Source organism: Aedes albopictus, chromosome 3 (assembly GCF_035046485.1).
Source record: "Aedes albopictus strain Foshan chromosome 3, AalbF5, whole genome shotgun sequence".
Classification (NCBI taxonomy): domain Eukaryota; kingdom Metazoa; phylum Arthropoda; class Insecta; order Diptera; family Culicidae; genus Aedes; species Aedes albopictus.
Genome location: NC_085138.1, coordinates 13,838,748 through 13,910,836, shown reverse-complemented (window position 1 = coordinate 13,910,836; position 72,089 = coordinate 13,838,748). Strand labels below are relative to the sequence as shown.

Below are 72,089 nucleotides of genomic sequence, written 5' to 3'. Positions count from 1 at the left end.
CCCACCATCCCGAAATGACCAGCAGTTTGCGTGATTTTCTCGTGACTCGTAGGGTACCAGGGTTGAAAAATCCGGGATCAGTTTGTGGATCCAATCGATAATTGCTGACTATCACTTCGGCTGCCGTGCATAGTTGAACCAGGATAAGGCACGTAAAACCAACAATCTTGATGTCCATTATTATAGCTGCGGCCTAACTCCGCCTAAGGGTGAACTCAATTGACCAGCTTCAAGTATCATTCGAAAAGACCATTCAAAACGATCATAGAGATGAACATGATTTTACAGATTTCTGCACTGTTCTAATCAACATGAGCTATCGCTCTGTTCAGATGCATCGTTCCAACGATAATTTCCCTGCTTTTCCTGTACATGATTGTATTCTAATTGGCTAAGTACCACGGAATATTCTATAACATTAACACGAAAGCTAAATACCGAATATAATAGTCTAGCTAAATCACTGACGGATAATTTCGAGACGGCTAATGCCTAACGACACTCACTGTGAGCATCACAGAAAAAAATGAATGAATGATAATACTCTAGTATCACCAGACCAGCTACAATCGCACAAGAAGAATGGCGAGAATGAGCGAAAATGGTGCTTGCTACGTCAGGGTTCTGGTCAAGGGAATGGAAGTGATGATTGCAATCACTTGTAGTCGACCGGCAGATCGCGGTGTTCACTGCATCTGTACAAGTTCATGCAGATGTCGGAGTGCTGTTCTGAATGTAGTTTTGGGCTGAGGGTTCACGCATTGATGCGTGATGACGGCCTTGGCGGTCTAGTGGCTACCGCTTCTGATTCGTATGCATTTAACGTAAGCCGAGCAGCCCACTGTTAATCAGACGGCTTGTTTACAGATTTTAAAGCATATGCGCTTCAAATTTACATGCATCTGCTATAAGGTACACCGGGGCAAGTTGAAACGGGTGGGGCAAGATGAAGACCGTTTCTCTCAAAACTCAAAACTTTAAACAGTTTCTTTCCATGCAGCTGCCCTAGGAAATCGTTCAACCTAACAACCCAGGGGTCTCTAGTTAGCCTAGTGGTTAAGGCTTTGGGTCGCCAATCTGGAGACGGCGAGTTCGATTCCCGTTCCGGTCGGGGAAATTTTCTCGACTCCCTGGGCCTCACAATATACAAATTCATGCAATGGCAGGCAAAGGAAGCCCTTCAATTAATAACTGTGGAAGTGCTCAAAGAACACTAAGTTGAATCGAGGCAGGCCAAGTCCCAGTGGGGACGTAGAACCACAAAGAAGAAGAAGAAGAAGAACAACCCATTTGGCCTAGTGACCTGTTCGACATTTTCGATCTAACGGCATTCGGCCTAATGGCATTCGGCCTAACGGGGTAGAACCACCGATAAAATATCACTGCCAGCTTCCCTCAGTGAATAGAATTCCTCCCAGCTTCCTCCTGCGTTTCCTAGTACTCGGTAAACACTTATTAAGTAAAACTGACCAGGAAAACCAGAATTTTCAGACTGTTCGGTTGTTCTTACCCCGCTGTAGTAAGGAGCTATAGGCTATATTTACGTGCTTCTGAACATTGGTCATATTTCTCGGAATTATTCGAAGAGAAAATCGATTATGCGAAATCGTTCATTGTATATATGCCCGAATGATATTAAACACGAGATCATTGTAGGATCTCAAGAACAAACAAACCGCGACACATGTTATCCAATTTACTCCGAAAGCACCCCTTTCCGGCTTCCGATTCATTTGTACTCACATCCTTTCGATAAATCACTACATTTTGACCCACAACTCCCGGCCCCAGTTCTTCAAAAGTTCTGAAGAGAAAAAAAAAATCCTCACAAACACTGACCATCGTGGAACGTGAGAGAATCGACCATAACCGGATTGGAGATACATTCCTCAACGAGCAAGAAGAACACTCCACAACTTGCCCCCTACCCACCCACCAACGACTCACCAACCACGTCCACATGAGGAGCCCAGCTCCGTACGGATATTTACGGCAGGAGTCCGGCTTTGGGACACAACTTTTTCTTTTAACATTTCTCGGAAAGCCAGTCAGTCTCTTGAGGAAAATTTATGGCTTAATTTTTCGGGCAAGGCTTGCCGCTCAAGTGGCCATACTTGGATGCGTCCGGTTCGGTCGGTCCGGAAGAGGAAACAACAGAAAGGCACTTGACTGCCCTCTCGATTAAGTTTTATTGTTTTCGAAAACTTTGTGCCAATGATGCTACCGGAAGGAGAGTGAGGAGGATGGGCTCTCACACTATAATGTGTGAAGTGTGAGTTGTTTCTTCTGCTGCAGTGTATAGTGTCGAATGTTGCACGTTGGTCGGCGGCGGAGTGTGAAGAGGTCGCTTATGTTTGGTCATACGAATGTGGTTCCGGATGGACGGAAGATTTACTAGTTGAGGAAAAGTTGAGACTTTTAACATATTTAGTGCTTGAAGATAATGGAAGCTATAAAAAGAGTGAGGAACACACTGTTCGGAAGGGGTGAGCAATATGTTTGAGAAGTTTTTCACACGTTCAGGAACAATCATTTGAAGAATAGAAGTATGGGGACAAATGACAGCAGAAAAACGTATAATAAGAAAAGCATACAGCCGAAGCAGTAAGTACGCAGGTATTGAGCATGACCTGCTTTGCGATATTTTTTGTTACCTTAATTTCCGTGAATTTCTTGGGCACAAGCGTACCCTATACGCTCCAGTTAGCCTAGTGGTTAAGGCTATGGATCGCCAATCCGGAGACGGTGGATTCGATTCCCGTTCCGGTCGGGAAAATTTTCTCGACTCCCTGGGTATAGTGTATCATTGTGCTTGCCTCACAATATACTAATTCATGCAATGGCTGGCAAAGAAAGCCCTCCAATTAATAACTGTGGAAGTGCTCAAAGAACACTAAGTTGGAGAGAGGCAGGCCAAGTTCCAGTGGGAACGTAGAGCCATACAGAAGAAGAGGAAGAAGAAGTACCTTATACGAGCATCAATGCTTCATCAATATTAGTAACTATGTCGAAATTTTCATCAAGCTCATGGGTTTCCTTATGCATTGATGCAGATTCGATGAAAATTCCGATAAAAGTACAGGTATTGATAAAGTATCGTGTTTATCAGACGACACACGAATGCTCAATATTCAGCAGGCACATACTCTATGCCCAAGCAAGGCAAGGGGATTTCCTTGTCCAACTGAGATTGGGACCCCTTTCAGCATGGTCTTGCTGGATACACACGCTTTTAACAGCTGCGGCGTGGCTATATGGGTCCTTCTGCCCCGCACTTGACTCGTTTATTCTATTTGTTTTTTTCATTTTTTGACTTGTTTTTTTGACGGTTCTCAATGTATTATCTGGCTTACAAACTGTACTTACAAAGATTTATTCTTGAAAAGTTATTTTCGGTCGTATTATTTAGTGCTATTGCACTGTAGCCGACCATTCCATTCCCACTATCAAACGTCCTTCTCTGGTGGTTTGCGCAACGAGTAGATAGTCTCCTGGTGGTAGAGGAATTTCATTTGAAAGCGCATGCTTGTAGTTGTCAATGTTGTAGCGACCTTTAGGGATTGGACATGTTCCTGCTTCCGGAAGATTAGACACTTCTCTAAGCGCCGGTAGAACAAACGTATCCTCATTTAGAAATGCACAAAGAGGTTTATTTTGAGCCCAAACTTCCCAATATTGATCGGTCAAAATGTTTTTCCTCAACAGTGTAAAAACAGCCTGGACGTCTTCACCAGCATTTTGCAAAAGTTCGAATGATCCTGCGACAACCATTAGATTGCGCGATTTTTTCGTGATTCTCAACGTTCCGGGCTTGTAGAAATTTGGGTCAGTTTTTGGATCCAACCTAGAGCTGGTAATGGTAATATCGGATGCTTTGCTTAGTAGAGCCAGAATAAAGATCAAAATTCCAATGCACTTAATTTCCATCGCAAACAATCAAAACGAAACTGTGAACGAAAATGATCTGTTTTCAGTATTACGCTAAGTATAAATAAATCGTTCCATCAATAATATAGACTAAACATTCTGTCTGTCGCACCATCACCGAACAACTTAAACATGGTTTACCACATAGTTCAGATTTATCATAGCATGTGAATTGTTTATTTTTCTAATGGCTATTGCTTTCGCTTTGTCGGAGGAAGGTTTTCATGAGTTTTCGTACTTTTTTTACTCCACCCTCCAATGCTTCTTCTTATTTATGATTCTATGTTCTCACTAGAACTTGGCCTGCCTCTCTTCAACTTACTGTTCTTTTGAACACTTCCACAGTTATTAAGGACAGACTTGTTAGAATCCCAAAATGACCGCCACAATGGCCGACTTTGACACTTACTCACGGTTTCGAAAGCACAAATCTCTTCGTAAACATAACCAGCGCACCTGCGGTTCTTATTTTAAGCTTATTACAAGTGAGCAAGAACAGAACAATAAAATACACTGTTGTTTGAAGCTTGCTTTTTGAGATTTGTGCGTCTGAAGTTCTGATGCACTGTTGGAGCGAGATTTCTTTTTTTTTATTTTTATCTAGTTCGTTTATTTGGGGCTCAATCGCGTATAACGCTTTACGGAGCCGAGGATCTTTCTTTGTACTTAATAGTATACATTATACAGAGTAATAACTTTTTAATGATATCTGTTAGTAATGGGTGGAAGCCAGGGTACTCGTGGCAGCTCGAGGTTAGAAGGTCACATTTTGAGGGATGGACAGGGTAAGGATTGGGCCAAAGGTTTCACTGCTGCTCATCCGGGGGTGAATCGCATCTTGCTGGCGTATTCGGTGCCTTTTGGTGTTGGTACCAACTTGTTGTGGGACTTGGTCTTCCGGATGGCCAGGAGCAGCTTGGTAACACAAAGAGGACAAAACAGAGAAAAAAAAAACTGGAGAAGAAAACAAAGCAAATTAAACTTTTATACCAGCAGAGCGAAGAAAGTCGAAAATACATCCCATGTATGTGACATCGCGGGTCCCCAACACATCTCTCACAAAAACAAAGGGTTGTCTACCTCGGGCCTCAAGGGTATCCAAAAGTAGCGCTCTGGAGGCGTCATTATCCGGGCATTGCCAAACTACGTGGTCGATGTCATCATAACCGGAACCGCACTTAGTACAAACATTGCTCAACGCGAGGTTAATCCTGTGTAAATGCGCGTCTAGCGAGTAATGGTTGGACATAAGTCTTGACATCACGCGAATGAAATTGCGACTTACATCCAGACCATACCACCACACTCGCAAAGAAACATTAGGAATAATGGAATGTAACCACCGTCCCAGCTGGCCATCTCGCCAATCATTTTGCCAACTTTGAAGAGAACTCTGGCGAACAAAATGGAAAAATTCATCATGTGAAATTCTTCTATCATAGATCTCACCTTCCTGTGCGCCCACCTTTGCGAGAGAGTCCGCCTTCTCATTGCCATAAATTGAGCAATGTGAGGGGACCCATACAAAGGTAATCTTGTATGATCTTTCGACCAGTGCACCCATCTGCTCCCTTATTTTTGTAAGAAAGTAAGATGGATGTTTTACAGGTTTCATCGACCGGAGTGCCTCAATCGAACTAAGGCTATCCGACAAGATGAAGAAATGGTCTACGGGCATGTTGGAAATCATCCCCAAAGCGAAATTGATTGCTGCCAGCTCAGCAACGTAAACCGAACAAGGTTCCTGAAGTTTGCGGAAGGCGGTGAAATTTTCATTGAAGACACCGAAACCAGTGGATCCATTTATGCGAGACCCATCAGTGAAGAATCTCTTACAGGAATTGACATTTTGGTACTTTTCGTTAAAAATGCGAGGAATAGATATACAACGAAGTTGATCTGGTATTCCATGAATAGCTTGTTTCATGGACAGATCGTATTTAACAGAGGTACTGTCATTAGTGAAGTGTACACGGGGAGGATTATAACTTGGTAGGCTTATGTCAGATGACATGTAGAACAGATAGATTCTCATGAATTTTGATTGAGTGTTCAGACTGAGCATTTCTTCGAAGTTTTCAATGACAAGTGTGTTGCTCACTCCACACTTGATAAGTAACCTTAGCGAGAGCTCCCAGAATCGGTTCTGGAGAGGTTTCACCCCTGCCAGGACCTCAAGGCTCGCATTATGCGTTGAGTGCATACAGCCGAGAGCAATACGCAAACAACGGTATTGAATTCGTTCCAACTTTATTAGGTGGCAGTTTGCTGCTGAGTGGAAGCAGAAAGAGCCATACTCAATAACAGAGAGAATAGTCGTTTTGTAAAGTTTTATGAGGTCTTCCGGGTGAGCACCCCACCATGTTCCGGTAATTGTGCGTAGAAAATTGATCCTTTGTTGACATTTTTGCACCAAATACTTGATTTGGGTACCCCAAGTGCCTTTTGAATCAAACCAGACCCCAAGGTATTTCGAAGTCAAAGACTGGTCGATTTCTATTCCCAAAAGATTGAGTTTCAGTTGGGCTGGGTTCCGCTTTCTAGAAAACACAACCAATTGAGTTTTTTGCGGAGCAAACTCGATCCCTAAATCTCTTGCCCAGATTGACAGATTATTTAGAGAATTTTGCAATGGTCTTTGCAACATTTCTGCATGTGGGCCTTTTAGAGAAACCACAGCATCATCTGCAAGTTGTCTTAGCGTGCATTGTCCTTCCAAGCAACTATCAATGTCTTTCACGTAAAAATTATAAAGCAAGGGACTTAAACATGAGCCTTGGGGTAGGCCCATGTAACTAATTCTGGAAGTTGTCAGTTGTCCGAGATTGAAACTCATATGTTTTTCTGACAACAAATTATACAAGAAATTATTCAAAATTCCTGGAAGTCCACTATTGCGCAGTTTTTCTGACAATATTCCTATGGAAACTGAATCAAAGGCGCCCTTAATATCCAAGAAAACTGAAGCCAGTTGCTCCTTTTCCGCAAAGGCCAGTTGAATATCTGTTGAAAGCAACGCTAGACAATCGTTTGTTCCTTTGCCCTTGCGAAACCCGAACTGTGTATTTGAAAGCAAGTTATTCGATTCGACCCAATGATCGAGTCGTGATAGGATCATTTTTTCCAACAATTTCCTTAAACATGATAACATAGCAATTGGGCGGTATGAATTATGATCAGACGCTGGTTTACCAGGCTTTTGAATAGCTATTACTTTGACTTGTCTCCATTCTGGCGGAACGATGTTGTTCTCCATGAATGAGTTGAACAGGTCCAGTAATCGTCTTTTCGCGATATCTGGGAGATTCTTTAGAAGATTGAACTTGATCATATCGCTTCCCGGAGCGGAATTGTTTGATGAAAGAAGAGCCATAGAAAGTTCCAGCATAGTGAAGGGTCTGTCCAGAGAACCGTCTCTTGGGGATGTTTCCCAAGAAATCGGTTGTGCTGGGACTGAGTCTGGGCAGACCTTTTTCGCGAAGCTGAATATCCAACGGTTGGAGTATTCGTCACTCTCATTAGAAGAAGAGCGGTTTCGCATGTTGCGAGCCACTCTCCAAAGCGTTGTCATTGAAGTTTCTCTTGAGAGACCCTCAATGAAGTGTCGCCAATAACTACGCTTCTTCGCTTTCAGCAGGTTTCTCAGCTGTCTTTCGAGCTTTGCGTACTCTTGATAAAGATCTGAGGTACCGTGCCTACGAAAAGTTTTGAAAGCATCAGATTTTTTAAGATACAACTGGGTGCAATCATCATCCCAGCCTAGTGTGGCTGGTCTTCTTTTGAAGGTTGCACTTGGAACACGTCGTTTTTGTGATTCTAATGCACTCTTATATATCAGTTCAGACAGGAATCGATACTCATCCAAAGGTGGGAGGGGATTGAATGATTCGATGCCAAAAGATACCGCTTCTGCATACTTTTGCCAGTCGATATTCCTTGTGAGGTCAAAAGGAACCTGAATTGGATGGTCTGACCTTTCACTATTATGCTTTATGGTGGTTATAATGGGTAAGTGATCACTACCATGAGGATCCTCGATTACCTTCCACAAGCAATCGAATGATAGTGAACTTGACCCCAGTGATAGGTCGAGACGACTTTCTTTGCCGTCAGATGCAATACGTGTCACTTCACCTGTATTTAAAATGTTCAAATTGAAATCGTCGCACAAATCATAGAAAACGGCCGCTCTATTATCGTCATATGGTTCGCCCCACCCTGTACCATGCGCGTTCATATCACCCAGAATTAAAACTGGATGTGATAGTGCAGAAACCGCATTCCAAAGATGACGGCGGTTAATTGAAATTCTTGGAGGAATGTAAACGGAAGCTACGCAAAGTTCTTTACCCTTTACGTTTATTTGGCAAGCGACGATTTCTACGCCAGGATGAGTCGCGATTGGAATTCTATAAAATGAGTAAGTCTTTTTGATCCCCAAAAGAACTCCCCCATAATGGTCATCTCTATCCTGGCGTATAATGTTAAAATCGTGGAAGTTGAGTTCATCTTCAGAAGAAAGCCATGTTTCACAAAGGGCAAATATATCACAATCAGAGTTGTGAATCAAAAACTTAAACAGGTCTAATTTAGGTTTTAGGCTATGACAGTTCCACTGTAGCACAGTGATCATATCTTGTACCTCACTTGATGAATTATCCATCGAAAGATATGATCGCAGCAAGGAGGGGCCATGATTGTGTCAGATTCCGAAGATATTCTTCTACTGTAGGTATAAACATATCAATAATGCCTCTAAATGTTTCTGGAAGGCTGAGGGCATTATATAAGCGATCCACGAGAACCCTAAAAGTAAACAGTCCTCGCTTGGGTCTAGGAGGCTTGCTTGAACTGCGAGGAACTTTGGTAGCTTTTTTCTTGCTACCTTGTCGATTATTTCTCTTTGAAGTGTATTTAACAGGCGGAGACGGGGGTGACAGGTTCTTGCTACAACATGGATCTGAAGCTAGAGGAACCTGATTCTTCGGAGTTTTTAAGTTTACTCCGTCTCCTTTAACATTAGGCAAACTTTTGAGGGAAGACTTTAAAAAGACCTTTCGGCGCAATCCCGGGGAAGATGATGACTTCCTTTTTCCAGGTGCGTGTACCTCCGAAAGAGATCCACCCTCATCAGTTTCGCCATCGTCCTGATCATCGGAAGACAACTCCTGATAGGGATTTTCAACTGGGACAGCTGATTCAGACACGGAATCTGGTGTTTTAAAAGATTTCACCATCTCCGCATATGTCTGTTTGGAGCGCTTTATGATAGAGCGACTCTCATTTCGAATGCGTCTTTTGTAAGCCGGGCAAACTTGCAAGTCGTGTGGATCTCCGTCACAGTAGCTACATTTTTCCGCTTCCTGTGTGCAAGAGTCCTCCAAATGAGCTTGGTTGCATTTGCCACAACGGGGCTTGTTGTCGCAAAAGCTATCACTGTGACCAAACTGCTTGCATTTGGTACAATTAAAAACCTTCGGCCTAAAAAGATGCACTGGGTAAAAACCACCATCAATTACAACAAATTCCGGGAGGACGGAACCTGGAAAAGTCACTCGAAAAAACGCTGAAGGCGAGTACACCTTTTTATTTCCTTCCATGGAAACCTTAGATAAGCGTTTACAGTCTAAGATAGCCACATCAGGAATTGACCTATTTTTGAATCGACCAAAGCCGGTCTTGATGTCCTCACATGTCAGCATTTCGTCGAGGATCTTCCCCTCCACCTCCACTTCTCGTGCTGGCACATAGACCGCGTATTCAACAGTAAACGCTTCGTGTTGAGCAATTTCATTTGCTGCTTTGTAGCTAGGTGCGGTAACACGCAGCTTGGATGCTTTCACTTGGTGAACAACGGTCCCAGGATACTTACGCGTCAGCTCTCGAGAAATCGAAAGCATATTCAATGGTTTGCATTTGCGCCGGAAATAGACAACCCAAGGTCCAGGCGAAGATGGCTGATAAAACCGCGTACGAGCAATGATATCATTAGGAGGCGTTTCGCCTCCAATCGAATCTTCCATGTGGAAACAAATTTATGAAAAATAACTCAAAAGTGCAAAGAGGAAGAGAAAAAACCTTAAAGTATTTACAGTGCACTTTCTTCCTTAGGACGACAACTGTTTGGTTTGTAAAACAAACAATGTTAATAATATATAAAAAAAAAATAAAGCAAAAAAAAAAAAAAACTTGTACTAATAATATACGAATTCAATTCTTATGATTATTTTAGCGCACCCTGTAGGATGCAAAAAAAAACGGTATTGAAAAAAAAAGAAAAAATAGCTAATAAAAAAAAACAAAAAAAAATGTTCTGTTATTTACAGTTTGTACACCCTTACCCGTATACAGTAGTTTGGGAACCACTGTAATGGATGTCAAAAAAAGCACGTGGTCGAATGTGGACTGGGGATACAATAGACAAAAGCGATCAAAACAAATTGGGCAGACAAAAGAGTGTATCGAAAGAGTGATACTTATCTGACCGGAGCAGGTAGATATTTATCAGGCAGGCAGATGGTAAAGCTGTCTGTCGCGTCTGCCTTCGCAACCGTCGCCGCCGTCCTCTTTGTTGACGGAGGGGCTGATGATGGCGATAATGATGACTTTTGGATGCGATTATTCCTTGACCTTGATGTACGATGATGCAAGCACCTCGCTTCCGCGTTGCGCTGGATACCACCTTGCGACACTACACTTCGCACAAGCAGGAGAACGCACGATATAAAAAACCTTCCGCAATTGCGGGGGAAAAAACTCTACTTGTTTAAAGGCTATCGCGTGGTGAGATACGGAGCACACGTCCGACTCGTCCAAATGCACAACAGGGAATGAGAGCGAGATTTCATAACGCTTGTCTTTAATTGAAGGGCTTTTTCTTTGCCTGCCACTGCATGAATTTGTATATTGTGAGGCAAGCACAATGATACACTTAGCCCAGGAAGTCAAGAAAATTTTCCCGGCCGGAACGGGAATCAAACCGGCCGTCTATGAATTTTTTTTTTTTTTTTAGTTTAACGACCTTTTAACCTCATAGGTCATTCAGGTCCATAGATTTATTACCATAATCAAAGTTACATTACATGTTTTTTCTAATTTTTGCAATGCGCTTTTCTTGCCGTTTTGATGTTTTGGAAAAACGAATGATCCATGCATCGACGTCTTTTTTATCTGGTTCTGGTCCAAGATCCGAATCCATGTCTACAGTGCTTTCCGATCTATTATCAATCTCGCTTTCATCCGATTCATCAGTCGTCGGTACCACTGCTTCTGCCGTGATTGTTCTTTGATCCGTCTTCTTACGCGGTAGTGATGTGGTTTCCGATGAGCTCAATTGGCGAACGGTGCGTTTCAACTGCTGCGGCGGCATGGTTTGCTGTTGTTCGTCGTATTCGTTTGCTTGCGATGGTAGTACAGAGACGCTTTCGGCCGGCGGCGGGGACTGCTCAGTTGCTCCAGTATTGTTTTTGGTTGCCTTTTTGTTCTCCGAGCATGATATGCCTGGATGAAGGGACTGATGGCAAAACTTACAGCTTTTCGGTTGAGTTTTATAGGAGATTAACGTACTTTCGCCGAGAATGGCGATATACGATTTTATGTGACGATTAAGCGTCATTTTTGCAACACGCACTCCGGATGGGATACCTTTATAAGTAAAGGTAGATCCCCATACTAGTTCTTTTACTTGGTGCACAATCCCATATTGCTTTAAATAAGAGGCAATATCGTCGTTGCTGATATTCTCGGAAAGGTCGTGGACTTTGACCTCGATGTATCCGTCGTCTAACGCCAGATGTACTTTGTATTCGACACCGTGGATTTCGATGTGGTGCTGCTCGTTGTGATGCTTGACGACATCTTCAGCGATTTTCTGGTTGGAGCACTTAACGTAGGCACAGTTCTTTGCATGATTCATCTGCAGCCGTTTGATTTGTTCACGACGCAAACCGATCTCTTCATGAAGAAAATGGTGTATTTTCTCAAACGAAGGGCGAGATTTGAAGTTCGAGAAATCCACTTTAAAAGTGTTGTCCCGATGCCCGATGACCGCCATTAGCGGCAAACCACTGTAGTCGATTGACAGCGAAAAATATACGTCCGACTCTCTCAGATACTGGAGCACAACTGTCTATGAATTGGAAACCTTAACCGCTAGGCTAACTGGAGACCCCTCCATTGCTTATCCTCAGTGTCTGTTAAGCTCTCAATTGTATAGTTTCCTTGCAAATATCGTTGGGTATCTGATACCAATAAAATAATACATGGCGCGGTCTTGCGGTCGCGAGAGTCTCACGTACGCTTTTTACGAGATTGTTCAATTCCCAGTCGCGCCATCAGAAGTTTTTTCGTCCGCCCGACACAAATCGTCAATTGTTTCATACGAAGCCCGTGCACAAGGGGGGGGGGGATATTCCATACACTAGGCGCTCTCCGCGTTTTGCCGAAATTAGCAAAAACCTCTCCCTTGGCGTCTTTTCTGTGCACGGGCCTGACTCATACCCTCCTCTGAACAGATGTTCTAACGAAACCGTGTGGTTTGTGTTGATCTGCTTACAAACAATAGTAACAGCATCACGTGCTTTTCGTTCTACCACAGACGCAATACTGGCAGAGATGGGAACACTCACTTGCAAAGAGTTACACTCACTTGATTTTTTTCAGTTCAGAAGAGTTCCATCAAGGAACGATGTATGGAGGACACGAAGTAAATGTAAAATGCACTCATCTCGTGGAGAATCATCGTGAAAGAATCCCAGAAGGCACTTCATATGGATTCCCAACAAAAATCTGAAAGAATCACTGAAGAAGCTACTGAAGGAATTCCAGACTCCTGTGGGAACTACAAAAGAAAATTCTGGTGGAATCCAAACAGGAATGTAGATAATAATAGAATATTTTAGTATTTCCACCGAAATTTGCCTGAAATCACGCTGTTGTGGCAAAGTAGCATCAGAGCAGAGCTCTATCACATAAAAATACTTCAAAACAGTAGAAAACAACTCTCGAACGCAGTGCTCAATATGATCCACAAGTATTACATACTCACACATCTACAGATTATAATTGAGCAATTAATTATTAGTCATAAGTTAAATGTAATTCCCAGAAATTTTGTTTTTTTTTTAGTTTTTATTTATGTGTATTTTAACTTAGATGCTAATTCTACACTGATTCCCAGAAATGCAAATCGCATTTTATATGGAATGTTCACCAAATTCTTTCGGAATGCTGTCTTGGTTTCTTCAGGACTACCTCCATCGTTCACTTGAGTTTTGTATCTGCAATCTAAGAGGAAATTTCCTCGAAATTTTGATTTACCCCGTCATGTAATTGAAATCTTCACCATATCGATATATTTTTTTAATTCGTCAATATAAACGTCAAGTTGTATCATGCCGGTGTAGTGCGAACACCTCTCTTGATATAGGATATCATCTCGCTTTATTTCTTGATAGAGTAATGCGGGGCAAAAGTTCGTACCTTACAGTTTTTATCAATTAACCCTCTAATACCCAAATTTTTGATTTTGATCTAAATATCATTTTTCGTCATCTAAAATCGATTTAAACATGTTTTGGAAGATGATTTTTTTTAATTCTCGATTTCGTGAATTTCAGTTTTTGATTTTTCTAATTTTTATTTTTGAACATCCCCACACTTTTATATTTTTCCTGGAAGCCAATTTGGGGAACGGATTTTTTGAGATGAAAACATTTTGAGATTTTATGACTATTATTGTAATATAATTATGTTAAATTTTTTTCACAGAAAATTTCATTTTCCGTGTAATTTTAAGGAAAATAATTTTAGAGTGTATTCAATTCCCTTAAACTATTAAACAAGGATAGAATGATTTGGGAAAAATTTAAAATATGTTAATTGTAGCGATTCAATACAAAATAAACAATGACTTCTAAAAGGTGACTAAAACATCATTTTTTCAACGATTTTTAAAAAATGTAAATACGCTTTAAAATACACCAAAAACCATTTTGAGATATACAAAACAGTCCTATATATCAGCCAAAAATATAAAAAAATTGATATTCCACGAAAAAAAAATTACAAAAATGCTCAAACTATACCCCGTCTAAAGGCGGGATTGGGTATTAGAGGGTTAACTAAAAATAATATTTTTTTTTTTCAAGTTAAACGAGTCCCTATCATGTTGTCTTCGAAACGTAGTACTAGATTTTTTCACGTTCCTTTTGTAGTTCTAGTAAGGGTATGCGGTATGGGACTTTTTCAAAGCGATACGAAACGAAACGATATGATTTTTTTTGAGACGATGCGGTACGAAACGAAATTTTAAAAAGTGTTGTGAGATCGATACGAAATTCGAATTCACTCGGTATTTTTCGCAACAAAACGAAATTTCCGTAAAAATTTCGCGGAAAATTGTAGGTATATTCTTTTTTTGTGAAAATTTGTACTGTGTGCTTACATTTTTCTTTACCGTAAGATTTATGCTTTCTGAAACAGGACTGATTACGGAAAACGAGCAATATGATATTCATGGAGCAATTATTTTTATTTCTTTTTATTCATGAATTTTCACCAAAGCTAATTCTTCAGTCAATCTTCACACTTCATGGAGCAAAGTGTACTCAGCTGTGTTATATAGCCATTCCTTTTGGTATCAGTCGTTAATCTCCCGACTTTTTAACCTACTTACGCTTGTCATTTAATCTTACTGAAATACACATAAAATAATTCTGAAAATCCTCTGAACATTTTTTTGGCTTTCGGTTTGAGCTTCCTGTCAAAATATACACTATAATCTCTTTTTATATACGCTATTTTTATGCACTTTTGTATTATGCACCTTTTTTACGCCCTGAAAAGCTACTCAGCTACCCTAAAGCTACTCAGAGTCAGAACCAATGTTGTGCATAGGAATATTTAATAATGACGGGAACTATTGCAAAGGTGGCCAGTAGGCCTGTCCAGCTTTTCAGAAATGTTCTCTGATTTCTAAGTCCACCCCCATATTTTGATTGGCATCCTAAAAGAAGTAACTGGTCAAAATTTCAGCCAAATCCGTTGAAATTAAGAGGTGCATCAAATCAATTTTGTGTTTTTCGACTATTTTTGAACTTCAAAAAATCATAACTACTCTAAAGCATGTCAAAACTTAATTCTTTCGGCAGAAATTGAAAGCTATACTTGTCTGCTACAACTTCTTCGAACAACGTGTGCAAATAAAATTGAAGGAAACATGTGTAATTATCACATTTGTAATCAGAAAAACCTTAAAAAGTTGATTTTTTGATAGATTTCGTTCTGGAACGCCCTAATATACTTAATAAATTGGATTTTTCAAAACGGCATCATATTCTCCAATCTTTTTTGGTTATTTGCTTCTTTGACACCAATGCTGTAGGAGTTGAGCAAAAATTACTAAAATTCGTGAAAGTCAAATGTGGCCTAAAAACTAGCTTTTTGGAGGCAATCACGTTGTGGCGCGAAATTGTACTGAACGTAGTAGCTTTGCTTCCTAGTAGTTTGCCTTGGCTACCCCCTACCACGGGTGATAATAAACAAGCGCGATGACAGGTGTTGGCTATCATATCAGTGCTGACGCGATGCCACTTTTTGCGCGCCAAAGCGTGATTGCACCCGAAAAGCTAGTTTTTAGACCACATTTGGCTTTCACGAATTTTAGTAATTTTTGCTCAACTCCTACAGCATTGGTGCCAAAGAAGCAAATAACCAAAAAACATTGGAGAGTATGATGCCGTTTTGAAAAATCCAACTTTTTACGTATATTAGGGTATTCCAGAACAAAATCTATCAAAAAATCAACTTTTTAAGGTTTTTCTGATTACAAATGTGATAATTACACATGTTTCCTTCAATTTTATTGGCACACGTTGTTCGGAGAAGTTGTAGCAAACAAGTATAGCTTTCAATTTCTGCCGAAAGAATTAAGTTTTGACATGTTTTAGTGTAGTTATGATTTTTTGAAGTTCAAAAATAGTCGAAAAACACAAAATTGATTTGATGCACCTCTTAATTTTAATGGATTTGGCTGAAATTTTGACCAGGTGCTTCTTTTAGGATGCCAATCAAAATATGGGGGTGGACCTGAGAATCAGAGAACATTTTTGAAAAGCTGGACAGGCCTAGGCCAGGGGGTGCTTTTAGGGAAGAGCAAAGGAAGGTTACAGTGGCGTTTCAGGGGGTCCCAAGGGGTTTCAACGGGGTACCAGGAGTTCTCAGTCGCGTTTTCGGGGGTCTGAGGGGGTTTTCGAAAAAATTGAAGAGTTTCAAAGGGTTTTCGACGGGTATTGTATGCGTTATAGATACGTTTTCGAGGGCTTCCGGTTATCGCGCCTGCGTATTACATAGGGTCCGAGCGGGTCTTAAGGGGGTTTCGGAGGGATTCCAGGAAGTCTCAGATCATTTAAGGCTGGTTTCAGAGGCGCTGCGAAGCCGTTTTTAGGGGTTTCGGAGCCTCTCAGGTGCGTCACATGGGGCCCGAGGGGGTCCGAGGGGGTTTCAGGGGAATTTTAGAGGAATTTCAGGACGTTTCAGAGAAATTTTTGGTGGGGTTCAGAGGTGTTACGGAAGCGTTTTCTGAGGTTTCGGAGCCTCGCAGGGGAGGTATTTCAGGCAATTTCAGAAGGTTTTTAAGACCCCATCACAGTATCTTTTGAAACGCCCCTGAAGTACCTTTTTTTATTTATTTGTTGTCGTCAATCACATATGTAGACCGTGTTGTTACATTTTCTCTTAAGAACTAGTTTACTTATATTTATATTACATTGGAATTGTGCATCCTTCAATATGCAACTCTTCGTTAACGAAATGATCGAAAGTATTACTTAAGTCTTGTCTTGGAAAATGTGAAATCATTGTTCTATATGGATCATCACCGTTGTTGATTATGTTGAGGGTTTGTTCATCGGCTTTTTTCGGTGAAAATGATTAAAATTTAGCATTTCCCGAACGTTTCGACCTACTACTGTTTTCGGTCATCCTCAGCGGTTCCTTAAATGTTTATTTAATCAGTAATTTATATAAAATATTATCAAAAACTTACATGCTATGGGGCAGAACTATAACCATTGCCCATTTGTTTACTTCTGTTCATTCGTTCGGTGTTATATTGGTGCTAGTGTTTTGTGTTTTCAGTTTTTCGATCAGGCCGTTGTATGCGGACCTGAACTTAATAGAGTCTCTTTGCAAATTTACAGTGTTGTCGTCCCCTTTAATTTTTATATAAAATGTTTCAGCTATTAGACGAGTGTCTGTTCTAGATAATTCATCTAAGATATTAGTTTTATCAAAGTTAAAACAATGACCTTCATTAATTGTATGTTGTACTAACCCAGTGCTACCTATTTTTTTAGTTTTTACATCATTTTTGTGTTGTTCTAATCTTTTGCTTAAAAATTGACTGGTTTGACCAATGTATGTTTTGTTTTCACAGACACCACATGGTATTTCGTACACTACATTTGTTCGTTTTAATTTTTCGACCTTATCCTTTAGTTTTGTAAATACTTTATCCTTAATTTTATCTATTGGTTTGAAAGCAAGTTTTATATTGTATTGTTTTAAATATTTAGCTAATTTTTCTCCTAGTCCTGGTACATATGGTGTCGATATATATTTGTGTTCTTGTAGTGTTTCCTCTTTTTGCAGCGAGTTGTACATGTAATGTGTTCTTTCTCTAATCGTCCGTTCTACTAATAGTTTTGGGTAGTTATTATTGTTTAAAATTTGTCTAACTGTGTCAAGTGAATTAGGTCTAACATTTGCGTCACTTAATTTAATGGCTCTATCGACTAATGCAATAATGGTATTCTTTTTGTGAGTGAAGGGGCTCACAGATAGATAGTCAAGATACCTTCCATTTACGTCCTTAGGGGTCCATTCTAACGTTATTCCTTCCTCGGTTCGTCTCATAATTGTGTCCAGAAATTTCAGGCGGCCATTTTCCTCAATTTCCGCCGTGAATTGGAGTCTCGGATGGTAGCTGTTGAAGACTTCTACAATTCTGCTGATATCCTGACGTCGTATGGCCATTAAACAGTCATCTACGTATCGTTTGAAGAATATCGGTATGATGTCCTCCTGCTTAAGCAATTCCAAGGCGTTTGATTCAATTCGTTCTAGTGTGATGTTGGCTACTACTGGTGAGAGGGGTGATCCCATTGGTACTCCAAATTTTTGTTTGAAATCAATGTGTTCACTGTGTTTATTATAAACAAGCATCATTTGATTAGAGGGCTTAAATTTGGCATAGTCAGTACGGTGAAAATTAATAGAAAATAGCTCTCGATGACGCAAATTTCGTGAGGGCAAGTAAAATTTTAGATTTGATAGGAGCTTAATAGCATCAATTCTGTACGAAATAATATTATTTACGAATGAAACCATCGCGAACTCTCTACGCTCTTTTAATGTTTTAATATTTATAAGCATACATCGAGATTTATAAGACGGCAAAGCAAGTGATGACCAACCTAATCTGCGGAGTGCATATAACAAAAACTGCTTCTGTACAGACTCAATTCTATCAATTTATTTGATTTAAAGGTGTTCTTAAAACCCCCTAGCCCTAACACCCTGAAACTCTCTTAAATGACTCTGAAATACCTTGAAGCGCCCCTCACACCCATTGCTACGCCCTTTGAAGGCTCCTGAGATCCCTTGAATTGCCCTTTTAGCCCCTTAAAACGTCCCTGGAACCCCCATAATAATATTAAAATGCCCCTGAATTCCCGATAATCCCATTAAAACGCTAACAAATCTTGACAGAACGCTCGCAAAAGGCTACTCAAATCCCCTAAAACAAACCCTTAATACGTTCCTGAAACCCCTTGGGACCCCCTTTTTTTGGCTCTCTGGAAACTCCCTGAGCCCCACCTCAAATGCCCAGGAGTAAGACATGTTCTCGCGAACTTGATTCCCTCTTCTTAATTTATGCATAAATTTCCCTCTTTTTATGCCTTTTTCAATTTATACAGCCCCAGCCAGAGATTCCAGTGAACCTTGAAGTGCTTTTAAAAGACCCTTCATAAAGTTTTCCAGGATTTTGTAATGTTGTCAAAATACTCCTTCCAGAGTCGAAAAATTTTATATCAACTGCCGTTTTTTTTTTTTTGTATTTGCAAAGATATTTTCCCAAAGATACAGGGTGCGGCAGGAAAAAATGCGAAAACTTTAAGGTGCAATCACATGATGAATTGGGGATATATATGACATTTTTTTCATTACAGTGTATCAGTCAACGTCTATATTCTAGCATTGAAAAATAAAAATGAACATATTTGATTTTTAACATGTGATAATGTAAGCCTAAAAAGTTGGTATCAATAAACTGTGCGCCCAATGGTCATCAGACAAAATGACTGAAATAGTAAAAAAATTAGCTTCAACTCGATGAAAAACCAGGCCATACTAATCCAAAGCCATGTAGTTTCACATACCAGATGAAATAAACACATATATATGATGATATTGTAGAGAAAATTAAAAAAGATGATTTATCAGATATGAAATTTAGCGACCTGTGTACTTTTCAGTGGTTTGAAAATTTGGATCGTCTTCAGCTTCAGGCGCCGTCTTGTAAAGGTTTGTGACCAAAAGGGGATTTTTTTAAATAACTTTTCAGGAAACTAGCCTGTTAGAGACCACGGAACGTTGAAACATAGATTGGTTAACGTCAAATGGACGAAAATGAGGTTTGAAGTTGAAAAACACTTTCGCATTTTTTCTTGCCGCATACTGTATCTCTTGGGTGCGATTCGATTTCTAAGAGCATCGTTTCCCAAACTTGAGCCTTGCGACCCTTGTCTATTGTAACTTTAGATGAGGAAGATTTTAAAACGATTAGTATTCACACTATATATTTGTTTTCGAAATTATTTGGCAGTTTCGCGGAATTCCATTTTGCTTCGTCTAAGTGTAGTTTTTGAAGGCGATTTTTTTTAATTTTACGAAACGAAACGAAATTCAAAATCATAAATTTTGCCTAGTTGAATTCCGTGAAATTCCGCGGAATTTCATTTCGAGGGGTATTTGGCGAAACCTTATGGTATACCGCATACCCTTAAGTTCTAGTAATATTTTTTTAACATAATTACTCAAAAGCGAACTTTTACCCCATAATGGGGACAAAAGTTCGCACGTTGTGAAAGAAGGTTTATTGGTTTGAAGTTCATTTTTTTCATGTTAGTTCATGTTCGTCCTTTCTATTCATGGTATTACATACCAACTGGAACATGACCTGGTTCTCAGCTTGAGCTATCCTAACGTAGCCACTACCCACACTAGTCAAGATTAAATCAATCACAGCACAACAAAGAACAGCAGCAATTGAACCAGATCGGTATCAATTGGAAAACGCCAAAAACGAGGATATTCAAAATATAAGCACTGTAAATCGCATAATACGAAACCATATAGGTGAAAATTTAAACTAATTAACAACATTTTCATAATCCCGCTCTTATTTAGCCTCGGGTTTGAGACTGAAGAAGAGCAGCTGATTGTCTCGGAGAAACACAAGTTTCACTGCACAATGGTTTCGGTTAGCGCAGTAAGGGCGAAATACTGAACTGTGCCTTTACACCATAGGCTCCGTTAGAGGTTTGGTTTTATTAGATCCCCCTAGCCATTTATCCCTAGGCACGGTAAGCATATAGCCGCATCACACCATGAATTAAGGGTCACCTGTTAAGTGGACTCTTACCACCGGAACTGGTGGTCCATAGTGTTATTCTTAGCCAGTTGAGACAACCGCTACCGACACTACAGACACAACTATCTAGGCTGATCGATAAAAGAAGTTAGTATTGATGATCAACACAACCTCATACGGGCTCGAACAGCCGTGAAAAGGCAAATCGACACGTTTATCTCTTCCGGCTTTGCGGTAGCTGGACATGCAGTGGAGAGTGTCGAAAGATTCTACCACCTTGGTAGCCAAATAGCCGTAGAAAGCGGCACTAAGTTTGACAAAGGAGCGCTACTCTAGAAGTCTAGGGCTGCTTTTGAGAGTTTAAGAAATGAATGAAAAAAAAAACAGAATCAGATCAATCCACACCAAACCCCGAATATTCTACTTCATCGTGAAATCTGACTTGTCGTCATTCATCACATCAACTACAACGTCGAATGTTCGCTAGCCGTCTATGTCACTCCCAAAACAAACTGCTCTCCTCACGGAGCCGTCGATACCCTGCTGAAGGTTTAAAGCCCCCGTGGGACAGTTGCCAATTGCAGCAGATTCTTTCCCTCGCTCACGTTCGAGAAGGTAGGGTAATTCATGTATTTTGGACAGGCTGAGGACAATGTTAGAAAAATCGTCCCATAGCTTCCTTAGAAAGGATTTGATTATTTTGTAAAGTTACTATTACGCTTATAATATGATTGTACTTTGCATTCCTGGTGATAAACAGCTTAACCCTTCAGCGCGCGCGCTGTTGTAAAAAGTACAACACCATAAAAAAAACCTCGCTTTTCGTATACAGCGCGAGCGCGGTGCAGTTTCGGTTGCTTGATGGCGCGCGTCCTGGAAGGTTAACGAACGCATTTAATGCTGAGAAAATCACAATTTCCAATCACCTGTTAGAATTGCAATTTGGACACTCTCAGGTATATATAATTTGGACAGGGCAATTATCACCATGTTTAGCAATGAATACTGCTTTATCATGAAAGTAGCATACATTAACAAATATTTTCTTTTAAATAATTAAATTTCTCCGCTTAACAGGCATCTATTTTGATAACTATTACAGTTTTTGTTAAAATCGAGGAAACATCGGCAGAACCACATAATACGCCTCCAAGTATGCAATCACATAGCATCCCCATGTAGTTCGTAAGATGACCAAAATATATTTACAGTAGAAAACTTGTAATGTATTTTGGACACCACCTATTTCAGGCGTTCTAGATGAATGTTAAGAGATTGGCTGCCCAATGCTTCTTAATTGAATAGTTTTCATTGCAATAAGGCTTTTAAATTTCTTACAATTATCAATTCAACGGTTCTGAGGTGAATATTGTATGTGACTGTGAAGTGTATGTCGTCTTGCATCCCGAGCAAAGTCTGACAGCAAATTTAAAACAAATTTTGATGTTGTGATATTGCAAATTTTGATAACTCAGTTTGATGTCGTTTTGGTCGTTTTAACGGTTAAAACATCAAAAATGAGAGCAGAAAAATGTTCCTGTGAGAGCAAGTTGAAAACAATTCCTGCTATCAGTGATGGCAAATTGATTACTGTTTTTGCTATCAGTGCGAAAAAATGGAAAAATCGTTAAATTTAGAGCTTTTTTTCAAATAATATGGAAACCTAAATGCAATACGTCAATTGCACTGATGGTATATCATTAGATGCTTACAAGGTCGCCTAGAAGTTTTGAAATGACTTAAAAACTTAAAAATTTGTAATTATTTTAAATGACAGCAAAACGATATCAAAATTTGAAATCGAAATTAATCAAGACAATCTGATATCAAAATATGATATCAATTTGTTGCTGATTACAAATCGTGTTTTCGATTTGCTATCATTTTGTTATTAGACTTTGCTCGGGATACCTGTGCATTTGAGGGGTTTTAGTGAAATATTTTACATTTTCGATAATTTTGAAGTAAATTCTTAATTGTTAAGCGTATTTTCAACGTAAGTCATCAGAATAGGGTCTGTTTGATCCAATAATCGATATTCAGAAGTATCTACTTTTATTAGCTCTCCGGAGCAAGACATATTTCACAGTGCATGTCCAAATTATATTTTTTACCCTACCTCTAGTCTTCACCGTGAAGGTCGGTTGGTAGGGTAATTCATGTATTTTGGACAGGCTGAGGACAACGTTGGAAAAATCGTCTCCTAGCTTCCTTAGAAAGGATTTGATTATTTTGCAAAGTTACTTATACGCTTATAATATGATTGTACTTTGCGTTCCTGGTGACAAAAACCTTAACGAAAGCATTTTAAGCTGAGAAAATCACAATTTGCAATCGCCTGTTAGAATTGCATTTTGGACACCGAATATATGTTTTGGACACACTCTGGTATATGTATATAATTTGGACAGGGCAAGTATCTCAATGTTTAGCCATGTGTACTGCTAAATCATGAAAGTAGCATAAATAAACAAATATTTTCTTGCAAATAATCAAATTTCTCCGCTTAACAGGCATCTTTTTTGATAACTATTACAGTTTTTGCTAAAATCGAGAAAATATCGCTATACCCACAGAATACGCCTCCAAGTATGCAATCGCAGAACATCCCCATGTAGTTCGTCAGATGAGGGGCCGTCCATATACCACGTGGACAACTTGGAGGGGGAGGGGGTTCAAGAAAAGTCCACGCTTGTCCACGGAGAGGGGGGTGGGGGTTCGTCAAATGTCCACGTGGACAACGTTGACACAAGAATTAAGAAACAAAGATTTACAAACGAAACAAATTATGTCGCATTATTGACGAGATTTTCTTCAATAACAGTTCTTTACCTTTAATTTTATTATACATTGTTTTTTAGTTGGACGTGACTTCTCCAAGGAAAAAAATCATGAGTCAATACCATCGACTAATTTGTTTTCAATTATGACAACTTCTAATTACTTACTTTTTTCATCGAGGAATAATCTGGAGATTTAAAATGGAGTATATACCATGCAAATGTTGGTGTTTCAGTCAAATAATTTTCATTGAAGTTCTGTGTAGATTTCTCGAAGTTTCATATCAAATTTTGTAAACTACTTCGAAGTTTCAAAATACACGTGAAAATTTCCATGTTTATCTCAAACACTTTTTTGGAGCTTCCTTTAAAGTTTAAGATGTTTCCATAGGATATTGAGGTCTAAATCTCAGCAATATAATTTAGTCGACTATACTTTATGCATTTTTGAAAAGTTGCTGTAATTTTGGTTTTTGTAAGATACTGAGAAATATAAATAAAAAAAAAAATAACTTTGTCTTAACAAAACAAAACATTTTAAAAACAACGTCTTCAACCAGAGATTGCACAGACTGAGCCATCTCTAACATTTGTAACCGTTTGGTTACAAATTGTAGATTTTTGTTTTGATATATGTTGTATGTGTCGGACCCTTCACGTTTCTTGTGTAAAAACAGCAGATATACCACAGAAGTGAAAGGGTCAAGTACCGCTGTAAATGTGTTGTCTTGCTACCATCGATCAAATATGGAATAGAAATTGTACTTCGAGTGAAATAGCATGTAGATGATGACCGATAGAATGACGGATGGTGGGAATAATTGAACAGAACGGCCATTGCCCAAAACTGGCTAACAATTTAACAGGCGTCCGTGTGCATAGACGTGTGATTTTCACAGTGCAGTGGTTTTACTGAGTGAACGACCCCCCCCCCCCTCTTTTCTAGCAGGAGCTAGGGTTTAATTTATGGGGATAATACCGTTCAGGTAATTTGAATACCCTGCACTATAACAGGAAACTATATTTACAACGTCCCGTCCTTTAGGACCTCTTTTGTTGGACCTTTTAAATAGGTCTTCCGTCCAGCACACGGGTCGGCCCGCGAAGCCATCAGGCTTCCGCGCCTAACTCGTCAAGGAGTTTTACCGTCCTTTTCCGGACGGGTCCTCAGGCAGATCGCCTTAACCGTCAAGGAGGATTTCCCCTCTCGACTTGCCAAGGTGGCCATGCCACGGTCGGTCGATTGCGCCCACGAGGGAAGACGTCAGTGATACCCCCCCCCCCCCCCAGCAACGCCCGCTGGTCCCGCTCGCCTTGCCATCCGGCGAGAATTCCGGCCGCACAGCTCGACAGGAGTCGCTGTGTCGGCCATCGACACCACCTTCAAGCAACAGCGGTATGTACCGGTACAAGCGTTAGAATAGGAAACACATTAACAAATTTACACTAAAATTATACACAGAACAACACGCACACGCCACAAATAGGATTTTCAATAAAATTATATAAGTAACGTGAATGTTCTTGGTGTAGTGTTTTTGTATCGCGAAAGTGCCCTTGATTACCCAGTAGCTAGCCGACCCTGGGATTGCCGGAGAGATCTTGTGTCCTGAGTCGGCCCGGCACTGTTAAGTTACTGAATCGTTTCACATTAGGCGATGGACATCACACGAAACACCCATTGATCCAGTGGGGAATTTTCCGTTTGATGAAATTTTTCACCGGCTGGAGCGGGAATCGAACCCACACTCCAACAAACATAAAGCTCAATTAAAAACAATGTTGAAAACTTGTAGCTACCTATTTTGTGCCTCTTTGAGAAAGACTTTAAAATGAAGTCACTCAAAAAGTATTTTTACTGTATTTTTTTTTAACTTGTTTGTATTTTATGTAAAGCTGTAGAATATTTGTTATTCATAAAGCTATTAATTGTATTTAAGGCAATGTTTACGAAGAAAAAAGAAAACATTATTTAAAAAAAACTAAGTTAACTTTTCCGTTTATTTTAGAAATAAAAAAAAAACATTTTTTCGGATGTCCACGTGGACATTGGGGGAGGGGGGTAGGGGTCAATGAAAAGTCCACGCTTGTCCACGGGGAGGGGGGAGGGGGTAAAAAAACTTGAATTTTCTGTCCACGTGGTATATGGACGGCCCCTGACCAAAATATATTAACAGTAGAAAACATGCAATGTATTTTGGACACCACCTATTTTAAGCGTTCTAGATGAATGTCAAGAGATTGGCTGCCTAATGCTTCTCTTTTGAACATATTTCATTGCAATAAGGCATTTAAATTTCTTACAATTATTATTTCAACGATTTTGGGGTGAATATTGTATGTGACTGTAAAGTGTATGTCGTCTTGCATACCTGTGCATTTGAGGGGTTTTAGTGAAACAATTTACATTTTCGATAATTTTGAAGTAAATTCGTTATTGTTAAGCGCATTTTCAACTTAAGTCATCAGAATAGGGTCTGCTTTATTCAATAATCGATATTAAGAAGTATCTACTTTAATTAGCTCTCCGGTACAAGACGTATATTGCCGTGCATGTCCAAATTACATACATGTCCAAATTATATTTTTTACCCTACGTCATCATTGGAAAAGTTGTAAAATTTCTCCTGCGTTTCGCTTGCACAGTGCTGCTGAGGTGAGTGATGAGCCCCGGGACCGGCGATGTTGGACGGAGGGGGGCAATATGATTAACAAATACGAGAACGTAAGTTGCGGGTATCATTGCGCGCCAAACAAGGGGGGTGTCGGTCGGTCGGGTCTGAGTAAATCCAGTCCGACGATGTTGCTTGGTTGCGCGTGTCGAATTCCGTTTGACTTTTTCCTGACGCACTCGCTGGAAAAAGGGCATCGCAGGGATATGTAACCCCAGAGCCGACAGCGAACCGGTGCGGTGCGGTGGCACAATTTGGGAGTAAAAGCCAAATCCACTAATGCATAGTTGATGCGATGCGGAATAAAACAAAGCCATAAATAACAGTACGGAGTTTACGATTTTTTTATAGTTATCATTTCGTGGCCAAAGCAAGTGCATTCCGGGGTAGGCTGAGTCGTACTGTGCGTTGGATACGGTAGGAGCGAAAGTTTCTATTGAAGATATCAGTTAAAAATCAGACAGGGGTTCGTAAAAAATGAAATTTACTCTACATTCATCAAAATATTGATTATTACTAGGGAAATGGAACCATCTCGGCAGGGCTCCTATTTTGGACACTTTTCTGCTATAACTCAGCCAATTTTGAATCAATTGACACAATTTTTGGAATGCGGTCGGATACGTACAGTATCTAGCCGTGTACACAATTTCAAGCCAATTGGTTTGGAATTGTTTATAGCTATAGCGACAAGCGCCCAAAATACCGGCCACTGCCCAAGTGGCTCGCTACCCTATACCAATGGCGTCTGGCTTCGATTTCTGTTGTACGATGGTCATAGGCGACGGTCTATTAGTTAATAACCCTAGAAAATGTCATCAATAACCTTGCAAAGCAAACAGCTCTACTCTAGTTAGTATGTCGCTCCAGAGAAAAAAAAACTTATCAATCCGCAGATCTCCACTGCAAGAAAACTTTGAAACATTATTTTTATTACAGGTTTGTAAGATCGATCATTGTTTTACTAATATTACATACATCGTGTAGTTGTCCAATTTCTAATCGATCCGAGCTTTTGACTGATTTCTGTCGGCAAAAACAAGAACAATAGCACTGTTTAAGGTTGGTTGAGATCTTATGCAGGCACTGCGTGGTAACGAAGCTTTTCTGCTAAGATTCTTCAAGTGGAATCGAACCTTCTCTTTTATTCATTTTCTCCCTTGGTATCCTTGGATCCACGAATCGTCCTCCACTTGATCGACCCACATAGCTTGCCGCGCACCACATCTGTTTGTGCCGGTCGTATGTCTCTCAAGAACCATTTTAGTCGGGTTGCTATTCGACATCCTGATGACATGTCCAGCCCACCGTAGCCTCCCGACTTTTGCGATGTGGACGATGGTTGGTTCTTTCAGCAGCTGATGCAACTCGGGGTGGCGTGCGCGGTAATTCTTTCCTAGGGGCCTTTACCATTATGTACTTTGTCTTCAACACATTAATGACTAATCCGATTCATCTGGTTCCATTCTTTAGTCGGATGTACATTTCCGCCATCGTCTCAAATTTCGAGCTCTCTTTATATGTAATACCCTCTAAAGCAATGTTAAACAGCAAGCACGAAAGACCATCACCCTACGCAACCCTCTGCGAGATTTGAAGGGACTCGAGAGTGTCTCTGACACTCGAACTACGCACATCACTCGATCCATCGTCGCCTTGGTAAATCGTATCAGTTTATCGGGCAATCCGTATTCGTGCATAACCTGCCCTAGCTGGTCTTGATTGATTGTATCATACGCCGATTTGAAATCGATGAGCAAGTTATGTGTGGACACGTTGTATTCGCGGCATTTCTGCAACACCTAGTGGATGGCGAACGTCTGGTCCGTTGTAGCGCGTTCACCCATAAATCCAGCCTGATATTGCCCCACGGACTCTCTTGCAATCGGTGATAGACGGCGGCATAAAATTTGAGAGAGTATCTTGTAGGCAGCGGTCAGTAGTGTGATCGCGCGGTGGTTCCCGCAATCCAACTTGTCGCCCTTTTTGTAGATGGGACACACGATACCTTCCATCCATTCCTCCGGTAATACTTCCTCCTCCCAAATCTTGGTAATGGTCCAGTGTAGTGCTCTCACCAGTGCTTCTCCACCGTATTTTAGAAGCTCGCTTGGTAGTTGATCTGGTCCAGCGGCTTTGTTGTTTTTCAACCGGCCAACCTCCTCCTCAATCTCTTGGAGGTCAGGGGCCGGAAGTCTTTCGTCCTGTGCACATACTCCTAAATCTGTTACCACGCCACCTTCGGTATTTGCAACGTCGCCATTGAGGTGCTCATCGTAATGCTGCCGCCACCTCTCGACCACCTCATGCTCGCTCGTGAGAATATTCCCGTAAGTATCTCGGCACCTGTCGGCTTGTGGCACGAAGCCTCTGCGCGAGCGGTTCAGCTTCTCGTAGAACTTTCGTGTGTCCTTAGCGCGGTACAGCTCTTCCATCGCTTCGCGATCTCGTTCTTCCTGCTGGCGCTTCTTCATCCGGAAGACTGAGTTTTGTCTGTTCCGCGCTTGTCTGTAACGTGCCTCATTCGCTCTCGTACGGTGTTGCAGCATTCTCGCCCATGCTGCATTCTTCTCGTTTTTCAACTGTTCACATTCGCCGTCGTACCAGTCGTTTCTGTGATTCGGAGTCGCGAAGCCTAGTGCTGTAGCCGAGGTACTACCTATGGCGGATCGGATGTCCCTCCAGCCATCTTCAAGTGTAGCTGCGCCAAGCTGCTCTTCCGTTGGTAGGGCCACTGCTAACTGCTGCGCGTAGTCTTGAGCCACTTCTACGTTACGCAGCTGCTCGATTTTGAGTCGCGGCGTTCGACTTCAACGCGTGGTGATAACTGTCGAAAATTTTGTGATCCGAATCTATATTCGCACTGCGGTATGTGCGGACATTGGTTATATCCGTGAAGAATTTACCGTCGATTAGAACGTGGTCAATTTGATTTTCTGTTTGTTGGTCGGGTGATCTCCAGGTGGCTTTTTGGATATCTTTGCGGGGGAAGAAGGTGCTTCGGACTACCATACCGTGGGAGGCTGCAAAGTTTACGCATCGCTGGCCGTTATCATTCGATACGGCGTGCAGGCTGTTTCGCCCGATTACCGGTCTGTACATTTCCTCCCTTCCTACCTGCGCGTTCATGTCGCCGACAACGATTTTCACGTCACGCGGCGAGCAACCATCGTATATTTGCTCTAACTGCGCGTAGAACGCTTCTTTCTCGTCATCGGGTCTCCCTTCGTGTGGACAGTGGACGTTGATGATGCTGTAGTTGAAGAAACGGCCCTTAACTCTCAACAGGCACATCCTTGCGTTGATCGGCTGCCACCCGATCACACGTTGTCGCATCTTGCCCAACACTATAAATCCTGTTCCCAGTTCATTGGTGGTGCCACAGCTTTGGTAGAAGGTAGCCGCTCGATGCCCGCTTTTCCACACTTTCTGTCCAGTCCAACAAAGTTCCTGCAACGCCACGATGTCGAAGTTGCGGGGATGTAGTTCGTCGTAGATTATCCTGTCACATCCTGCGAAACCTAGTGACTTGCAATTCCATGTTCCAAGTTTTCAATCGTAGTCCTTATTTCGTCGTGTGGGTCTTTGCCGATTGTATCGAGTCGTATTTTCTCCTATGTTATTCGCAATGGGGATTTTTACGGATGACTTATTGGGCCTACGCCAACAATCCTGTCTCGCCAGAGGGCCATCGTGCCAGTACGTTAAACAGACCCAACCAATGCTGGGACGACCACGCTGATGGAGCTACTATCTTGGATCTAGCTAGGCGTGATGCAGCATTTCTAACTCAACCGTTGGATGCCAGAACAGACGCTGTTTGAGCCGCACCTCCTTGGTGAAAAGACGCTCGAAACGTACCTCTTTAATCTAGCTGAAGCCAGAAGGACAACAGTGCCTAGGCTGCACTACCAGCTAAGCACACAACTCTTAGCTGGCGGTCTTTGTTATCGCTTGACCCGTGGAAGCATGAGGTAGGAACTTGTGAGGACCAGAGCTATGTTGAATGCTCTCCTTATCGGCTCACCATTTTGCAGACCACCTCTTTGAAGAACCCTTGCGTAATTCGTAATAATAGAAATGGGAAAATATAAGAACTGTAAACACCGATTAATGCCATTAAAAAACGGCTAACACCGCTGCCGATCAATTTCAAATCGACGCACACCTCTACTTAGAGCCGCCTACAGAGTGTAGATAACAAAAATTGATCAATCGAATGCACAACTCGCGTGCCAGCATACCCAACGAAGCAATGGTGCAGAACATGTTACGATTCATCTGAACGTAGTGGAAAACTCTGAACGGACGTGGTATATGCTGACATTAAGAGAGGAATGAAACATATGTTAAATTTACATATAAAATACTCGGATTACAATGAGTTTTTCGTAGTTTTGATTTCACAGTCTAACACTGTATCTGCCTCTGTGCGGTACTTAATTAAAAATTTCGGTACTGGCCAGTAGTACGTTCTCATTCATGTAGTCAAACGGTCACTACGATGCACATCAAACTCTTCAGCTTTCTGTACCTCTTCGTTGTTCAACTAAGCAGGGCATCCGATTTGACCATCAACAGCTACCGGTTGGACCCACAAACTGATCTCGAGTTCTGCAATCCTAGCACACTGAGAATCACGAAAAAATCGCGCAATTTGTTGCTTATCACGGGATCGGTGGATTTGTTTCAGAATATCGGCAAAGAAGTTCAGGGTGTGAATATAGTGATGCGAAAAAATCCTCTGACGGGTCGATATCAGAAGGTGTTGGAGCAGAGAATGCCATTTTGCGACTATATGAGTGAGGATACGCTTGTTGTACCGAAGGTCAGAGAAGTGTCCAACATTCCGGAACCGGGAACGTGTCCTTTTCCAAAGGGTCGCTACACTATTAACGACTACAAGTTTGAGCTTCCGGAAGCTTTACCGCTGCCACCGGGGGATTACTTATACATTGGACAATTGTACAAGGATGGACAATTGAAGCTTGGATCAGAATGGTCAGTTACAATACTAACATAGATATGTGTAATAATGTAAAAAAGCCATATGATGTAAGAAAATTGTTTGACCTGAAGTGATTAAAAATTAGCAAAACAAATAGTTATAGAAAGGTTACATTCAAATTTGTTATTGTTTTGAGAATATGAATAAAATTCGGGATTGAAACATCAAGTTCTTTCAGATGTCAAATTCGAATTCAGTTGTTTATTTATTTCGATATAAATGGTGACCAGAGAATCTAAGATGGCAGACAATAAATCAAGATGGTAGCTGATTTATGGAGTTTTGAGCTCTCGAACGATGCAATACCGATAAGTATGGTAACCTGGGGTAATACGAACCCCTCTGAAAAACGCTTTTACGTTAGTCTCTTACATAAATGAAGTTTTCTTCAGATGCAAGAAAACTTTTTAAGTCTAAATGCAAGAATTGCTAATATAGTCGATGAAAAAGTCTGGAAAACGACGATTTTCCACATTTTGAAAAGATAGTCTAATTTGAAGCGCACGAAATTAAGGCATGCATAAAATTGTCATTATCTAAGTAGTTTGGCCACGTTTGCTTAGATGATGCATATTGCCCCATCTTCCTCTATATTTGATATGGAGAAGATGTTCAAGGACGGAAAATAATCAAAAATAATTAATTAATAAATCAAAATTCAATATGACGACCGTTCAATGGAGTATTGAACTCTACCCGACTACAAGATTCGAACAAAAATACAACATAATTATAACAAACCATGATATGTATAACTCATTGTGATATAATCATGTTCAACATCTTTGGTGTTTAAAAATATTAAAACTCAATTGTATCACATTATGTTTTAAAGTTCTTCAATAATTCATTGTGAAATAATTTAGTGTTGATTCTTTTACATTCAGAACATAATTTTATACAATTGTATCAAAATATGATAGAAACTAGTTCTCTTGAAGCTAAAATGTTCATCATATTTTGTTATAATTTTGATCTGATTATAACAAAATAGGTTATTATTTTGATTAGACCGTTGTACTTTTTGTTACAATTTAAGTTATTTTAACATCATCCTGCATCTAGTTTGTAACATAAGTTATAGAAAAAATTATAACATCATAACATAATGTGTTATAAATTTGATATATTTTTCTAGTCGGGTAACACTATTCGAATTGGGTATGTGGAGAAGATGTTCAACATCATCCAAAATGTGGTTTTCTATGCTCTGGTCTAAAAGAGTTGCAATAAAAGCGCACGCAACTTCCATCTTGTCAGTTGAGTTGCATTTAAACTCCGCATATCGTTAAGTTGCAGCTTTGTTTCATAGGAATTACAAATAACATCGTATTTAACATCGATTTATGGAGGCGGAGCTTACATATTCCTCACAAATGGCAATACAGTCAGCTTGCATTAAATGTGCTATGTAACACACATGAAACATCTTACTCTGGTTTGTTTGTTCAGATTAGGTTCCAAATGTGTTGCGGAGAACTTGCGCGTCTTTTCATTTTGACAGCTTTCTAACTTGTGGCAAAGACGGTACAATGAAGTAACGCGTAACTTCAGTAGCTTTTATGGTGCATTGAGCAGCAAATCTTTCACAGAGCTTCTGGTGTAGTATGTAAGGTGAGTGGTTAATAATCCTGGTGTCCATGGTTCGAGTCTGAATATATTTTTTTCATTTTTTTATCATTCCCCCTAGCTCAAGTTGCATAACGATTTAAAATTTGCGCTTTTTGCGTTTCAAAGAAGAAGCAACTGTGTTCCGTTGGCCTTAATTTGAACAGTGAATAAATTGCACTGCTTTTGCTGGTACTGGCTTTGAAACAAGTCGTGTTGCTTGGGGTCCGAAGTCCAAGATGATGGAGTAACAGTCAAGATGATGTTGTTTTTATGGAGGTTTGGGCTCTAAATCTATGCAATATACTTTAGCTATATGTAGAATAAAGATGTCCGAAGTAATGAAATAACGACCAGAAACTCTAAGATGCCTACTATAAACTCAAGATAAAGGCCAATAGTTCAACATGGCGACTGATTGATGAAGTTCTGGGCTTTAAAACATGAAAATGAAACTTTGCTCACGCCAACAACAAAAAGGGCGTATGTAGAAAACTTAATTTTCGTTTGCAAGTATAACTCGAAAAACCTTTTATTTAATTATATGATATCTTCGAAGACGACTTAGGCCTTTGAAAAGAAAATAGACTGTGGGTTATATTTATCACGGACTTACATATATGATAAATGTCATATAATTTAAATTATCCAAAAGCCTTACCCTTTGGTTCTTTTATTATTTTTTTGTTGAATACTGACTTTTAGCCTCAAAATTTGTCAAGTAGCCCACGATTGAATTTTTATTTTCCATTGATTTTTAAAACATGTAAAATTGAACTATTTTTGAGATTTAATACATAAAAAAATCTACGGACTCCAGTGACAAAACAGCACATAATTCTTTTTCCTACATCCAACCATGCTTAAGTTACAGCGAATTAAAAAAAGAAAAATATTCGGACCTTGTTACATGTTATTCAAGACATTTATCATTTTTATTGATACATATTTTTCGGTGATCCGCACCGAAAAATATCAATAAAAATTATAAATATCAGTTCACGGTGATTAACACAACCAATTAGCATGCGCGTAACTACAGAGAATTTGGCCCCTCAGCTTCAATGCCGTGCTCGCTGGTTTTGCACTACAGCCAGCGAGCATGACATTGGAGCTAAGGGGCCAAATGAGCTGTAGTTACGCGCATGCCAATTAGGCATTCAAGACAGTCTGAAAATGTACGTACCTGAGAAAAGTGTATCCTTTCCTGATAAAAACAGAAAGGCAGTTAATCTCGAATAACATTTTACAAGGTCTCAAACATTTTTATTTATTTATTTTTTTCATTTCCTGGATTTTACTGTTCAGGTGTGGTTGGAAGCATGAAATAAAATATATAGTTTTTTTTTAGAATTTGTACGTAGAATCTGTTTTTGATATCAAAAAACTTACAGGGGATAGACAAAATGATCGGGACAGGCAAAATTTTCACTTTTCAAAAAACGTTCAATTAGCTGTAACTTTTCGAAAAGTGCATCAAATATTTTCAATTATTTACTGTAAGTTCCTTAACTAGTTGTGTATCAGAGGACAAAATTTGGAAAAGATCGGACAATTCTTCACGAAGTTATAAAGAATTTTGAAAAAGGTAAAATTATCCGATAGCCAACTTTGAGCTGTCATATCTCCGGATTCAATGAACCGAATGCAATGAAATTTTGTCCATTTATGACTTATATAATGAGCTATGAAAAACCATTGACTTAACATAATATTCTTAACACGGAAGAAAGTTATAACGATTAGATTATTTTTCTAAAAAAACACCAAATTATCCAAAACATCAACATCGTTTCAAAATTCAAGATGCAAATTATAGCTCATTTAGTTTCCCTCTAATTGACGTATATATAAATGGGTTTTGAAGGAAAGTAACAACATAGCCGCCAATAAATTGAAAAAGTAATGGGATACATATTAAAAATATACCAATTTACTAAAAAGTTCAAGTTAAGTTAAATGTTTTTCTCTTATCTCAATTTTTTTTCCTTTTATTTGTTTCAAAAATTTGGGACTTGAAAAATTTTGACGTAGGAATTAGGAAGTCTTGTGGTTGGAAGTATAGTTTTTGAAAAAAATAGAGGAACGGACCCATCCTCAGCATTGTGGTCTCATTTTCATCCTATCGAAAAAACAGTTAATAAGCGCTACATGTTTTGTTTTTTTTTTTTGTATTTTTTGACAGCAGTGAGCATGCAAGATAAAGAACGGTAACAATTGCTAAGCATCTGTATGTCTGTTATTAGAGTAGGATGAAGATAGAAGCAAAGGCTGACGAAGGATACTCTACTCATACCCAATAATACCTTCAAATATCCTTGCTACCGCGGCAAATGCTGATGGCTAATCCATATACACTAAAACCTCTTTTTATGCATGTTTTTTATGCACTTTTAATTTATGCTCCTTTTTGTATGCCCTGCATAAAAAGAGGGAAAGCTGCTCAGAACCAATATTGTGCATAATAATATTTAATAATGACAATAATGCAACGGTGGCCAAGGGGTGTTTACAGAGAAGAGCAAAGGAAGGTTACAGGGTCGTTTTTGGGTGTTTCCGAAGGTCTCATGTGCGTTACATGGGGTCGGAGGTGGTTTTGGAGTCTCTGAGACTTCCTGAAACTCAGAGCATTTCAGCCTGCTTTCAGAGGCGTTACGGAGGCGTTTTTAGGAGTTTTGGTTTAGGAGGATTTTTTGAGGCATTTCAGGATGTTTCAGACCATTTTCGGCGTGATTCAGAGGCGTTGCGGAGGAGTTTTCGTGGGGTTCGGAGCCTCTCGGGTGCGTTACATGGGGTCCGAGGGGGTTTAAGGGGATTTTGAAGGCATTTTAGGACGTTTCAGAGCATTTTGTGCAGAATTAAGAGGCGTTACGAAAGCGATACGGAGGTGTTTTCAGGGGGTTTGGGACCTCTCAGGTACGTTAGATGGGGTCCGAGGGTGTTTAAGGGGGATTTTGAAGGCATTTCAAGACGTTTCAAAGCATATCAGGGGGATTCAGAAGCGTTACGGAGGAGTTCTCAGGGGTTTTAAAGCCTATCAGGTGCGTTACATGGGGTCCCCTGGGGGTTTAAGGGGGATTTTTGAGGCATTTCAGGAAGTTTCAGAGCAGACTCTGAAATACCTTAAAACGCCCCTCAAGCCTCTTGCAACGCCATTTAAAGGCTCCTGAAATCCCTTGAATTGCCTCTTAAGTCCCTTGGAACGCCCCTGAAACACACTTAATACTATTGAAATACCCCAGAATTCCCTGTAACCCCATGAAAACACCAAAAAATCTTGACAGAACACCCTTAAAAGGCTCCTCAAATCCCCCGAAACAATTCTTTAAAACGCCCCTGCAGCCCATTGGAACCCCCTTTTTGGGCTCTCTGGGAACTTCCTGGAAACCCCCCTAGCCCTCAACTGCCCAGGAGCAAGACCTGTTGTCGCGAACTAGATTCTCTAATTAAAGCCCAAACTTAATTTATGCATAAATTTCCCTGTTTTTATGCCTTTTTTTAATTTATGCACATTTTTAATTTATGCAGTCCTAGCCATGTGCATAAAAAGAGGTTCCAGTGTACAATGATTGAGGAGAGTAGGTCTATTGAAAAGAAAAACAAATTAGAGGATAGCAGAAAGAAAAGTCAAGTTCATAGAAATAGTAGTAGAAGCAAAACATAGGTTTTTAAAATTAACAAATTCTAGAAGGTTGAAGTACGGATAAATTACTTGAGATTGTAAGTTTTTGTAAAATTAGCAAATTGTGAATTGATCTTAATAAGGCATATTTAGTTTAAGCGTTTACGAACAAAACAAATTGTCTTTGATCTGCTTCAAGAGCCCACCGAATCGTTTTCGAGTTACAATTATTTGAAGAAGAAAATTTGTTTTTAAACGCCCTTTTAAACAGTAAAAAGATTCGTAAAAATAGTTACGTGTTGGTGCAAAAATAAATGATCCAGTGCATGAACAATATCTCTTTGAAAGTCGAAAATATTAAGTCAAAAATTCAACATTCTAGAATTCATTGAGACATTTGTGTAATCTTCTTCTTCTTTATAGTTCTACGCTCCCGCTGGAGCTCGGCCTGAGAATTTCCACAGTTATTAATTGAAGGGCTTCCTTTGCCTGCCATTGCATGAATTTGTATATTGTGAGGCAAGGACAATGATACATTATGCCCAGGGAGTCGAGAACATTTTCCCGACCAGAACGGGAATCGAACCCGCCGTCTCCGGATTGGCGATCCATGGCATTAACCTCTTGGCTAACTGTAGATCCATGAAAATGCATATCTGAGATGATTATTCGTGGAATATTTCAATTTGTTATTTAGAAAAATTTACTGGACGAAAATTGTAAAAATATCTTAGGGCAATTCATATTAATAGAAGTGAAAAAAAAAAACGGAAAGTTCAAATTTTGCCCTCGCCGCGGCGCATCGGTTCACGCCACTGGGCAAAAATGTGCCATACGTCGCTGAAGACCAATTTAAAATCGGTGCACTCTTCTTCATTAGGGTGTGGCTTATTTTTCAAAAGTTGTTGAAAACTGCAATTTGTAAGCTCTTCTAGATTAAAATCACATAAAAAGAGAAAAACAATCATCTTCACATAAAAAGAGATGTAACCTAAGTGCCATAATTTTCTCAATTCTCAATCGATTTTTAATCTTTTATATCAATCTCTTTCAAATTGACTTTTGAATATACTTGTATAACAATCAACATTTTCAGAGCCACGCAAAATATGTATTTTTATAGTATTTATTTTATTTATTTTATTTTTACTAAAAAATTTAACATTACAGCTCTACTACTTTTTAACGGCTTGACCAATGTCTCATTTTATAGCGTGCTGCTGCAGATATTTTTGTTGCCTAAAATGTTGTTTTCTTTCGAAAAAAAAAAACAACTTGGATAAAAGTCAAAATTTGTTTAATTTATTTACAAAAAAATAGAATTTATGCTAAATTTTTAAAATTGCACTGTGCATAAAAGTTTTGGCCATAAATAAAAAAAAACAAACATTTAAAATAATGTGAAAACCTTGAACTTCAATTTTTGGAATGTTCAGTACAGGGATGTCACTTAATTTTTTTTTCTCGAAATATCTGTACCGTCTACCACCGTTGGTTTGAACGACACCTCATGCAAACCAACGGGGTTCATTTTTTTAATTTGAACTTCTAGTAACCCTGTGGGCATCGAAAAACACACTGATGGTAATTCCCACTCCCGACAAACTCGCAAAATGTGAGTTCTTCCTTCGGAAGGGAAGTAAAGCGTGGGTCCCGAGATGAACTAGCCAAGGGCTAAAAATCTCGTTAATACAGATAAAAAATGGTAATCCTTTTTGCTGTTTTGTTTTGATTCTGCCTTCCTCCTCCTCTCCTCTTCTTGGCGTAACGTCCTCACTGGGACAAAGCCTGCTTCTCAGCTTAGTGTTCTATGAGCACTTCCACAGTTTTTAACTGAGAGCTTCCTCTGCCAATGACCATTCTGCATGTGTATATCGTGTGGCAGGCACGAAGATACTTTATGCCCAAGGAAGTCAAGGAAATTTCCTTTACGAAAAGATCCTGGACCGACCGGGAATCGAACCCGTCACCCTCAGCATGGTCATGCTGAATACCCGTGCGTTTACCGCCTCGGCTATATGGGCCCTTCTGCCTTCCGTTTTACCCCATTCCATGAGCAGAATGACGTTTGAACTATTTGTAGTTTGAACGATGTGCAGATTAGCGGGGGTCAAATTAAAAGTGTTCAGATTAGATGCGGTCAAACCAACGAGGCACGGTGTCAAAATTTTGATTATTATCGAACTTTCATGTACCTCAGATTTTTCTTCATAGAATGTTAGAATTTCGGCTATATTGTAGAAATGCAAAATTTAAAAATATTCTATCGGGGAAAATTTGAGTTAGCTGAGTTTTTCGCTATTTCCCATACTAAAAATAAGTAATTACTATTTTAGCTCAAAAAACGTCCCATACAAAATGTATGGACAAATTTTCGCCGATGAAATATTTTCTAGTTTTCCGATTATGAATATATAGCTCAAATACTAATCATTTTCGAAGAAAAATCCGAGGTACATGAATGTTCGATAATAATCGAATTTTTGACACCGTGCGAGGGTAGATAGTATTCCATACAAAATATAAAAAAAAACTCCGCTAGCCCAAAAATCAGTATTTCAAACGAAACTCAATCTGTACGAATACTTGAAAATCTGTATAATAGAGATGAATCTCTAAGTTTAAATTAAAAATAATTCCAAATTCGAAAAAAAATAAATAAAATTTTTTCTATTTATCATATTTTAGCATAATGCTTAGTATCTGGTTTTGAGTAAAAATACCAAAAAATAATTTCAAACTAAAATTTTAAGAAACTTGTTCATGTTTATGGGCATCTCTAGGTAGTTTTTGGTGAAAACTGTCATAAAAATGTATCCATTAACGAATAGCTTGTTCAGTATATATTCTGGCAACATATAATATGTGCAAATGCAAAAGCAGATTTGGAATTGGTCAATCAGTTGAAAAAGTTATGTGGTCATAATTTTTTTTTTTTTTTTTTTTTTTTATCTTTATTATTGAGACTTTCAGCCCGAGGCTGGTTCGTCTCCGGCTGTGGTCATAACATTTTTTCTGTAAATAGAAGAAAAAATAAATATTTATTTATGCCACAAGTTGCAAAATGATGATTTTTTCAGCACGAGTTGTACATTGATCCAACGAATGTGGAAAAGTAGGCCATTTCGCTGCCTTTTCACCGGATGAAAAGTAAGCACTTTTGAAACGTAATTACAAAAATATTTTTTTTTAAACTTATATTTTGCATGATTTAAAAAAAGAAAAAAGATTCACAAAAAGAGGTTGAACATCGGTTGAAAATTGAGAAAGTTATGAACTTCACACACGAGTGAAAGTGTCTTTTTATTACTCGAAAATTTAAATTTGAGGCGTTTGAGATTGCAAGGTAAATAGCAGCTCAATGTTTATGTCTCAAATTTGAAGGTTTCGTTTTATGTGGCTTGAATCTAGAAGAGCACACAAATTCCAGTTTTCTACAAACTTTTGAAAATAAACCAGTCCCAGCGAGTCTACAGAGAGCGACTTTCATAGTGTAGATAACAAAATTTGATAAACCTAATGCACAGCTCGCATGCAAACAGTCCCCATCAATTGTTCATAACATGTCTATGTTACGATTCACCTGAATGCAGTGGCAAACTCTGAACGAACGTGTAAAATTAAGTCACTTCCGTAAAAACATACAGCATTCTGACTCCTTTCTTTCTGATATTGCTGAAATGTGATACATAGAAATTCATACATACATCAGGTCACAGTGGGTGTTTCGCCGTTTTGATTTGTTAGTCTAGAATATTATTTGCAACTGTACATGACTTGATTAAGATTATTTATGTCCAAAGTTTCATATCGATATTGCTCAGTTGTACTTTCCCTCCCATGAAGTCAAACGGCCACAACGATGCACATCAAGATCATTGGCTTACTGTGCCTTTTCCTTGTTCAGCTCAACCGGGCATCCGATGTGACCATCAACAGCTACCGATTGGATCCTGAAACTGATCTCGAGTTCTACAACCCCGGCACGTTGAGAGTCACGAAAAAGTCGCGCAATTTGTTGCTTATCACGGGATCGTGGGACCTGTTCCAGAACATCGGCGAAAACGTTCAGTTTGTTAATATAGTGTTGCGTAAAAATCTTGTAACGGGTCGCTATCAGAAGATTATGGAGCAGAAATTGACATTTTGCGACTTTGTAAATAAGGATACGCTTATTGTGCCGAAGATCAGAGAAGTGTCCAACATTCCGGAGCCAGGAACGTGTCCGCTTCCAAAGGGACGGTTTACTATAAATGACTACAAGTTCGAGCTTCCGGAGGCTTTGCCGCTGCCGCCAGGTGATTATCTAATCGTTGGACGATTGGTGAAGGATGGACAGTTGAAAATGGGCCTAGAATGGTCAATTACAGTGCAAAAATAATCGCATCCTTATCTTACGAATCTTAAAAAAATTACAAGAAATATCATTGTTCTGCAGTTAAAATAAAAAAATATGCGGAAGAATGTAACATAGAAATATGACGTGAAAATTGGTGGACAATAAAACGTTATTGACCGTTCGATGCATAATAATTCTTAGTTGTTTATTCATTTAGTTTCAGAATCTTATCCTAGGAGCAGTTAACGATATTTTTGCCTTTCTCGTTCACCTAAGTGAACTGAAAGGCTATATGTTCACTCAAAAAAAAAATTTTCGTTAGAAGGCTCGGAGGGTCAAGTCACATATACCAATCAACTCAGTTCGACGAATTGAGATGATGTCTGTATGTGTGTATGTATGTGTGTCTGTGAACAAAATAAGTTCACTCACTTTTAAGGCACTTCCCATTGGCCGATTTTTCGGATTATAGCTCGAATCGAACCGGAATTTTACCGCATTGTTTGCTATTGAAAATGGTTCGGATCGGTCAAGGCGTTCCGGAGTTATGGCCGATTTAGTGATCCGGGCCAGCATTTTTCACCCGAGCGACAGGTGTAATTTGGTTAGCAGGTGACGACCGCGACGACGGCCGCCGCAGCACAGTGCACACCAAGAAAACGAGAGTAGGAGAGAATGTGAGAGCAAACGACGACGACGAAAGAGCGGCGCTAACGTGCTAGACGGCGGTTAGGTGCATTGAACGGAAGCTCCATCCTGAAATCGACTGATTTGTCCGATTATCCAGCCCATATTGTCAAAATCGTGTTTTGGAATGACGAATCAGTACGGCAATCTTCCTAAAATCGAATCACGATCATCTCATTCGTGTGTGAGTCGACGCGACGCACGCTGCGTGAATGAACATTGGTTGCAAAGCGAAGGTAACACAGTTGCGTCAAATACAGCCATCGATAGCGTAACCAGTTCCTTGATCATTACACTCACGAAGTTGTCGTCAGGGTTGCCACATATACAGATTTTTCTGTAATCATACAGATTTTCTTGCAGCTTTTCATACAGAATTCTGTATGTACAGATGTACAGATTTTTGGAAATGATACAGATTATACAGATTTTTCAGAAACTTGCAGAATTTCAAACAGATTTTTCGCGAAATATTACAGATTTCATACAGATTTTTGACAAAAAATGGTGCTACAGATTATAAAGATTTTTGAAAGGCAAAATACAGATTTAAATGTGGCAACACTGGTTGTCGTTTCAAATGTGAGATTGGATGGAAAAAATCTACATAAGATTTTCAGTAGAATTTAAGTAATTTTTCGCTTCCAAACAAGCTAACAAGTCATTATGAATTTGAAATAGGGTGACAATGGGTATTATCGGCAGGTTTGTTCTCTTCGTCATGGGGGGTTTTTGTCAGCCAAATTGCCTGAAACTTGGCCATATAATTCAGCCTAGTTAGGAAGGATTTGAAGCCAACTTTGAGTTCAATAGGTTTCAAAAAACCCCCAAAGACGAAGAGAACAAAACGGCCGAGAATAGGTAATTTCCCCTATTAATTCTGTATAATTGTGCTAGTATTTGCTATTATGGTATAATTTGGCCTATACTCGAAAAGGTGAAATTCTTGCGCTCAGTTACATACGGGCGTATCCACAATGATCGATTTCTCTTCATCGATTTTCTCTTGAATAATAACTTGACCGGCAAATCATGTTCGGGTGTTTTTGTTTTGGATGCTAGTCCTAGTTCTCCTTCACCGAAACACCAAGAGATCATCAGAATATAGGTCGTATTTCCCGGGATAATCTGAAGAGAAAATCGATGAAGAGAAATGATCATTGTAGTTACGCCTGAATGATACTAAACGCGTGAATAAAAAATTCGGTTAGTTTCCGTGCTATCGGTGACCACCAAATAGTTCCCTTGAAAATGAGGAAACAACTGAATGCACAGAACATATTGCCATCATCACATTCATGCATGGATCGTTAGTGATGGATGACACACGATTCGATTTTGCATACTTTCGACTGCAGTAAAACCTAGGATAGTAAAACCCACTTGAAATTGAAAACCATACACATATGAATCACCTTAATTTTGTACACTATTTATGAATCACCATGTTGATCAAATGAGTGATCCATAAATTGTGGTCATTTTTGCCGATTCATAAATTGTGGGGTCACTGTACAATTTATAATACGATACAGTGCGAAATTTCCAATAACTTTTTTTTGGAGTTTCACTTCCAAGCGGGTTTCACTTAATCCATGAAAATCCCCTGAAAAAATAATTTGCGAACGGTTACTTGACTTTTTCCAGTGAAATTGAAATGTAAATTCCTCTAATCAATTCAATAATAATGATCATTCTACTCTGAAAATAATCAACACGCCTCATTCATGTTCTTTTACACGTTAATGTATCGTTGAAAACAGCAAGCTATATTAACGTGTAATTCTTTCGAATCAGATGTTGAATAATTTAGGTTCTAAACCACTGTCTTTTGCACATGATTTGATCGTGTTTGACAGTGTGTTTATGTATCGATAATGGAAATGGTGCGCCTATAACTTAATGTGCATCATCGAACTCGCCTGCGTTGACCGCCAAGCTCGTCGAAGCACACAATCTTGGTGCCACCATGGTAAGCCCACACGAAGCAGCGGTACGGCAATCCATGAACCGGCTGGATCGAGTCGTCGACGCTCCGTTTGCCGGTCAGGTGACTGAAGAGGAGGTCCGATTGGTAGTGAAGCGCGGGAAAAACATGAAAACCCCCGGTACAGATGGTATCTTCAACCTAGCGCTGAAGAAGCTCTCCGCCAAAGCATACCGCTTCCTGGCGTCGGTCTTCAACAGTTGCTTCCGGTTGGCATACTTCCCGGCTAGGTGGAAGGTAGGGAAAGTCATCCCTATTCCGAAACCTGGGAAGGATCCAACAGCCCCAACAAGCTACAGACCAATCACGCTGCTGTCGGCAGTGAGCAAACTGTTCGAGCGGCTAATCCTCCAACGATTGATGGCACACATTGACGAGCATCAGGTTATCGCACCGGAGCAATTTGGTTTCCGCAAGGGACATTCCACCGTCCACCAGCTGGTGCGAGTGGAAAATACGATACATCGGAACAAGGCACTATCGAACAACACGGCCATTGCTCTACTGGACGTCGAGAAGGCTTTCGATAATGTGTGGCACGACGGACTGGTCCACAAGCTGATGAAAGCGAACTTCCCCAGCTACCTGGTGAAAATGGTAAGGAGCTATCTCTCGAACCGATCCTTCCAAGTACATCTTTCAGGTGCCACTTCGGAAATCCAAGACGTTGCAGCAGGTGTCCCGCAAGGTAGTCTTCTGGGCCCTATCTTGTACAACGTGTACACGTCCGATGTTCCACAACTCCCCGCCGGTTGCACCCTCGCGCTGTATGCCGACGACAGCGGAATCATGGCCAACGGACGAAAGCCGAACGACTACCGTTCGAGACTGCAACGAGGCGTCACGGCGTACGTTTCGTACCTCGCGGCCTGGAAGATCAAGGTGAACGAGTCGAAGAGCCAGGCCATCCTCTTCCGACATCGGCCCTCACCAAAGCTGCTCCCACCTCCCGGCTGTTTCATCCGAGTGAACGGCTGTCCTGTCGAATGGTCCAAGGAGGTCGACTACCTCGGCATTACATTCGACGACAACCGGACGTATCATTCCCACACCGACAAGCTCAAGAACAGGTGCAACGGTCTACTGAAGGCGCTGTACCCACTGATCTGCCGGCGGTCCCGGCTGTCGCGAACCAACAAGCTGGCCACCTTCAAAATGATCATCGCTCCGATGGTAAACTACGCCATGCCGGTGTGGGGGACGTGCGCCGAAACGCATAAGAGGAAACTCCAAGTGGTGCAGAACCGACTGCTCCGGATGATTCTGGATGCCCCGTTCGACACGCGGATAATCGATTTGCACCGTGCAGCAGGGTGCAAGACGGTCAACGATCGCATTGAAGATGCCATCGACGGTTTCATAGCGAGCGCCTCAAGCTCGGAACACCCGCTCATCCGAGCGTTGGTCAATTAGGTTATCAAATTGTTGTTTGTAGTAGTATGTAAGTAGGTTATCAAATTAAAATAACACCGATACCCATATTGTATCAACACAAACCAACACTCTAAGGAAACACACACAAACAAACATCATTGATGCTACACAAAGAGAAGAAAGGATAAAAAATGTAAAATTAAATCACTTAAACAAAACAACTATGTAAAACACACAAATATAGAAATAAAATTGAATTTAATCAAAAAAAAATCGCCTGCGTTGAGTATGTCTTAGCTTGCCTCATTTTTGGTGAACAGGAACCCGCAGCAGGGTTCCCGGTACTGATATTCTAAGAAATTTGACATTAATGATACCAAACTAAACTAACGTGTTTTACACATGATATCGAAAAGTATATCTATGACTGGATTGACACGTTAAATACTTGGATAACGTAGTGAAAATTCATGTTTGAAACATGTGGCTCGAACGTGTAGAATATTTTCAGTGTAGTTGCCGGCATCCTAAAGTTCAATGTGTTTTCTTCCAATTATTGAAAACGTTAAATCCAGAGCCGGATTTACAAATGTGGGGGCCCGGGGCCACAGTGTTGTGGGGGCCCTCTTTCTAAAAGATATATATTTGCTTATATAGAATGGAAAAAAATCGTGAAAAAAAATCAAACAAAATGTAAGGTACACCGGGGCAAGTTGAAACGGGTGGGGCAAGATGAAACGCGAAGTTTTGATATAGATTTCAATACAATTTTAAAATTCATCCTTCGCTAAAAGATTGCTTGAATCAAAAACTATGTTTTATGGCGATCAAATTGTTTATCAACAATAGAAAACATCATGTTAACCCGCTGTTTCATCTTGCCCCACCCGTTTCAACTTGCCCCGGTGTACCTTACTATTGTCGTTGTGGAAGATTTTGAATCTTATTACAAAAAAAAAAAATGCTACCCATGTTACTTATGACATTCAGATTTGATTCTAGCGTAAAAACAATATTACAAGAAATTACGTTAAGTAAAAAAACGTTTTTTTCGCGAGTGTGCTCGTGGCATAAAATTTTTAACACAGAAATTTGAAGTAGAACTTATAGCAGAAATCTTCAAGAATTTTTTAGTTTATTTATAATGCACTCGCAGAGGTAGTTTTTGCGCAAGCTTTAAAAATAATTTCTAGTACAATGCTTAGTGAGAGAAGTTTTTACCGACTTCCCATAAGAATTTTCGACAAAATTCTGAAATCAACTTCTGGTAAAACTTTATGGAAATTTTATAGTGGTATTAAGAAAAGGAACTTCCAATATATTTGCTATATTCTAATATAGTTGTAATATAGTAACTATTTGTGAAATTTTAGCGATGATCTGTAGTGCGTTCCTGACGGAGCTTCTGACTTCAATTTATGTACTTCTTTTTGATTTTTTGAGAAATTTCTAGAAAATGTTTGGTGGCGATCTAAGACGATTTTTAAGCCGAAGGAAAAAATCAGAATTTCATCATCTATTAATATTTTTCCACAAATTTCTTCAGAAATTTCCCATGAGTTTTGTCGGAAGTTCACCAAAATTACATCCCTAATTCAGAAATAATATCTCTTAAGAACTGAAGAAATACAGACCGAAACTCTTCGAAATATTCCTTTTATGCAATTTATTTCAAAGAGTTCCGGTCTGTGTTTCTTGAACTTGCTAGAGTTTCTCTATATACACGAATATTTAGCAGGAACTTTTTGGCTCTCCATTCTACACAGTTTTGTAAATTTTCCAGAACTCAGACAAAGATTTTTACCAGAACTGTTGTTAAACATCTTGTGCAATTGCAGAAGACTGATTTATTTATGAAATATTGTTATCAAATTTTAGAGGAAGTTTGTGTAAGCCACAGAACAGTTACACAAGTTTACAAAATAAAATGAAAGTCGTGAACTTCTGTCAACGACCAAAATTTTTGAAGCACAATTTAGTGCTGATTTCGAAACCGACCTTCAATAAAATTAAAGTAGAACAGTTTTTGAGTTTTAGCTCAATATCGAGTTTTGTAACTTTTCAAAATATGTAATTTACTAAAATTCAAATATATTGCGTTTTGTTCAACCAATTTCAAATCTTTTCCCATAAATTAAAAGCTGAATACAATACCATTCGATCATCTCAATACAGGATTTGCGTCAGATTGATGAAATTGAAGATATTGGCGAGTTTTAGGGACGATCTTCTTAAATTTTAGCAAAATTCTCAAAATTTTTTGAAGAAATCTATTTTTTTCAATAAGAAAAAAACAACTTAAAAATTCTTTCTCGACGTTTATTTGACATATCATATGTAGGCGAGTTACAGTAAAAATTTCAACTCAATCGGAGCATTGATTACGAAGAATGAGATGTTTGAATTGAAGGACTTTGCTTGAAAATAGAACAAAAATCGATTTCAAATCATCAACCTTGTATGGAAAGTCGAAAAAATTTCCGCTCTACTGTATTTTTTTTCTTTCGCGTTTTCAAACTCAGGGCATGATTCTACACCAAAAATGATCATCAGCTTACCGAGTTCAAAAATGCTGTAAACTAGTGTATCAATGATCTTTCCAATTAGGCCGAAACAAATTTCATTCTTCTTTTGCCACAGTGCTCTTTGATTCGTCAAGGATGACAAAAATAATAAATGTATTTGATGAAAATTGAAGAAAACCTTTAAACTTATCGAATTTGTTAAAAAAATCATGACGACTTTATTTGTGAACCCCCTTTGAAATGTTGAATTCCGACCAAAATTTTCCGAAGAAGGAAGTAACATTAGAAAAAAAAAAACAAATTTTTTGTCATGTCATTAACATCCTTTCAAAATTGTATTGTTTCACATTTTTGGGAAGTATTATTTTGTGGGGGCCCCTAAAATGTGGGGGCCCCTAAAATGTGGGGGCCCGGGGCCATGGCCCCCCTGGCCCCCCCGTAAATCCGGCCCTGGTTAAATCAAATAACATTGTAGAAGCTATGCTATGATTTTTTAAAATTATTGATCAAATATGTGTTTTTCAGTTTTTCGGGGTAAATCACGCCGCCCGTTACGGGAAAAATGCGCCACGAAATGTCACACGCCAAGAAATAACGTGGTTTGAGTGTTGCATGCATCACGGCGTTTACTCGGCGTTAGTGCTGCAGCTAATAACGCAATAAATGCACATTTGAAAGGTTCTGATTTTCGTCTGTGTTACTTTAGTCATAATTCAAACGCCAACGGCTGTTTTGGAGTTACGGCGAAGGCCGGCGCATTTTGCCCCAAAAGTACTCGCGATTTTGGACTACAAAATACTCATTTTTACACTTAAAACGGCCCTTCTTGCACAAATCATAAATTTTGCGAGTAAGCAAAGAGATTTTCACATCAAGTTTTACAACTTTGCTCCATTTCGATCTGTAAATCTGCGGACAAACCTTCCGCATTCTTACATCAGAAATGGCTGAAATTGGTTTTTAATTTTAATATTTCGACACTGATTTTTCATTTGGGCCTAACTGACATTTTCGAGTTCTCTTCATCGATCCTCTCTTTGTGTTATCAAAGAATGTGTATTGAGTTTTTCAAAGATTTTTTGGTTGAAATGCAAAGAAGACCACTGCATGTTGCTATAGAAAAAAATGAATAATGATTTTGTTTGTTTTGATCAAGTTATTAGCGAAAGAGAGAGTCGACGAAGAGAAATCGATCAAGTCAGTTAGGCCCTTATGAAAAATCATTGTCGATTTTATTAGTTGGTAAAATTCCAAGTTTTATTGGTTGAGAAGATAGAAAATTTAAAATGCTATCGATTAGTGTAAACATGTCATATGAAAAATTATGTTATCAGGGAGATATTAAGGTGGGTCGTTGGACCTCGGTAGCGCGTATTAAACTGATTTTAAGCTCTTAACCTTCCTTTTGCATCACGTTGGAAACAGGTCGCTGGCGTGGTGTATCCAAACTACCTAATATTTGGGTCGATTTTACTCAAAATTGAGTATATCGAATAAACTCGTTACCCAAAATTAGGTTGTTTTCCCTCTCTGGCTCACCGATGTTGTCAAAAACAAACAGAGATGCATCTACCCAAAGGAGGTCCTTGACCCCAATAAGCCAATTTTGGGTAAATGTCGATTTACTCAAAAAAATTACCTACTCTTGAGTTTAATTTTTAGCAAAGCAAGTAATGGCAATCTACCTAGCGTGAGTTTAATCGATTTACTCAAATTTTGGCTTATTGGGCCGAACTATGGAATTGCGTCAAAAGGACTCAATTTTGGGTAGTTTGGCGTTTCCGTGTACGGTTCGGGTCAAAAATGACCCTACACATCAAATAATTTTGTAATATCCAGGCGCGTAATTCTCGACGATGTATCCATTTTCGAATGTAATTTTTAACTCGGTTACATCATTTTTCAACATTTATCACACTAACCATGTACACCCTGGTTGGCACCGGAAAGTGTCAACAAACCTATTCCAGCAGAAAAACCTGGAAGCAGTACCATATTTATCAGCCACCTTCGAACTCGGTGAAATAGCCGAGAGGTTAGGGATATACCTCACAATCAACGGATCCGTGTACGAATCTATGCCAATATTTTACTTATATATCATTCATCTATCGATCTGGTTCTAGCGATTGCTAGACCCACTTTGAAGCTGCGGCGGCCAATTTGCTGCGCGGAAAGGATGTAATTTGTACATTATTTTTACGACGCGACTGATGTGCAGCGAAAATGATGTGATATCACAAGATTTTTTTTTGCTGTGTACACAGCAAATAATTTTGTAATATCCAAGCGCGTAATTTCTGGCGACGTATCCAATTCCGAACGTAATTTCGCTCTGTTATATCGTTTTTCAACTATTATCACACGCACCATGTACACCCTTGGTGGCACTGGAAAGTGTCAACAAACCCATTCCAGCAGATACCTAGAAAGCAGTATCATATTTATCACCTACCTTCTAACTCGGTGAAATAGCCGAGAGGTAAGGGATATGCCTCACAATCAACGGATCCGTGTACGAATCCATGCCAATATTTTAGTTATGTATGATTTATCCATCAATCCAGTTCTAGCGATTGCTAGACCCACTTTCAAGCTACGGCGGCTGATTTGCTGCGTGGGAAGGATGTAATTTTTACATCAGTTTTACGACGTGACTGATGTGCTGCGAAAATGATGTGATATCACAAAATTTTTTTTGCTGTGTAATGCCAAAGGAGTGGTAAAACAGGTAAGGCCGTTACAAAAATATTCTTAAGCAACCACATTGTTTAAGCTGCACATCACTCACGTAGTGATGAAAAAACTACATTCAATGCAGCAAATTAGCCGCCGCCGTTTAGCTATTTCACCGAGTTTGATGGTACACTCTTAAATCGCGTTCTAGAAATCGCTAGAACATAACCGACAAACAATTCATATAGGATGTGTGTTCCATCATTAGTAATCTTACGCTCCCATATTCATCCTATTCGAAAATAAGCGAGAAGGGTAGTGGAGGTATTTTGGCCCGGGGTATGTATTTTGGCACACCCTGGGGTTTTTATTACATTTATCATATAATCTCTACCAAATCTTGGCAAATGATTATTGGAACTTCCAATAATCATTTGCCAAGATTTGGTAGAGATAATTATGATAAACGTAATAAAAACCCAGGGTGGGCCAAAATACATGCCCCGGGCCAAATTACCTCCACTACCCCATCTTCTGGAACAGGTTCGTTGACATTTTCCGGTGCTAAACAGGGTGTACATGATGAGTGTGATAATTGTTGGAAAACGACGATATAAACAGGTAAAATTACGTTCGGAAATGCCAAAAATTACGTCAGAAATTACAAATTTATCTGCTGTGTATATTTTGCATGGAAAATATGTCAAGATTTAAAAAATGATTACTTGAATATCTATAAATATATGTGATGCCTCAATATTAAATACGGCGATTGTTTTCTAGAATTTATTCTCTGAAACCAAGTAAAATGGTTCTCCTTGGATATTCGGAAAATATTCGGAATTATAAAAAAATCCACAATTGAAATTTCGATCATGCTCATATAAAATATATCCATATTGAGTGGACTTAATTTATCACTTGTGTTTTGTTGAAAGGATACTTTATGGCACGAGAAAGGCACCATCACCGCTAGGTGGATTAAATAGGGTTTTTTCTTCTCTAAACTGTCTAACTACTAATCAAATGAGAATTCTACGATTATTACTTAAATAAACTTCATCTTCTCTTCAAGGCTTTATGTTCCCACAAGAAGTTTGCCTACCACTCTTCAATGTTATGCTCATATTCACTAGATCAACTGAAGACCTTAAACTAAACAAATAAACTCATATCAACACTTCATTTCTATTGATAAGATGTACGTGGTCTCTCCAGAATAAGCATAAGTATAATGGATTTATAGGTAATAATAAGAGTGCTACTCAGCTATTCAAGGTAGCTCTCATTACTCATAGGCAGAGGTACTTCTGTATCATTATGACCACAAATATATAACCTTAAATCCACCGGAAGTACCGGTTTAACCGATCATCAACACCACTAGCCGTTATTATCATCCATATCGATCACAAATGTCACGCAAAGCTTCACGGCTTCCGGTTCGCGTGCTCGTTGTAATATTATTTTTTTCAGATCATCCATTCGTGCCAGAAGGGGAAGGGCCTTGTTTCCCGAAATCGTGATCCACCGAACAAACTCATAAATCTGATGAAAATTTATGACGCAGTAAATTCGAGTAATTATAAAATATCTAATTATCACATATGTGGCCCTTCACCACCGCATCGTACCGCCACACGCACCACCCTTTTCGAGCGAACAACTGTGAGTTTGGCACGCGAGATAGAGCGGTGTGTCGGGAGGTGGCAACTGATAGCAGTATAGTTCACCGTTTGTTGGTAGGATCGGGGCCGGGGGGTGATGGTAGGGATCATATACGAGGCACGTTCGCGGCAAGCTTGCTGTTCTACAGCTGGGTAGGTATATGTATATTTATGGCTGGCCCGAAGAGCACATCCACCCGAGAGTTTTCATTATCACGTCAACAGCACACCTCGAAAATTTCAATGGCAGGCTTGCCGAGTGAACCATAGAATAATTGAAAATAGTTAGCGTTTTCATCTAATTTCCGTCTGTGTAAGCGCCAACCAAATGATCGGTTTTATTCTTGCACCTCATTTAACGTCTCATGACCAATTTGGTATCAATTATAAATGTATAAATAAGCTTCCATATCATTTAAAACAATATTGTTGAAGAACTAAAATTTACTTAGAATAAAAATATTGAAGAATTGTCCTTCGAATTATATTTCCATCAAGTCCACGTCTATTTCGGGCACAACCTGAATTCAATTCCCGGCAGACGTTCTACGTGTCACTATGGTGCATAGGACGGTCAAAAATAATATTTTACCATAAGTGTTTGCTGAAAAAGTCGATCAAATTCTTCGCAATTCCAATCAAATCATGTGTTCAAAGTGTGATTAAGCAGAAACTTTTAAATTGAGATGGATGTAGCTTCAGAATATCGACCAAAATATTTCAATCAATATTTTTGCTCATCAGATCATAATACGTAATCACAGTGCAACGAATAAATCTTCCTCTATGGTTGTGGAATGCTTGCATCCTCCTCAGGTGTATGCAACTGCTAACAAACATTGCACCAACGCGTAAAAGCGATTCATCATTCCTCTAGCTGCTACTCTGCCATTTTTTTTGCGTTCGTCATACGCAAAACAAAAAAAAATGTGAAGTAGTAAGTGGAACGTAATTAATTATTTATTTATTAACTTCATCTTCAGCTATAGCTGTACAGATTGTTTGTTTACTTAAATTAATTGCCTAATCCTAGTTTTAAAAGTCGTTCTAGTTAAATTAAAATCGAACCATGGTACACAGTTTAATAAGCAAACGCATCTCTCAAACGGGTGCCTTCTTCAATAATTAACGTAATTGAAACGCGAAATTTTGCATTACTATCCGATTTCCAGTACTAAAGAAGCTGGTTGTCGATAGCCTACATCTTTATGTTTCCATCTAATGAGTCATTGGCAAAGGCAAGCCGGAATATTGCCTATTCTCTATCTAATTTGACGGATATAAGCTCATATGACGAAGTAAGTTTTTACCCTACACAAAAATAAAAAATTGCTGGGGCCCGTGGCGTAGGGGCTACACGTTTGCTTCATAAGCAGATGTTCATGGGTTCGATCCCAGCCCCGGCACTTTCGTCAGTTGCTCTTTCCCCCTGAGAGCAGCTGACACTGACCCTCTTCTGAGCCCATGGCTCAAATGAACCCGGATACTTGGACATCGGTGAACGGCAACTCATAATGGATCACCAATCGGACTGGAAACAGGAACAACCAACAGCCACACATCAACATCCTCGTGCTCATCATTCTACCATGATAGGGTAGAAAGTGAAAGCAGCGCAACGGCAACCAGTTCGATGTAGTACAATTAGAATAGAATACATTTAGGCGCTGTACAAAGTGTATGTACAGCTTCCAATTGGAATCGCTCTCGCAGTGCCCTAGTGGACAATAGAGCTGTAAATTAGGTTAAATGATTTAAGAATAAAAATGAAAAAAAAAAATATCATGTATTATTAGTCTCTTGGCATTCATTGTTGAGACGGAGTCTGCATTTTAGTTTAAAGTTTTACGAGGACTTCCACCGTACATAAAACACTGAAAGATAAATTATACACTAAAACTCCAGGTCCTGACTGTACACAGGGAAAAATTTCTACTCAGTGGGTGAGTTGGTCTTACTCAGAAATCAAAAAATCCTTTGTTTTCTTACTCAGTTTCCGTTAAAAGTGGGACAACCCATTGCCAATGGGTTGTCCCACTTTTAGCCGAAACTGAGTAAGAAAACAAAGGATTTTTCGATTTCTGAGTAAGGCCAACTCAGTCATTGAGTAGAAATTTTTCTCGGTGTAGCAGTTTCTCTAGGCACGTCCGTAGGCGAAGACAACGCAGAATAGAATGGTCATTTCTTTACTGCGAAATGGCATGGCCTGCTGTAAGGGGTCATGCACAAATTACGTCACGCTTTTAGGGGGGGAGGGGGTTGGGTTTGCATAACGTGAAGACCCATACAATTTTTTTGAGGTCTCATACAAAAAGTGTGACATAGGGAGAGGGGGGGTTGAAAATGGTCGATTTTTGCGTGACATAATTTGTGTATCACCCCTAATACGTATATTTGCCTACTACATCTCTCCTCCTTTTTATTTGATTTTTTTTAATTATTATTGCTACTGCACTGATAACAGTAGGCTCAAGGTATAAATTTTTCATTTTCAGCGGGCATCATAATATTATTATTGTATCAATGCACCAATATACTCTTGTTTTATTTTTTTTAGAAATTGAAAAATTCTTGAAAAAATTCCAAGTCCAACGTTAATGTTATATTCGACTGTTTTGCCATGTTCTACCCACTGTTGGAAAAAATAATAAATCAAATAGACATCTATAAATATGTCATAGTAAACCGACATTCATCAAAGGTCACCACCGCAGTCATGGTTTCTAAAGTGTCAAGCAAATATCTGACTTGCCTGGCCAAACATTTCTCATATGTAATCGGATCATTCGAATCCTCAAATCTGTTTCATAAATTAGAGGCGGCAGAACTACTAAGGATTCAGTGTTTGCAGTGTTCTGCATCCAGAATAGCAAAGCATCGCTTAACCTCTGAATTTTGCTTCCGGACCGATGTGTCTATTTGAAGAGTGAACGAATGCATTCTCCGAACCGGCGAATTTACATTCGGACTGATCGTATCAGACCAACGGCCCAACCATCCCCAACCTTCCTACTGGCGAGTCGTTTACTTCTTGTTAACCTATATTTTTCCATTTTATTTTAAGCTGAATCATTTTTTTACATATTTATTATGTTTATAGATTCCCAATTCGACTGGTTTTACACTTACTCTTTGTACCATGTTTTGTCAAATTCTGCGGACTGGAACAATAAGTTCCCTACGCTGTACTGCGTCCATTACTGAATCAGTCAAATGGTCTGGAATCATAGTTCCCTTCACTTGACTCTCTAAGTGGCCTAGAACTTGTGTTCCCCTCACTTAGAGTCTCTATAAGTTGCCTCATCAACGTGGGCATTCAGATAAATGGCCTGGAATCATCGTTCCCTACATTTATCTACCAAAATGGCCTGGATTTCAAAATCCCTTCATTTAGGTTCTCTTTATGACCTGGTAAATACATTTCCGTGAGTTCTGGTCAATCACGGAGTAAGAAGCACTAAACGAAATCAATGTTCATACTTATGAACATCATCTTTGCGAATTTCATGGAAATTCTACACAATTCCATGTTTGGAAACATTTTTTTCAAGCACCAAAGAATATTACAACCCCAAAGACAATTGTAATTACCGTAGTCATATTTGTTGCAGTATGTTACTTCCACCTTCTTCAATTCAAATGTTTTCATTTCTTCATTTAAATTCTCCAACGCATTTCTTATTTTCCTGTGCTTTCTTCACTGATTTTTCTTCGAGCCTTCAAGTAAAAATTACCGGCTTCTGGTAAATCTTGCAAGCTCGATCCCATCGCTCGTCAGCCATTGTAGCAGTTTCTCTAGGCACGTCCGTAGGCGATGACAGCTCAGAATAGAATGCTCATTTCTTTACTGCGAAATGGCATGGCCTGCTGTAATACGTATATTTTCCTACTACACTGACAAAGATATCAAGCAGCAGTATCTTTAATACAGATGTATTTTAAAAATCAGCGGTTTCCAATTCGTGGGACCCCACGTGAGATTCTCTAAAACCGTGACTTTCAGGAGGTCTCAGGTGGTTTCAAGGGTTCTCACGTGGTTTATTAACAGACTCATACTAGATTAGTATACGCCAAACAGACCGTTACTTCAGCTTGGAAACCACTCAGGTTTGTAACATCCCTCTATTGTTATTGAAACCTGTACACAGGGTCAAATATTTGACAAAGAATGAACTCAAGAAATAACATCTGTTGTAACCCTAGATTGGAAACCTCTGGGCTTTACAACATTACTTTACTGCAAGTTGTGCTCCTTGAGATCCAGAATCTAAAAAGCAATCACACCTTCTCCTAGGAGTTCCGGTTCCTGCTAAAATAGCATGGCCCGTAACTCAAGCTTGGAAACCACTGATGCTTGCAACACAAAATTATTGTACTAGGTGCTCCTTTTAACGCAGAAAAACATTCACACCTTATCCTCGAGCTTTTGGTTCTTGCGAAATCAGCATGGCCGGTGGCCGCAGTTTGGGAACCACTGAATGCTATCATACAGTAAAAATGCTGCTTGAGACGCAAAATATTAATATCTTTTTCACTTATCAATCGCACTCTCGGTACATGAGAAACTTGCATGGCCCGTGGCCTCTGTTTAAAACCAATTATATGTGCAATATCACTTAATTGTAATACATGTAATGTCCCAACTAACATTTTTGCTGCTTAAGAGTTTAAGAGAGCTTTCTTTCGAAGGCGCTTGTTTCATAAGCTGTTATACAGCTACTTTTATTAGTAGGGGTACATGCTCCTTGAGACGCAGAATCCAAAATAAAATCTCACCTCTCCTAGAACTTTCGGATCTTGAGAATCGCGTTGCCCGTCACTCAAGATTGGGATCCACTTAATTTTGCAACACTTCTAGTGGTAGTGCTCCTTGAGACTGGCAATATAAAAACAACTTAAAATTTCCATTATACACATGTATCACATGTTAGTTGTTCCCGAATAACTAGCACTTCAATTTACACCTAAGGAGCGTAAATGAGGGGAACATTATTTGGGAATTTATTCGTAAATAGGGGGCGTAAATTGTGTTTGGCGCGAATAAAGTGAGCGTAAATGGTGGTTTTAGTGTATACTGGCAAAGGCATACGACAACGGACAACCTATGGAACATGGATTGGAAGTCGATAATGGGTTGCCATTCGTCCTGTTCTGTACCCTGAGTAAGGAAGGGTGAAACCTTTCTGAAAAGAAAAGTGGTCTAATAGTGCGTTTACGTCTGTCCTGGCAAAACCTTGGCAGGCATAGGAGAAACTACGTTTTGGCTGTACAAAAGTGGAACAAAAAACTCTTAAGCAAACTCTAGCTTAAGAAACTGTTATTCAGCTAGTTATGTTTCTTGGGCGGGCACCCCCGAGAATTTGAATGCATTGCTGTAAGATATGAGGCAATGAATGATGAATGAATGAACTAATGAATATTTGTTTGTAGTGCACCCCCTGGCTAACATTCGTAGTTACGCTCATGTTGGCAGGCCTCCGGATACGTTCGACATCTATTCATCAAGTTTCATAAGTAGTAAGCTCGGATATAACATTCCCGACTGACACTGATCTGGCGCTGGACACGAATCTCATGGAAGAACATCCAGGGGCGGCTGATCAACGTCCGAGTGCCAGGGAAGGACTCTAAGCTCAACTGTGCACTATGGTCCTCCGAAAAGTAGGGGGTTGCTGTCAGGCCCTACGAGCAGCCGTAAAAAAAACATCAGCAACCGAATAATACGAACCGGGACCAACGGCAACGACCACAGCGAACAAAAAGGACTTGTGATTGGAATCTCGGTACGTGGTGCAGCCCGAGAAGAAAAGAATATTAACAGCATAATAAAATATGTTATTTATGCATAATAACTGTATAATAGAATAAGTAATTTTTGTGTTATTAACATATCTGTTGTAAACTTGTCTGTCATAAGCGGCAAATTAACAAAAATCATAACAAAAAAATGTTCCTGGAAGACCTATTTAATAACATGTTTTGCTAGATTCAATAACAATTTAATAACAATAAATTCTGCAGCGAATTTGAAAACTTATTATTGTTGTGTTATAGTTCAACACATATTTGTACATTTTCAATAGTACAAAAATAACAAAACTTGATCTTCAGCAAAGTATATTATTGAAATGCTATTTAGTGGATGGATTTCAATAACTTGAGCATAACAAATTAAGATTACCCAATAAAACATGTTATAAAAAAGTAATACATTGATAAGTTAATAATTATAAATTAAGATTTAACAACAGGCTACGGGTGCCTATCTCTCAACTTCATTGGGAGCATCCGCATACTCGCCGATCTACTGAAGGACCACAGGTTCGGCATCGTAGCGCTGCAGGAGGTGTGTTGGACAGGATCCATGGTGCGAACTTTTAGAGGTAATCATACCTCTAAGCACTGATGATGACAAGGATGCATCTTACGCGCAGCTCGAACGCGAGTACGATCGCTGCCCAAACCACGACGTCAAGATCATCATAGGAGATTTTAACGCTCAGGTAAGCCAGGAGGAGGAATTCAGACCGACGATTGGTTAGTTCAGCGCCCACCAGTAGACGAACGAAAACGGCCAACGACTCATTGATTTCGCCGACTCCAAAAATATGGCCATACGTAGCACCTTTTTCCAACACAGCCTCCCTTATCGTTACACCTGGAGATCACCACTGCAGACGGAATCTCAAATCGACCACGTTCTGATTGACGGACAGCTCTTCTCCGACAGTATCGGCGTCAGGTCCTATAGTGGCGCCAACATCGACTCCGACCACTATCTGGTGATGGTCAAACTGCGCCCAAAACTCTCCGTCATCAACAATGTACAGTACCGGCGACCGTCACGTACAACCTATAGCGACTGAAACAACCGGATGTCACCGCAGCATACGCGCAGAATCTTGATGCAGCGTAAGTCAGAAACTAAACGCATCCCGCAACGGCTTCATGCCGCGAGCCAAAATATGCAGGGATAAAGACGGAGGCCTCTTGACGGACGGACGTGAGGTAATCGAAAAGTGGAAGCAGCACTTCGATCAGCACCTAAATGGCGTGGAGAACGTAGGCACGGAAGACCACGGCAACATAGAAAACGACAACGCCAAGAGGACAGATATGAACCAACTCTTACGCTGAGGGAAGTTAAGGATGTCATTCACTAGCTCATTGCTAGCAAACCAGCTGGCAAGGATGGTATCGCAGCTGAACTCATCAAGATGGGCCCAGAGAAGTCGGCCTCCTGTCTGCACCGGCTGATAGTCAGGATCTGGCAAACCAAACAGCTACCGGAGGAGTGGAAGGAAGGGGTAATCTGCCCCATTCACAAGAAAGGCGACCATTTGGAATGAACTTCAGGGCGATCACTATTTTGAATGCTGCCTACAAAGTGCTATCCCAGATCATCTTCCGTCGTCTGTCACCTAAAACGGATGAGTTCGTGGAAAGTTATCAAGCCGGCTTCATCGACGGCCGGTCGACAACGGACCAGATCTGAAGATCGGTGAATGGCAAATCCTCCAGAAATGCCGTGAATATTGTGGATATAGCACCAAATTAGTGTCATAAATAACTTCATTGACTTCCGCTGCCTTTCCTATGCGTTAAATATAACGTCGGAAGTAGTGCGCTGTATAGTAAATTTGATGCTCTGGACAGCGCACTACTTCCGACGTTGTATTTATAAAAAGAAAAAGACACAGACACGTTTAATGCTTCCAGTGAGCTGTTTGCTCTTTGAAGGAAGCACGACACTAGACAACGGACTAGCATGCAACGCCCAGTGGCACAGCCGAAAACTTTTCCTGACAGCTGCGGCGGGGATCGAACCCGCGCTCCTTAGCACGATGCGACTAAAGGCTTGGTGACCTTAGCCGCACGACCACGAAGCTACAAAATATTTAACGCATAGGAAAGGTAGCGGAAGTCAATGAAGTTACTTCCGACACCAATTTAGTGCTAAATCCACAATACCAGGTCCCAACGCATCAACTGTTCATCGACTTAAAAAAAAGACAATTCACACCGTCTTCAGCCAGAGGCTGCACAGACTGAACACATTACTTACACTAGACAACGGACAACACACAGAACACCCAGTGGCCCAGCGATGAATTTTTCGTTTGACGAAAAGTTTCCACCGACTGGAGCGGGAATCGAACCCACACTGCGAGGCTTACGATACGCCTAGACGACTGCCGCCGCTAACCGCTCGGCCACGACAGTATCGACCACGCAGAGCTATAGAGAATCATGGACGCCGTGCAAAACTGCGTAAGCGTTTCGGGTGAACTATCCAGTTCATTCGAATCTCGCCGTGGACTGCGACAAGGACTGTCATGCCTACTCTTCAACATCGCTCTGGAAGGTGTGATGCGACGAGCCGGGCTCAACAGCCGGGGAACGATTTTCACAAAATCTGGTCAATTTGTGTGCTTTGCGGACGACATGGACATTACTGCCAGAATATTTGGAACGGTGGCAGAGCTGTACACCCGCCTGAAACGCGAAGCAGCGACGTTTGCTGATTCGCGTTTCAGGCGGGTGTACAGCTCTGGTGGTGAATGCCTTGAAAACAAAGTACATGCTAATAGGCGGAACCTTAAACGACCGGATCCGTCTGGGTAGTAATGTTACGATAGACGGGGATACTTTCGAGGTGGTGAAGGTATTCGTCTACCTCGGATCCTTCCGGACGGCTGACAACAACGTGAGTCGTGAAATTCGAAGGCACATCATCAGCGGAAGTCGGGCCTACTACGGGCTCCAGAAGAAGCTGCGGTCTAAAAAAGTTCACCCACGCACCAAATGCACCATGTACAAAACGTCAATAAGACCGATCGTCCTTTACGGACACGAGCCATGGACCATGCTCGAGGAGGACCTGCAAGCACTCGGAATTTTTGAGCGACGCGAGCTAAGGACGATCTTCGGCGGTGTGCAGGAGAACGGTGTGTGAACCACAAGCTCGCTGCACTTTACGACGAACCGAGCACCCAGAATATGGCCAAAACCGGAAGGATACGATGCGCAGGGTATGTTGCAAGAATGCCGTGCAAAGTTGGCGTTTGCGATAGATCCGGTTGGCACATGGAGGCGTGGAGTGCAGAGAGCACGATGGGCGGACCAGGTGGAGCGTGACTTAGCGAGCATCGGGCGTGACCGAGGATGGAGAATGGCAGCCACAAACCGTGTATTAGGGAGAAATATTGTTGATTTAGTGTTATCTTGAATTTGATGTAATAGGGTATTGTACCATTTGGGCAGGTGTACCTATTTTGGGCACTTGCCGCTATAACTAAGTCAATCTCAAACCGATTGATTTGAAATTTTGTATAGAGTTAGGCACGTACAGTATCTAACTCTGTACAAAAATTCAAATAAATCGGTTTGAAATTGACTTAGCAAGTGCCCAAAATAGGTACACCAGCCAAAATGGTACAATACCCTACTAAACAACTGAAATGAATCATAAAATCTCCTAATGTTTTCATCTCTAAAAATCCCATGGCTTCTGGAAAAAATTTAAAAGTGTAGAGATGTTCAAAAATAAAAATTAGAAAAATTAAAAGCCGAAATTCCCAAAATCGCGAATTAAAAGAATCACCTTCCAAAACATGTTTCAGTCTATTTTAGATGACGAAAAATAATATTAGGATTATAATCATATATTAGGGTAATAGAGGGTTAAGTCACGATTTTTTCATTAGTCTAAAAAAAGAAATATGCTCTACAGTCTAATAGCTGCCGAAGTTGTGAGTTATTTATAGTGAATTTATAGTGAATTGCGGACTATAAATTGGCAAAAGGTTAATGCAACCATAACAAATTGCAAATGCTCCATAGAAAATCAAAAAGTGCTCCATAAAGAAAGAACATATGTTCCATGAAAATGTGCAATGTTACCCATAAATAATTGAAAACGTTCCATACTTTATAAAAAATGTACCGGTAAAACAAAAAAATTTCTCATTGAAAGTGAAATTTTGCACCAATAAATAATACTAAAATGCTCCATAATAAAATACAAATGCTCCATAGAAAAATGCAAACGCTCCATAAAAAAATGAAATTGTACCAATAGAAAATTGAATATTGCTCCATAGAAAAATTAAATTGCACCATAAAAAATAGAAATTGCACCATAGAAAATATATGAATGCTCCATAAGTATTAGCAAACTGCACCACATAACATACAATTTGCTCCATAAAAAATTGAAAATTCTCCATAACTTTAAACATTTGCACCACTAAAGCAGTGCAATGTAAAGCAATTCAGCCCTGCCGAATTAAATTATAAGAATATGCTATCTATGGAGGATTTTCAATTTTTCATGGAGCAATTCATATTTTCTATGGTGCAGTTTGATAATACTTATGGAGAATTCATCTATTTCCTATGGTGCAATTTAATTTTTCTATGGAGCAATATTCAATTTTCTATGGGTACAATTTCAATTTTTATGGAGCGTTTGCATTTTTCTATGGAGCATTAGTATTTTATTATGGAGCATTTCAGTATTATTTATTGGTGCAAAATTTCACTTTTAATGAGAAAATTTTAAGTTTTACCGGTACATTTTTTATAAAGTATGGAACGTTTTCAATTATTTATGGGTAACATTGCACATTTTCATGGAACATATGTTCTTTCTTTATGGAGAACTTTTTGATTTTCTATGGAGCGTTTCTATTTGTTTATGGTTGCAATAAATAGGCTGCCCTATAAATTAGCGTATTTAAACTCAATAAATCAAATTTAAATACATTGTCGCTTTTATCCAAACCCATAGTTAATTGTTGGGTCGCAAAAATATTTTGCCAACGCCATCCTCGAGATTCAAACCCCTACCTCTTCATTGAGTCTCCGTGCAAAAGAGAGATAATGATGTATTCGCCTCGGTATCATTAGCATGTATTGCGGTGTTTGATGATAACCGAACTGCTTCTGTAGTGCGAAGGATATTAGCGATACACATTTATAGCACACTTCGAAATCAAGGAAAATATTAAGTTTTTGTGGATCAATACCAGAGGTAATTTCGGGTCAACTCTGATGGTCAGTAAAACTTTTAACGAGCAATCACCACCGAAGGAGCCGTTAGGTGTCCAATCAGTTGAGGTACAGTTCTTGAAATATACGCAACTCCTATAAAAAGCCTACAAACTATCGCTCGTTGACCAAAGTCGACGAACTGCCAGTTGGTTCCTTGAACTTGATTGCTTCCCTGTCCAATAATGGTCCTACTTGATCGTTCTTTAATGAATTTGTTGGGTAATTTATAGATAAACCGAGCAAAAGTCAAACCACGTTTACCATGATTCGTCGTCATTCGAACATCGCATCGTTGTCGGTCATCAAAAAGGGCAGGGCAGTTAAATTATAACTATTCTTTTACGGCCTCCCACTGAACTGAATTCGTTTGTCAAGACGGAAGTCACCTTGGATCTATTAAGACGTTATAGATCCTGACCAGCAACAAAAAGCAGGGGACATTAATTAATATCCTATCAAAGTTTAATGCCCGAGATAATAAAATGGAAAATCTTGACTTGTTTTATGAGATTCCCTGCGTCAATCTTTGGCCGATGGCTCTTGAAGCGGTGGAAATCAAAACTGTCTTGGAAAAGTTGACCATCTGAGCTTCAGGTTTTAAGATATTCGGTTACTACATATGTTTGTTTCACTGATTACAGCATTGAAATTTTTGAACTCCCGTGCCCTTCATGATTGTTCATGTACTTATTAAGTTATTCATAGAGCTACAAAACTCTATGAACCAGATCTGGCAAAAACCGAACATAGTGCATTATATCATCGTTAGACGCTAAAAGCATCATCGCAATATACTGACAACAGACAATCGTTGCCGTCATACGGCTGCTGCCGGACACACATGTTTCATCAAAAGACGATTTTCCCCTCCACCGCCGCCGCTGCCAGGACCAAAACCCATCAAGCTAATTCACAGCTTCTCACAGTTTTTCGCAACCTCGTCGTCACACACGCAGTTCGCTCCATTATCACCGACAGACAAACACAGTAGCATCGACCGCCGCACCGACGAGGTCATAAAGTGTCCTTCCCCCCACTGCATTGCCTCACTCACCCCACCCATTGGACCTAATGGACGACGACGGCTGGCAAAAAGGAAATCGGACTGTGGTTCTCCCCCCGATGCGATGGGGGAAAAAGGAAACATTTAATATCATGTCATTTTTCTCATCAAGCGCAAATCAATAAATACGAGCTGATCGTAAAAATTGAGCTTGATGTCATGGGGAAGACGAGAAAATATCACGTCCCCCATCCCATCTGCTGAGAGTGACGACATTGTGGCCGGAACGTGATTACAACAACCGTCTTCGAAATCAGGTGTGGGTGAGGGTGGACGGTACTTTGATTGCTGCTGCCTCGGTCAACGGTAGAACAGAGCGAACAAAATGTGCACTGATAGTTCGCTTACTTACATGTACTATTGTCTGTTTGGAAGGTTTGACCTTTTTGATGGGGACGGTTAGAGGTAAGAGCCCGCTGCGTTCTGATTTTATATTGAAAGTTGTGATAAAATAAAATTTGAAATTTTACCAAACTATAATGTCTACATCGAATGCGAAATAACAATTCCACGTAAAATGTTAAGCCTTCTAAGCCAAAAAAAAAAATTAAAAGGATTAAAGGAGATAATCGAAATGTAAAGTGGTTTCCACACATATTTTGTTGTTGAGTTGAAATAGTTATTCGGTGACAAAGTACAACGGTGATAAAGGTTTCCTTAAAGATCCTAGAATTATTTACAACATCATCTAACACAAAAGCTATGTAAACATTATTACAAGTTTTATTTTTGTGTTAAATGTGCTATTTTAACTTGTAAATATTCCCCTAGTATTAATGCACACCAAACGCTTTCAGCAATATTTTGCTGAATTTTGCCGAGCTGAAGGGTCCAGCATAATTTTTTGCTGAACTTTCAGCAAAGTTTGCTGAATTTCAGCAAAACGTTACTGATGATCAGCAGAGTTTACTGAACAAATCAGCAAATTTTGCTGAATTTCAGCAAATTTATTGCTGAAACTTTCAGCTCGGCAAAATTCAGCAAAATTTTGCTGAAACACTCAATCGATTTTTTGGTGTGTAGGGCTCTGGCAGAATAGAGGCCCGCAATCCTATTTCGATTGCCAACATTCAGGCCAATTCAGGCCGTGATCAAGTACTAGAGATGTAAAGCATTCCCTGGCACAGACTTCAAGTTATAAGAACTCTAGTGATGAAACCCGAATCGGGATGCCCCCTTCAGGATTAGAAATTCCTAGACAAAACGCAAGCTATGAAAGCAGTCGAAGCTGCGAACTAAAAGGCAACCAGCCATTCATAATACTTTACAGGATTGACTGATGGACCAATAAAATTTCTGAAACCTCGCCATTCTGGCATCGGAAATGGTTATTTAATATGGTAACAGGGCAACATGATATGTTTTGTGTTGTATTTGTCCAATTATGATGTCCTAATTTATTACGCATTTGTAAGGTTCCACAGTAATATGTTATATTTTAATGTGCATTTGTAGTGCTTCATTTTTTCGTAATAACATCCAATCGAAATCAACAACCATCATGCCGCTATATTTACTGGACTGCAAAAAATCACATGTTCTATTGTATATTTTTTTTTAAACAATTAAAGACATGGTTATTTTGAATACTACTAAATTTTTACTCAATTCGTTATAATACAGGGCAGATACAAATAACCTTCAGGCTTATTGGGTGAAAAAAATAATTTAAATTTACTATTTTAAGAACATGATCTGCATGATGCTGAACGTTCATATCAAAGTCATATATATCCTAGAATAATTAGAAAATACAGAATCCAAAACAGAAAATTTTGATTTTCAAATCGATCTTATTTGTTGTGAAAACTACTATTAACTGCAGCCAACCATTAGTTAAATTCATCATTAATTCAAAGAACAACGGAATATTCGTAAAGGTTCGTTTGATAAACACCATTTTATTCTATTCACTAATTCGAAAATCTTAAGAGCATCATTCCAAAATTTGTTTCCGAAAAACTTGTTAAATTTTTAAGTAATGTTTTCAGTAATATCTTTCGATTTTTTCGGCGATTTCTTTTGTTTTTTTTTGCATTTTTATAAGAATTTTTTTGGAGAATTCCTCCGACAATTTCTTTGGAAGTTTCCTCATCAACGCCTTGGGAAATTTAAGAGGCAACAGCTTTTGGAATTTCTTTAGACCCCTTTCGGAAATTTCTTTCGACACATCTCTTTTGAGCGATTCCAAGCAACAGCATCAAAATTAAGGAGAATTTTTAATTCATGATTTTCTATTGAACTGAAACTTTGCACAGTTTTTCAGTTCAATCTAAATCGCCATTTTTCGATATCAAATTTTTATTTAGAGCCACGACTAACTTTTCAAAAGGGTGTATGTGAAAATGGTTCAAAAATATTCAAAAATATGCACAGCAAAAACGGATTGTTCGATTGTTATGAATTTTTCAGCAAAGTTAGATAGCTAAATGGTGATTTCTAAGAAAATATACACTGTGAAAAAAAATCTATTTTATCATTAAAAAACATCATTTTTGTCACAAAAACTCAAATATCTCAAAACCCTATCTTTTTACCAACTTGAATTTTTTAGGGAAAACGGTCCATTGTATTAGCAATCTACCATAAAAATTTGGTGATGGTAAACTAATAAACAAAAAAGTTATAACATTTCAAAAATTTCACAATTTTTACATTTAGAAAAAAAAAATTTTCTGTGTAAATTATTTCGGCCGGGAATCGCGATTTGATGCTGATTTTATTGTTCAGCAAAGTTAGATTACTAAATGGCGATTCCTAAGAAAATATACACTGTGAAAAAAATCTTTTTTAACATTAAAAAATATCATTTTTGTCACAAAAACTCAAATATCTCAAAACCCTATCTTTTTACCAACGTAATTTTTTAGAGAAAACGGTCCATTGTATTAGCAATCTACCATGAAAATAAACAAAAAAATTATGACAATTCAAACATTTCACAATTTTCACATTTGGTAATAATTTTTTTTGGTGTAAATTATTTCGGCCGGAAATTGAAGTTTGATGCTGATTTTATTGTTAATGGCCTTGCGTGAGTAAAACAAGTTGTTTTTATTATATATTATATATACATATAATATACTATGTACCGTAATGTTCCGATTTTATCACGCCCTCCGCGCATTAGTCGTTTATTCATTAATTTGCTGTTACATTTGAGGACAAGTGTTTTCCCTCTTCTTCAAGATGAATGTTGAAAGCGTGTTTTGCAACGTTAAAAATATTGAAATGGGTATAGATGTTGAAGAATATTACAGGGCATTTTTGAAAAGGGGCGTAATTAAATTGTTTAAACAGATGTCGCTGATGGCAATTTCTCAGTTGTTGTCGTTTTCGAACTTCCTGCGCCCTGCTTTACCGATGATATACAGATGGCTCGTTTGTCAAATTTTAGACGGCAGGACGTGCAAATGCGTAATTTTGTACACAATGTGGACATTTGGGCATAACCAGTCTCTTTCAGTTTATCTATGGTGCTTTCGGTGAGATTTCGTAACTCTTTTGAACATTTTTTTTTCATCAAACGGTCTACTGCCGTTCTACGCATAGTTGTCCCATGTTGAAAAACTTGAAACTGATAAAATCGCGATTGAAGTTTCAAACAGGTTTTTCATGTTTTTTGACCAAATGGTGCAACAAATCGGATTTAAGTTTTCATAGTATCGTTAGAAATCGCTTATATTTTCATGCCTTAAGTATTTCCAATCAAATATTTTTAAAAATATAGTGTTTTTAGCAAAAACATTATTAGTGGGACTGTTATGCCTAGAAATGTGGTCCTGTTGGCGAAATTTCTACGCATATCAGTCCCACGATAATTAGTCGTTTCTTTTCACGCTCGATGTGGTCTGTTCTGTACGTTTTTGTTATATTTTTTTTTTAATAACAAACAATGTTTGCTTCTCTTATAACATTATAAGACTCTCATGCATAAGGCTCAAATGTCTCGAGGCAAAACGGAGCCGAAAGACAACAAAAGAGTGACATTACATTTTAACACATTCTTAATAATCGGTTAAGTAGGAACTAGGTGAGTGAGTTGGTGAATATGGAGTTGATTAGTGAATTGATGAGAGCATGAATGTGAGGTGCTCCAAAATTAAGTGAGTTGGTGAGTGAGTCAGTTACGAATTAGGAAAGTTGCAGCTTACAGGGAGCTGCCCCGTTAATTTTAATGTGTTGATAAGAGAATTATTAAATTGGTGAGTGTGTGTGGGATAGTAAGTAAATGAGTTAGTAAGTCAGTGAGTGACATAGTGAGTAAGTGAGTTTGTTGGTTTATGAGTATGTGAAATCTGTTCCGTAGGAGTGAGTGCATTAGTAAGTGAATTAGTGAGTTTGTAAGTGAGTTATAAATTATGGGTTTCGTGGCCGTGCGGTTAGCAGCGCCAGACATTTAGGCGTACATATTAATATCCACGTAGTGTGACTTCGTTTCTCACTCCAGTCTGAGGAAACTTACCATCAATCGAAGAATTCTTCATTGGGCCACTGGGTATTGTACACTGAAATCTCCATTAAAGAAATGAGTCGGGGATATTTAAATGTATTCATTACGTAAATGGATTCATTTTTTTACTTAAATAGCTCTTCCATCGCAGTTTACGTCGAAATATATACATACAGTATTATCGAAATAAGCGATTAGAACGTTAGCCCAAAAATGTTATAAGGTCGAAAAGGTCATTGGGCCGAAAATGTTGTTAGGTCGAAAAGGTCACCAGGCCGATATATCGTTTGGTCGGAAAAACGTCGTGTGACCGCAAAATATTGTTACAACAAAGTATTTATATGGCCGAATAAGTCATTAGGCAAAAAATGTCATTAAACCGGACTGGACATTAGGCCGAAAACGTCATGAAGTCGAAAAGGTCTTTAGGCTAAAAATGTCTTTAGGTCGAGAAGGTTTCAAGGCCGAAAAGGTCTTTAGGCTAAAAATGAATTGAGACCGAAAAAGTCTTTAGGCCGAAAAGATCTTAAGGCCGAAAAGGTTCTTAGGCCGATAAGGTTATAAGGCCGAAAAGGTCTTTAGGCCGAAAAGGTCTTTAGGCCGAAAAGGTCTTTAGGCCGAAAAGGTCTTTAGGCCGAAAAGGTCTTTAGGCCGAAAAGGTCTTCAGGCCGAAAAGGTCTTTAGGCCGAAAAGGTCTTTAGGCCGAAAAGGTCTTTAGGCCGAAAAGGTCTTTAGGCCGAAAAGGTCTTTAGGCCGAAAAGGTCTTTAGGCCGAAAAGGTCTTTAGGCCGAAAAGGTCTTTAGGCCGAAAAGGTCTTTAGGCCGAAAAGGTCTTTAGGCCGAAAAGGTCTTTAGGCCGAAAAGGTCTTTAGGCCGAAAAGGTCTTTAGGCCGAAAAGGTCTTTAGGCCGAAAAGGTCTTTAGGCCGAAAAGGTCTTTAGGCCGAAAAGGTCTTTAGGCCGAAAAGGTCTTTAGGCCGAAAAGGTCTTTAGGCCGAAAAGGTCTTTAGGCCGAAAAGGTCTTTAGGCCGAAAAGGTCTTTAGGCCGAAAAGGTCTTTAGGCCGAAAAGGTCTTTAGGCCGAAAAGGTCTTTAGGCCGAAAAGGTCTTTAGGCCGAAAAGGTCTTTAGGCCGAAAAGGTCTTTAGGCCGAAAAGGTCTTTAGGCCGAAAAGGTCTTTAGGCCGAAAAGGTCTTTAGGCCGAAAAGGTCTTTAGGCCGAAAAGGTCTTTAGGCCGAAAAGGTCTTTAGGCCGAAAAGGTCTTTAGGCCGAAAAGGTCTTTAGGCCGAAAAGGTCTTTAGGCCGAAAAGGTCTTTAGGCCGAAAAGGTCTTTAGGCCGAAAAGGTCTTTAGGCCGAAAAGGTCTTCAGGCCGAACAGGTCTTCTGGCCGAAAAGGTCTTCAGGCCGAACAGGTCTTCTGGCCGAAATGGTATTTTGGCCAGGTCTTGGCGAAATGACCTTGTTCCATACCTGAATTATTCGGCTCTAACGTTCTCTTCGGCCCTAACGTCCTCTTCGGCCTAATGAATTTTTCGGCCTAATGGCCTTTTCGGCCTAATGGCCTTTTCGGCCTTATGGCCTATTTTGCCTAATGACTAACAAATCATACAACTGATTAAGCTTTTGTATTAATTTAAAATGACTAGAAATATGTACATATCATTGAAATAAAATATGTTTAGAAATACAACAGCTTAAGTTTTCAAAACATTCTGCACCATGCCTTCTTCTGCTTGTATGGGTCATATGAATATGAACCCCAGCAAGGATTGGGAGTGATTTGCCATTAGAGGCTTCATACTAAAGCCGTTGGTAATGGTACAGTTCTATATTCATCCTATTCGAAAACAAACAGTTACGGTACTATGTTCACTTTTAATACAAATACAATAATAAGAATATAATCCTTTTGGACTCTATCATTTCTTTTACATGTACACGACACAACTTACTAACAACAGTTTACTCAAGAATTTACTTATTCATCAAGTCTCTGAGCGTCTTGGTCACTTGTTTATCAAGTTACTCAATGACTCATTAACACATTCATCCAAAACAGTCACTCATTTACCCATCAGCCCATTAATAAATCAACTCACTTATCAAAACACTCGCTTATCATCTTACTCATTTACTCATCAACCCACACACTTACAAAATCTCGCTCACCAAGTCACTCACTTACTCTTCAATTCGCTTACTCGGTTGATATTTCATCAATTGATATATTGATTGCTTGTTCAGTGCCTCCAGCAGTTCATCTTCGATTTGGGTTTAACCCAAAAGTGTTCTTTTTATTTTCTAAATATCCGACAACTAAGCCACTCACTTACCGACACACTAATTCAACCAAATTATTGGGATAAAATAGTGAAATAAAAAAAGTGAAACTCATCAACTCACTTACCAACAATATTTCAAGCTTGCTTAAGTTCTGAAAATTTTCACATATACCAGTGATTCAATTCAGCAACCTCTTTGTCATTATGTTGGATCGGCTTCGTCATGCTCCACGAGATTTGAGCCTCTTAATTAAGTTAAAATGTTTATGTTCGGTTTATGAGCTCAACGCGCATTGCAGCAATATGTATTTGAATTCAGATTGCAACTGCAAGTTGCAAAGAAATAACAGTTTTTTGTTTAACTGGAAAACAAGTTTTGTTCCAGCTGGAGCGTAATGCCAACATAAAAGAAGGGTTTATACCATGCAGTATTGAAATAGCCATACTATTAGGTGAAGCTAAGTTACTAAAAGTGCTTATTGTAACGGTTTTACGTAGAAATTTTATAGTGGGACTGTTATGCGTAGAATTTCAGTTGTGGGACAGACATGCGTAGAAATTCAACAGTGGGACAATTTGACTTGACATGCTTTTCATTGAGTCTTCGAACAAAGTATGTTATTTTTTGATGTTATATGATAATATACGTATAAATAGAGCGCCTGGTGCAAAAAAGCCAAAATCGTCAAAAAGTAACATGGGACAACTATGCTTATAACGGCAGTCTACAAGAGAGCGTTGAGTTGAAGACCTTTGAGAAAGCGACTGTTCATCTTGTTCGTTAGATTATAATAAACAAAATCACTTATTAATTTTAACTTACTTGTTTGGTGTTGGTGGCTGAAGAAAAAAAAATACTATACAATTTTTAATATTCATAGCGGTAGTATTTTTTTGTTTTTTTCGTGAGCATTGTCAGGTATGTATACAGACAAACAAACGTAACACTGGCGAAATTTTCATTGACCACGCCTTCAACGATCATTTTGAATCTTGGTTGTGGCTTTCATAACAAGAAGAGCGCCCATCGTTTTTCTTTGCGTTTGACGTTTCACACTAGCGCCTTCTGATGACGATATTGCACAACGCAGTGTTTCGTGAAACATTTCCACCAGGTGGTGATAGTGTGAACTGGGCGATGAATTTTCACTAAAATTGTTCTAGGCGTTTCGTCTGTTTGTCTGTGGTATGTACCTCTTATGCATTTGTTGTTGTTGAAGTTACTCGCATTCTTCCGATCATAAAGTCTGTTCTCTACACACTTAATTTTGATTACCGAGTTCGGTAATTTTTTGACGAGATTAAAACTGCTGAGCACCGAACTCGTTCAGCAAAAATGCATTGTTTACCTTTTCCATACGATTTTGACAGTTGTTTTACTGAGCCTCAGTAAAATCGATTACCGAAACTACCGAGATCGTACTGCTGTTATAATCTCGTCAAAAAAGTACCGAACAGGCAATTCAGAAATAAGTGTGTAAGAGGGATTTTTTTTGCGGATAAACTAGACGTATACGCGTATAAAAAAACTTTTATTATACAGCTTTTGTCTTAAAAATAAATTCAATTCCATTTTTCTTATAATCAACAGCTTTTCAACACTATCAAGGGATTTTTTCACCAGTCACGTACAATAAAAAGTATGACAATCTCAATATTTTTGATCACAACACTGGATCGCGTCTAAGTTTCAAATAGATACTATAGTAATTACG

At 39.3% G+C, this 72,089-nt stretch overlaps 2 protein-coding genes across 2 annotated transcripts in view; one reads left to right on the top strand and one right to left on the bottom strand.

Moving 5' to 3' along the window:
- Positions 1–178, bottom strand: part of LOC134290135 (uncharacterized) — a 519-nt gene extending 341 nt beyond the window's left edge. The window contains exon 1 of the mRNA XM_062857175.1: positions 1–178. This exon is cut by the window's left edge and continues 341 nt beyond it. Coding sequence (XP_062713159.1) covers positions 1–178 — 178 coding nt within the window.
- A 39,928-nt stretch (positions 179–40,106) lies between these two features.
- LOC109428015 (uncharacterized) lies at positions 40,107–40,739 on the top strand. The gene has a single exon (XM_062858560.1). It carries the CDS (start codon positions 40,134–40,136, stop codon positions 40,650–40,652), a length of 519 nt encoding a protein of 172 aa, XP_062714544.1. The 5' UTR covers positions 40,107–40,133; the 3' UTR covers positions 40,653–40,739.
- The last annotated feature ends 31,350 nt before the right edge of the window (positions 40,740–72,089 follow it).

What these genes read in the sequence shown, in the direction of transcription:
- LOC109428015 (XM_062858560.1), top strand. Translation starts at nt 40,134, where the DNA reads ATGCACATCAAGATCATTGGCTTACTGTGCCTTTTCCTTGTTCAGCTC.